We start from the raw sequence: 70,248 nt of genomic DNA, 5'->3' as shown, positions 1-70,248 counted from the left end.
TTTATCTGCTAGCCCTTGCAGTAATACTGACCACTGTTCAGTTCAACTGACTCAGTTGTTCTTAGGGATGAAAACGGTCGGAAACGATCGGTGAATGACTCCACCATTTTCACTTTCACATTTTTTCATCGGAAACGAAAGCGGTACGGTATTTTCGGAAACGAAAACGATGCCGGTATTCCGGTAATTTCGATAACGGAAATATACGGTCGAGAACACATCGACAACAGTCGAAACCCATCAAAATAATATTTAAAAAATAATAAACATATCAAATAATAGAACATAACATTAACTATATGACTTACACATCTCATATGCAAGTATTGAAGATTCGATTAAGATATTAATCCAAATATCGAACTAAACCGTGATAACTAACACATAGTAGCATGCACGATAGTATGGCACAAGTTGCACACAACATAAGTGACATAGTCATACATGATCATTAACCAAATTCACATAGAGACTTAAACATAAACTAGCATGCCATTAAAAATAGTGCCAGTGCAGGGCTGCAGGCTGCCTATGCCTACAGCTGAACCTCCGCGAGCTATTGGGCCGGGGAAAGTATGTGTTGGACTGGGCTTCAAATACGATAATATCGGCGGTAAATTACAGGATAAATATGGTAATTTTCGAAAACGGTCGATAGAGGCTGAAATCGTTTTCGCTTTCAGTTTCAGATAAAAATACCGTTTTTGTTTCCGTATTTTCGGTAGCCGTTTTCATTTTCATTTACACCAGAATCTCGATAAAATCTCGAAAATTGTTCCCGATAATCGAAAATTTTTATTTTTGTTTTCAACCCTAGTTGTTCTTTTGCTAGCTTCCCTCTTGGTCGTCTGTTGCTACTATATTTAATTTTGTCGTCTATTGCATGGTGTCATGCCTCCATGGTCTAGTTTCTGTTGGGGAACAATCAATCCAAGTTTCTTGCTTTTTAGAAGCCAACAAATCTCCATAGTGTAGAGTATAAGATTTCGTTCAGAATTTCAGCAACCTATGTTCATGTTCAAACCTGATGAGCTTACTATACCAATCTTGACATGATCGATATTGTCCTAGTTCCTGATCTGCTTGTGGTGTTAATTTATTTGAGCTTGTGGTGTTAATTGTGAGGTGCGGTAGTGTCTTGTAGCAATGTCGGCAACAAATTTTTGGAGTAATATCAAGGACTCTACCTCGTCAAGGACAAGGATGAACGATATGTAGCTTGATATGCAAAATGATGGATAGATTTATATTTATAAATAGAAATATACTAGCAGGAACCCCCGCGCGTTGCGCGGGGCAGGGCAGCGCCTGGCGCGGGGCGGCTCCGACCGGGCGACGTCGGGCGGCGGGCGTCGGCGGCGCCAGCTGGTTTGGGGGCGGGGGTGCGTACCTCGAGGCGAGCTGCGGAGGAGGCAAGCGGCGGGTGGCGCGAGGGCGCGGGGCGGCTTCCAGGCGGGTGGCTCGAGGTGCCGGGTGGGGGCAGAGCCGAGCGGGCGCGGGGCTCGAGGTGCCGGGCGGGGGCAGAGCCGAGCGGGCGCGGGGCGTGAGGGCGCGGGGCGTGGAGGCGCCGGCCGCGGGCCGGGCCAGGCTGCCGGCTGCAGGGCGGAGTCGAGCGTGGGGCCAAGCCGACGCCGGATGGGGTGGGGCGGGGGCGCGGAATGGCGACATCGGGAGGGGGCGACGGCTGCTCGGTGGGGCGGAGGACGGAGCGGAGCGGTGGGCGGCGCGAGGTCACGGGGCGGGAAGGCGCCAGCCGCGGGCCGGGGCGCGGTCGAGGCTGCAGCCCTGCAGTGAGGGGAGTACGTGGGAAGGCCTGGAAGCATCCAGCAGAGGTCTTCCGGCGGCGTGGATCGTGGATCGTGCGGTTGGAAGCTGGCGATGACGTGGCCTCTTGAGGGAAGAGTTTTGGTATACACAAATAGAGAATATATTTTAATGGCAGTGGTGAGTAATTTATTAATATGTATATGAGTATTTTAGGCTAATTTTTTCGTAATGGTAATATGGGTAATTTTAATTTTTTTTCTGATTAATATGAGAATTTCTAGACTTTTAGAATGAGCGGAGAGACTTCGTTTATTGGTCAAATAATAAGACAATAGATAAAATGGAAGATTTCTAGGACGCAGATTCGGTGGTATTTTCGGTGACATTGAGTCACTGACTCAATGTTACAGAAAATGTCACAGACTCATAGGGGGAATGTCACTGAAATCTCAGTCCAGATTCCCGCAGTACACATGTAGGACGGTTTTTACGGCAAATGACGACAAAATGCCACTACTTGCATTGCACGCCCTCCAATCATCAGTTTTACTTGGCGTTTATTTAAGACAAGCAAGTACTAGAGCTAGCACTACATCTACAAGCCAGTCAAAATCCCTGTTAGAAACGTCATCAACTAAGCTGACATAATAAGGAGCGTATACACGATAAAAGTGATGGGCTTGGTGGCCCATTTTTTTTACAATTAAAGAATTAAAAGTCCATGATGATCTGCGAAGCTATAGGATCTCTCTCGGATTGCCACTGTTAGGCCCGTTAAAACTGGAACATATTAAGGTTGCGTGAGTCATCTGAACATTTCTTACAGCACAACATCGCATTTGCAGAGCTTCAACGTTACAAGGTTGCTAATTGATTTTTTTTCTCAACATGGTGCCTCTGCAGTTTTCGCGCATCTGCTCTCAAGTGGCACCCAGACAAGCATCAAGGACCTTCACATGTTAGTGCCGTAGTCAGTGACGGAGCCACCACTAGGGTGAGCCAGCGCGGTCGTCCTAGGTCCCTCTAGGTAAGCTCCAGAATATATCTTTTAACAGCAGTAGGTAGTGGGAAAGAAGAAAAAGATAGCAAAAAAGAAGGATGGATAGGAACATAAAAAGAATAAATGAGAAGAGGGAATTAGCTTCCGAAAGACAGGTTACTTGATAAAGTTGTAAGAGTTCATACAACTTGTTCGAAACTCTTTCTCCTGGCACGCACTCAGTATTTACCGGACACTAGGCTTCCTGGTGCAACGGCCCATAATAGTAGATGCTTCCTCTAGTTTGTGGTGCTGACAATATTTCCGTTCTCAACTCCAGTAGGGGTTCGGCGCGACGGCGCCCCCCAAATGCGAGGACAATGGTCCTCTGCGGCCGAAAGTCATGAGACTCAGATTGGACCATTGGGACATTGGGCGAGAGGATATCGTGGCCTCGTGGGTCGTTCGGTCGAGTGGGTCGGGCCTCTTAAGCAGTTCAGCCTAGCCCCCCAGCCCAGCGATGCGTCTTCGTGCCACCAAATGCCGCTGCCGACTTCGGCAGTTCACAATCCACCCCCCCTGCCTGCAGTCCCGCTCAGTCGCTCACACCGGCGCATAGCTGCCGTTGCGCGACGAGCGGCCGCGACGGCGCTCCGCGCTCGTCCGTCCTGCTGCTCCACCTCGGCACCCCCGGCCGCGCCAGCAGATTCCTTGCGCCGTCGCCGTGGGTCCCTGCAGCCAGGCATGCTGCCTCGCCCCCTGCTCCGGTAAAAAATTTATTGTAGAAGTCAGACCTAGGTCATTTTTCTGGGCTGGCTTCGCCACTGGCCATAGTATGTTTGTCCTTGCATTTTATCAAAAAAAAAACACATGTGTCTCTTTCGACAACTTTTTGATACGTATTGGACCTTCTGGTAACTGGCGCTGAAGCTTACTGACCATTTCAATTTTCAATAGCTACCAGTTGTCCAGTTCTTACGTCCACAGAATTGTACACCATTGAATTCTGACCATGTTTGCGTGTGATCATCTTTAAGGAACTGTTTGTCATGCATAACCCAATTAAAATGCACTGCGTGCTGGACACATTGTATTGAGTTGAAATTGAGGATGAACAGTAAAAAATAGCCAAAAAATAATAATTAGTCGGTTCTTTTTTGTTGATCTGTTGAGCTATATTGAAGGTGTGGTCTGAACCATCTGTTTCCTCCAGGCTGAAGCAGAGGAAAAATTCAGATGCTGTGTGGAAGCGTACAACGTATTGACGTGTGCCTTCAAGTCAAGTGGCTAACTACCTTGGGGGTATGCAAGTGCAAGGAAACTTTTTTCATAATATTTTGAGAACTTCCAATGATATGTGGAGTTGTTGTAGTTTCAGGACACAACGAAACTATCTTACTATTATTAATGGGAGGCTCCAAAGGAGTCTTCACATGAAGTCACCTAGGATTTTAGGTGGACACTCTAAAAAATAGAGAAATCCTATAAATTCTCACAAAAATCAGAAATATACGGTCATCAATCCAACAACTCTAATTATAATAACCATCAAATCTGTTATCTTTCCTAATAAATTACCCATCTCTGCCATTATGAAAATAGACTAAAATAACCCCCTAAACATATATCTAAATTAACCACCTCTGTCATTATAAACAAATCTAAAGTAACGCCTAATATTTGTGTAAATTACCCACACATGTCATTATTAAAATAATACAAATACCCCCCTAAATTTGCATATAAATTAAGCCACCTAGGATCCTAGATGGACACTCTAAAAAAATAGAGAAATCCTATAAATTCTCACAAAAATCAGAAATATCCTGTCATCAATCCAACAACTCTAATTATAAATAACCATCGGATCTGTTATCTTTCCTAATAAATTATCCACCTCTATTATTATAAAAATAGACTAAAATAACCCCCTAAACATATATCTAAATAACTCACCTCTGCCATTATAAACAAATCTAAAGTAACCCCTAATCTTTGTGTAAATTACCCACACATGCCATTATTAAAATAATACAAATACCCTCTAAATTTGCATATAAATTATGACGGTGGGTGAGTACCGCGAGCAGGAATTCGTGGGAACCCCCATTTAGAGATTCGGCTAGGCGTATAAACCGCGCAAGGATTTCCACTAAGGAAGCGAGTTGAGATGGTGGTTTTTAGACAGGTTCAGGCCGCCCGGAGGCGTAACACCCTACGTCCTATATGTGTTGTGATTGTGTCGGTGTTCCGACCCGGGGGGCCTGAATCCCAACTAGTAAATGTTGCGTGTTTCCTCGTCCCAGATGATGATGCAAGAGGCAACACAGTAACGCACGGTTTTATCCTAGTTCCGGCCGCGGGGCCGTACGTCCAGCAAAGGGGGTGTGCGAGGGCACTGTATTATCTTGCACCCGGAGTGCTTGTAGTAGGGGATACAAGCAAAGCGAGAGAGGGAGGGAAGCTCCCAAGTCTCTGCTAGGAGTGGAGTTGGTTGAGGTGAGTGCTCAGTAGTGCTGAGGCCTTTCTGAGGGAGAAAAACCGGAGAACCTGCTGCCAACCCCGCCTAAGGAAGCCCACCTCCTCCTTTTATAGTCACAAGGAAGGGCGGTGCACATGAGTGGGGATATGGAAGTCATCGTTTCCCCTTAAATCGCGGGGGTACTGTGGTCGAACACTGTAGAAAGTGTACTGTGGGAAGGCGGCGCGCGTCGTTGTCGTCCTGGGTTCCGTCCTTGGTCCCGCGAAGATTGCGCCGGTCATCCTGCAGTGTCCCGGCGGTAGTAATGGCGTGGGACGGTCCCGGACCCCCTGGTCGGAGTGCGGGCATGCACACTAGAAGGTCCAGGAGCGCGTGGAAGTCCCGGACCCCATAAGGGGGAGGTCCGGGGTCCCTGCCCGTGCGTGCAGAGCGCCCCTCTCGGAAGGACACGTGACATCGCCGAACCCCTCCCCCAGCGGGAGGTGAGTCCGGATGGTTGATGTCGGCAGAACAGTAACGGGGGCGGCGCCAACTTGTCTTGCCCCGCATTGAATGTCCACAGTGTTGCTACAGCGACCGGGGTGGCGGAGCGGTGACCGGGGTCAGCGGATGGGACGTCGGTCACATCCACTGCGGGAGCGGCGGTCTGGCGCCGCCCGTCATTTGAGCCGTGGCGGAGTGGCTGGCCTTTAATGCCTTCGTACGGCGGTCGGTTGGGTGGCGGGGCCGTTTGTCCCTTGTGCCGCGAGACGGCCTCGAGCGAGGCGGAGATGAGTCACCTGCTCGAGGGCAGATCCGCTACCCTCGAGCGAGGCGGAGATGAGTCACCTGCTCGAGGGCAGATCCGCTACCCTCGAGCAAGGCGGAGATGAGTCACCTGCTCGAGGGCAGATCCGCTACCCTCGAGCGAGGCGGAGATTGGTCACCCGCTCGAGGGCAGATCCGCTACCCTCGAGCGAGGCGGAGATTGCCCAGCGGGCCCGAGAGGGACCCTCGAGCGAAGCGGAGATCGTTCTTCTGGTTCGAGGGGGATGGGAATGGGCCACATGCTGGGCTTCTTTGAGTCCTTTCCTTTCTTCCGAATAGGAAGCAGGCCGTGGGCCTTCGTGGGCCCAGTTGCCTTATCAGGTATTCGTGTTTTAAAAGCGATCTTAGTACCCCAATTAGGGTGTCCCTAATTGTGGCACCCGACAGATTGGTTCTTTGCTGATCCCGAGTTGAGAAGCCCAAGCCCGGAATGTGTGGGTCAGGTACCGAAAGAGCGGTCCGCCATGGATTCTAAGAGGTTGAACTTCGCAGTAAGAAAATCTTACGCACTATACCCCTACACGGCGCAATTATGTCATTACTATTACAAGTTAATTACTTCTAAATCTGAATTTAAATTATATAATTATAATAAAATATTAAAGTGCACCAATATAAATTAAATTACTATTTCTATCATTATTAATATATTATTTATACTACTATATTTATATAAAAATACTACCCACGATATATGTCACCATATATTCATGTATGATGAAAGAGATAATAATACCAATTTACAAAAAATAATTCAACTAGATATATATCGAATACATATGGAGATGTGATATAAAATAAAATCTATTGTAACTAGATAATAATAAATATATATTTTAGAGTATGTGTTAGAATATTTAATAGATGAAAAATGGCGTGAGATAGATAATTATAATTATTAATCTCATTTTTATATTAATTCTAATTAGCTCGTGCGGGAGCACCAGTTGATAGACTAGTTAGAAGAAATTGAAGTGAGTTTTGGCTTCATGTTGATAACGAAGTATAGAGAATAATCTGTATTGAAAACATAGATAGGGTCAGTCCTGCCAAATCGATCGAGGGAAAGCAAATTACTGTCACTGTAACAGTAATGTTCAATAGAGAGCTTGCTGTAGAAATGCTTTGTTTGACCTAAAAGAGGGCAGGGGCTACTGTTGATGTGAAATCAAACAAGTTTTAGGAGTGGCTTAATGCCTGAATCACATGAAATCCCTATCAGGCTTTCCTCCCTGGTTGTAAAGCTCTCCTGATGGTTGAATATTCAGTATCTGCACTACATTATTGTTTAACTGGAGTCTTGACAAAAGGGCGTTTGTCACTGGCATTTGGCATGGCTGCAACCAAATGCATATTAACACTTGACAAAAGGTCTCGTCAATGCAAAAGCTACTAGAAGTTCATACTTTCACGGATGCTCACAGCGCTTTCAGATTGTAGGACCGAGAAATGCGACCAGAGGGAGAGGGGTGAATGGGAGCCTTCGGAAATTATCGCGAAACAAAACTTCGGCTCAAGAGTCAAGAGTGCACCCCAACCCTAGTCCTAGGCAAAGTGTGTAGTAGCTATAGTGAAGCTACAACAACACAAGAAATCCCTAGGAACCAATGCAAACAAACACGGAAGCAAACGCACAAAAACAGTGCAAGAACCAAGCAAGGTATATATCATCGGTTGATCCGACGCACACGTTTGAACGACGTCGGTTAAACCGGTGATACAGAGCCTGCAGCAAACAACCAGTGAGCACCGGTTGAACCGACGCTGGGTTTTGAACCTCGTCGGTTAAACCGGTGATCGAACGTCGGTTAAACCGACAAAATCGCAAACTCACGTCGGTGCAGTTGTCCAGAGACACTGCAAAATGCGTCAAAACACCCAATGAACACCGGTTAAACCGATGCTTCCAAAAACTTCATCATCGGTGCAGTTGTCCAGAGGGTTCACAGACCGAAGCAAATGAACGCCGGATGAACCGACGTTGACAAAACCCTATACACCGGTCGAACGCCCTCAACAGCAAAACCAAATTAGTAACGCCGGTTAAACCGACGTTGGGGAAATCAAAGCACCGGTGCAATCACACAAAACCCCAAAAACCCTAACTCGTGACAAAAGCACTCACCGGTTGATCCGACGCATGCGAAGGCTAGCATCGGTTCAACCGGCGTTAAGGAAAAATCTGCCCGAGCAGAGCAGAGTTTTTCCAGCCCGCGACCTGAGAGAGATTTGTCGTTTAAAAGCCCAAATCAAGTCGAAGTCTAACCAAATTTCGCAGGCACGCTCACAAAGACCTTGTGAACCTACCCACCAAAGGAATCGACGATCCACTCCATGGATTGTGAGGAATCGACGAAAAACGAGGCAAGAACGGGGTTTTCAGAATTTTCCTAAAACTGAGTTCTTGAAGGCTCGTGATCTAGATGAATTCTAGCACTTGGTTAGGATGATTCTAGTCGCCACGAAAAACCTTAAGAACCACAGCAACAAGTAGTAGAAACACCAGAACAAGGAAATCAAGAACTAGGATGATTCATGCATGTAGAGCACAGATGAACATGAAACGAACCTTGATTTCAAAACCCCGAGGGCACAAGGAGGGATGGGCCTCCTTTCCCACAAGATCTCCTTACAAGTTCTTCAAAAATCCATTACTAGAATCCTAGAGATGGAAGGGGAGAAGAACAGGGAGGAGAGGTGGCGCCTGGCTTGCAGCTTCTGTCCAGCACCCCCATCCCAGGGAGGGTGCCTGCCTTTTTGTTTCCAAGCCAGCACGTCCACTCCCACCTGCTCCCCTTCCTTGCCATCCAAGCCTCCGACTACTAAAGACTAGAATACCCCTACAGCTGAAATTAAACTAAAAGCCCGTAGGGGCAAAACCGAAAAAGATACATCGAAGACATCCGATGGCCGCGACAACTCCGAGAAGTTTGCTTCGACTCGACGCAATCCTCTTGATGTCGCCACGCGTCCTTCTGAAATCTTCCGGGGGCAGTTTTTGGAAAACTGCCGAAACCGAGTTCGGGTGCGGTTTTGGAGGGAACCGCGAACCCTTCCCGCGCGATGTTTCCGGGCACACCCGCCAAGCCCGATGACGCCACGTGTCCGACCTCCCGCCGAAACCTCTTCGACTTGGCCGACGTCGACGCATCCCGTCGTTGGTTTTTCCCGAGGTACCAACAAACTCCACGCCGTCCCGCCTTGGCGCCAGGAGTGGATCGCCACGCGGCCCAGCAGTGGCCCAAGCATCTGGGCCGCCCTTCTCCACCGCACGGTCGTCCGGTTGGGCCTCCAACGCCACCGCAAGGTCTTCCGCCTCCGCATGGTCGTCGAGCTCCCACCACCGCAACGCCGCCGCATGGTACATCGGCACGCGCCACGCTCTTGTCAAAACCGACTCGCTGCCACCGCGCCATCCGTGTACCTGCACACCACAGACCAAGAAATCGACGCAATCTCCACAGAGTCGCGACTAAACGCCATTAGTCCACTCCACGTGTTGGCAATCACTCATCACACTAAGGAGCAGGCCTCCACTGCCTCTCAATCTCCCCCTTGATGAGTGCATTGTCAACACCACACCCCCACACGGGCACTGGTGAACACAAAGGATAAACAAAAAGAAATAGAAAACAAGAGAGAACTATCTCAAGTGACCAAAAGCCAATCAAAGCCAGAAAAGATCACTTGAACATAGCAAAGCCAAAAGAGTCAGCCCCTAAGACAAGGGCAATGGCTCGACGCACTGACTCTAAAACATGCTTGACCCCTCAAGAACAGCCAAGCATGTGCAAATCTGGTTCCTCCAGAAAGAGGCTAAGCTCAACGCAACCAGCAAAGAGCATGAAAAGGCTCAAAAACTCCCCCTGAAATGCAGCTCCCCCTCACTATGCAACTCTTCCCAGATGTGTGCACACTTAAGTCTGAATCTCTCGCCCTTAGGACAAGGAACAAGAATTTCTCCCCCTTGTTGACAAAGCACACAACAAGGAAACTCCCCCTGTCTAGATGCTCCCCCTGGAAATATGCCATGAAGTGCAAGCATGCGTGCCTAAAAGCTTCCAGGTACAGAACAAGAGCATTTGCAAGGGTCAAATCAGCACAGCATATGAGGGTGCATATACAAAGACAATGCATGAAGAAGCTCATAAGAATATATCTATACAGATCATGAGCAAGCATTTGTCATTTGTAAAAGAAAAGCATCACCATAAAGGATCTAGCATACTAGAAGGCAAGCAAGCATGCTAGAGCTAGCAAGAACATACAGGTGAGCTACCCAAACCATATCACAGCAACTGCCACTCAAGCAGCCTTGATACCAATTAAAAACTTTCAAATTTCGGTGCCAGGGGTTGAAGGCTTGCAAGCGCTTAACTTAACGAATGTGCCAAGCCTAGGCCAAGGACCATCAGAAGCTTAAGACACCACTCTCAGTCATCCACAGCCTTGTCCAAGTTCTCCAGAGGAGCAGTCTCGATACAAGAACAGTGGTGCAAGCAATCCCACCTGGATCTTTTCACTCAAAGCAACCCAAGATAAACCAATTTGTTGGACTTTTTGAAATTAGATACCAATTAAACTATTCCAACAGAAAAGAGGGCAACTTGTTGCATGTGAGAGCAAGGGACCTAGCCACTAAGCATGATCAAGATAGCATAAGCATACAAACCTACACATGCTAGTAGCAGACCCTGAAGGTGACCATGTTTTATGATTTTCAGAGAAGAAAATAGCTAAGCTCAGAACCAATATACAACATATTCAAAGGAGCTAGCTACTCATGGTCAAAGCATATATACAACTCATAGCATAGCACAAGGCACAAGCAAATGCAGATATCATACATGAGAAGCTTAGTGCAAGTGTAATGCATATGAGCAAATGCAATGCAAGATGGTATGTACACAAAATGCAAGAAAAAGCAAAAAGAAGGAAAAACAAAACCTAAACTACAAAAACAACTACCCAACTCAAAATGGGTAGCACACGCCAAGCTCTCCCCGCAAGCGAGCATAGGTGGCTTGTTCTAGGGGCTTGGTCAAGATGTCGGCTACTTGATTATCAGTGGACACATGGGTCAGCTCAACATCACCCTTCTCATAATGATCTCTCAGGAAGTGGAACCTCACGTCTATATGCTTGGAGCGAGAGTGTAGGACGGGGTTCTTGGCTAAGCTAATGGCTGAGGTGCTGTCAATGAAAATGGGAACTCTGCCATAGGTTAGGCCATAATCACTGAGAGTGTGTCTCATCCAAAGGATCTGGGAGCAGCAACTAGCAGCAGCAATGTATTCGGCTTCTGTGGTGGAAAGAGCTACACTAGTTTGCTTGCGGGCAGACCAAGACACAAGAGAAGTTCCAAGAAACTGGCAAGTGCCTGAAGTCGACTTGCGATCAATCCGACACCCACCATGATCAGCATCAGAGAAGCCAACCAACGCAAGAGAAGAGGAAGAAGAGTACCATAAGCCAAACTCAGGAGTGTATCGAAGGTACCTGAAAATCCTCTTCACAGCGTTCCTGTGAGAAGTGCGCGGAGAAGCCTGGAACCTCGCGCAGAGACAGACCGCGAACTGGATGTCGGGTCTGGTGGCCGTCAAGTACAGGAGCGAGCCGATCATGCTCCTATACTCCTTCTGGTCCACAGCAACACCTTCAGTGTCCTCATCCAGTGCCGTAGAAGTGCTCATGGGAGTCGGCATGGGACTGAGGTCCCCGAAGTCGAACTTCTTGAGCATGTCCTTGGTGTACTTGGCCTGGTGGACGAAAGTGCCATCCCGGGTTTGCTTGATGTGCAACCCGAGGAAGAACTGAAGCTCACCCATCATAGACATCTCAAACTCCCTGCTCATGTCATCAGAAAAACTAGAAACAAGAGAGTGAGAGGAGCCACCAAAGATAATGTCATCCACGTAAATCTGAACCAACAGAAAATCATCACCACGCCTGAGGAGAAACAAAGTCTTATCTACCGAACCCATGACAAACCCCTGTTTAAGCAAAAAGGCTCTCAATCTCGCATACCAGGCTCTAGGGGCTTGCTTCAGACCATACAAAGCCTTCTGAAGCTTGAAGACTCGGTCTGGAAACTTGGGACTCTCAAAGCCAGGAGGTTGCTTCACATAGACCTCCTCCTCTATAAACCCGTTCAAAAAGGCACTCTTAACATCCATCTGATACAGCTTGAACCCCTTCGAAGCTGCAAAGGCTAAAAAGATCCTGATGGCCTCTAAACGAGCTACAGGTGCAAAGGTCTCCTCATAATCTATCCCCTCCTGCTGGCTGTAACCCTGAGCTACTAACCTAGCCTTGTTCCTCACAACCATCCCATCCTCACCCTGTTTGTTCTTGAAAACCCATTTGGTACCTATAGGGTGGCAATCTTGTGGAGGCTCTACAAGGACCCAGACTTGGTTTCGCTCAAAGTTTTCTAGCTCCTCATGCATGGCATTGACCCAGTTAGAATCAGATAAAGCATGTCCAATATCTTTGGGCTCAAAGGAGGCAACAAACGCCGAATGAGCAAATCCAGAGATACTTGATACCTTGGACCTCGTGATTCGCTCGTTGAGGTCACCTAACATTTGTTGAGGTGGATGACGACGCTGAATGTGTCGTGGTGCTTCTCTTGATGAAGTCGCCTCGCCACCGCCCTCAACATGGATCCCGGAGGAAGAACCTTGAGCTGGATGTGGATCGGCCGTAGTCGAAGCTGTGGGGAGCGGGCCGCCATCGTCGTCTGAACTCGAATATCCAGGGAGTGGGCCTGCAGCCGGCGCAGGGACACCACCATCACCCTCAAAGGCCTCAGGCTCATCCTCATCCTCGAAGATGTCCTGGCCAAACTCATCATCACCTGCACACTCCAAGGAAGCAGACAAAGAAGGAGTGGACTCGTCGAAGGTTACATTACAAGTTTCGACGATCCGGTTAGTCTCAAGAATAAGAACACGATAGCCTCTGGATTGAAGAGCATAGCCAAGAAAAATGCCATCAGAGCTTCTAGACTCGAACTTATCAAGATTTCTCTCCTTCAGAACAAAGCATCTGCAACCAAAAGCACGCAGGTGGGACACTCTGGGCTGTCGACCAAACCGCAACTCATACGAAGTCTTTTTCATGAATGAGCGACGGAAGATGCGATTGGCAACATAGCATGCGGTGTTGATCGCTTCGGCCCAAAAACGCCTAGGAGTCCTATGCTCATCGAGCATCGTCCTGGCCATTTCCACTAAGGTCCGATTTTTGCGTTCAACCACGCCATTCTGTGGAGGAACATAAGGAGAGGAGTATTGGTGATCAAGACCAAAGTCACGATAGAAGTCATCAAAACGAGCGTTCTTAAATTCAGTTCCATTATCACTGCGGATAGCCCTCATGGCATGTGGAAGCTCGTTCTGTAACCTCAAAGCAAGATCACGAAAGTGCTGAAAAGTCTCATCCTTAGTCTCCAAGAAGAAAACCCAAGAGTACCGAGAGAAGTCGTCAACGATCACAAGAATGTACCACTTCCCACCGACAGAGCGCACGCGAGCAGGACCAACGGTGTCCATGTGAAGAAGCTCGCCAGGGTGCGATGTCATCACCTGATTTACAGGTGGGTGCGGAAGGGAAACCATCTTCCCGTGACGACACGGGTGACACACAAGGTCCTTGTCCATCTTCAGCCTGGGCAATCCTCGGATCAGACCAAGTGAGCTGAGCCTAACTAGTAGATCAAAGCTCAAGTGACCGAGTCTCCTATGCCACCTCCAGAGCTCAAAAGACTGACCAGTCACCAGACAGTGAGAGGTGCTAGAAGAAGATCCAGAAAAGTCAATGCGAAACACACGGCCAAAAGGAACAATGCCGCACACAAACTCTCCTCTGGAATCAAGAACACGCGAGCAACCTCTCTTAAAACTCACTTCAAACCCATCATCAAGAAGTTGTGAAACAGAGAGCAGATTAAAACCCAGCTTATCAACAAGAGCAACTTCTCTCAAGGTGAAGTCATCTGAAACCCGAATAGCGCCAACTCCACGTACCTTTCCTCTGCTGTTATCCCCGAAGGTGATGTACTCTTTGTCCTTCATCGGGGTGAGGCTGGAGAACCATCTGTGACTTCCGGTCATGTGGCGCGAACAACCGGAGTCCATGAGCCATATGTCCTCCAGGCCTCGAGTGTCCTGCTCAGTAAGAAGAGAAAGAGCGGGCAAATGGCCCGACACTGGGGTTAGCACAGAAAGAAGCAAACCAGTGTCGTGCCATCTGCTCGAAAGCAGGGTAAGTATCCTCAAACGAAAACTGTGGCTGGCGACCACCACGCTGAGGAAAACGTGGTGCACCTCCGCCACCAAAGCTTCGGCCACGCTGACCATCACCGAAAGCACAGTGTGGAACGGGGCCGGCGAAACCACCAACAGGAGCACGGTAACCACCACCGCCTCCCCCTCCTCCACCTACACGACGTAGCATGGCATCCCGCCTCTGCCCACGTCGAGCTGGAGTGTGTCCACCTGTAGGCTGGTGGAACACTTCCGGAGCGCGCCTCTCAGACTGCCTGCGCTCAACCCTCAACCTCCGGAAGCAAAATTCTGCCAAGTGACCCTCCCTTTCGCACCACTCACACAGGTAAGGCTCTCTCTTGTGTGTAGGCTGTGGTGTAGAAGCTGGGGCTCTCTGAGGAACTCTGGGGGGCTGAGCCCTCACCTTGGGCTTAGGAATTGGCTTACCACTAGGAGGGAGTGTATCCAGTCGGTTCTTGAGATGGTTAGGCTTGGGAACCCACACTGGATTCTTAGGTGGAGCTTTAGGTGGCTCAGTGAGGATTCCGTCCTTAACTGGTGCTGGCTTAGGAACTGGTGAAGCTGTGGAAGAGAGAACATTCACACTCGGCTCAAGTATCTCACCAATCTTACCATAGGGTTGGACAAAGTCAGCAGGAGTAAAAGCAAAACCAACCCCAACACCATCAGGACGCTTAAACTGCTGAACCATCATGCCCAACTGAGGCTCGCGGGCGGACACCCAACTGAGAATCTCCCGAAGGTGGGAGTTCTCCTCCTCCATCCGGGTCTTGTCCTTCCGTGCCTCCTCAAGCTCAGAGATCAGGCTTGGGCACACAGTACAATCAGCAGAGCAAGAGCTAGGAACTGCGGATTTCTCCAACTTCCTCAAAGCAACATTCTTCTCCTTAAGCTCTTCTCTAAGTGCTGGGCACTCCTTGCAAGCACCCAAGAGGGTAGGCCGGGACTTGAGCTCATCCATGACCTTCTTGCCCTCCTCGAGCTTGAGCAAGTTCTCATCATACTTGCTCCTGAGCTCGGACAGGTCAGACATCAAACCGATGCACTGACTGCACTCATCCTCCTCAACACACTCCTCCACAATAGGTGCAGACTGAGCAATTTCTAGAGCTAGCTTAGCTTCCTTCAGTTCCTGTCTCAAAGCTCTAAACTGCCTCTTTGCATCCTTAATGATCAGGTCTTGATTATCTAGAGCAGTGTAAAGATCCTCCAACTCCTCAGAAGTGGGGTGCTCAGGACGTACCTCAGGGCTTGACTCTAGCTGAGGTGCAAGCTCTGCAGTAGTGGAAGGAGTTCCGTCGGCGTCGGAGTCGATGGCCATGGTGCAGAAACCGGCCGCCTTCCCAGCATGGAGGCAAAGACTGGTGAAGCCCTCCGTGGCCTTCTTCTTGGAGCTCCGCTTCTTCTCGCCGCGGTGGTGTGAGTCGGATTCACTAGAGCTGGATGATGATGAAGACGTCGAACTCTGGCTGGTGGAGGAGTGATCCTCGCTCTGGGCGACGAACGCTTGCTTGTCCTTGTACTTGCCGACGTTCTTCTTCTTCCGCTCGTGGTGCCGCTTGGAGCGTCCGCCATTCTTCTTGTGGGAGTGCCCACTCTTGTGCTTGTGGCGGTGCTCGCGGTACTCCTCGTGCCTGGAGCGGCCGTCATCATCCCTGGAACTCTTCTTCTTGGGGCACTCGGCGGCGAAGTGGCCGGTCTTGCCGCAGTTGAAGCAGGTCTTCGCTCGTGCTTGTCTGTTGTTGAAGGCACGCTGGAACTTGTGGATGATCAATGCAAGCTCCTCGTTTCCCAGCACCTCCAGCTGCTCATCTGTCACAGACACAAGAGAAGACAAGCAAAACCCTCCAAGAGAAGGATCAGGGTTAGCTCCAGAGTTGCCTACCAGGGCCATAGACTTGGAGGCGGAGGCATCAGCATGATTGCCTTCCATCTTAGCTCGAGAGAGCTTCTCCACCTCCGAAGCCTTGAGCTTACTGAACAGCTCATCCACAGTGAGGGTCTCATAGCTAGCAGACTCTATGATAGTCTGGACCTTCACCTCCCAGACCTTGCGATCAAGAGCATAGAGAAGCTTCATAGCCTTCTCATGATCGGAGTAGGCCTGGGTGCCCTGTGGCTGGTTCGCACGCACCTTGTTCACAATCGACTGAAAACGACTGAACATGGTGTCGATGCTCTCACCCGGCAACTGAGAAAAGTTCTCGTACTCCCGCCGGTGAGTCTCATACAGCCTCGACTTGACATGGTTGGTTCCTTCATGGAAATTGGCCAACCGTGTCCAGATCTCCCGGGCTGTGAGAAGGTCGCTGACACGATCGAACTCAGGACGAGAGAGACAGGCTATGAGAGCGTTGTACGCCTTGCTATTGACCTCATGTCTCCTAACCTGATGCTCGGTCGTGCGGACCGCAAGGTTCACATAATCAGGGTCCACGCAAATCTCCCAGACCTCGGAACCTAGACTCAAAAGATAGGCACGCATGCGCACCTTCCAATAGTCGTAATCGGATCCATCGAAGATCGGGGGTTTGCCCGGTGAACCCATGGTCGCACAACGGTTTCGAACCGAAGAAGGCTATAGAGAAACCGTCCCGGCTCTGATACCAATTATAGGACCGAGAAATGCGACCAGAGGGGGGGTGAATGGGAGCCTTCGGAAATTATCGCGAAACAAAACTTCGGCTCAAGAGTCAAGAGTGCACCCCAACCCTAGTCCTAGGCAAAGTGTGTAGTAGCTATAGTGAAGCTACAACAACACAAGAAATCCCTAGGAACCAATGCAAACAAACACGGAAGCAAACGCACAAAAACAGTGCAAGAACCAAGCAAGGTATATATCATCAGTTGATCCGACGCACACGTTTGAACGACGTCGGTTAAACCGGTGATACAGAGCCTGCAGCAAACAACCAGTGAGCACCGGTTGAACCGACGCTGGGTTTTGAACCTCGTCGGTTAAACCGGTGATCGAACGTCGGTTAAACAGACAAAATCGCAAACTCACGTCGGTGCAGTTGTCCAGAGACACTGCAAAATGCGTCAAAACACCCAATGAACACCGGTTAAACCGATGCTTCCAAAAACTTCATCACCGGTGCAGTTGTCCAGAGGGTTCACAGACCGAAGCAAATGAACGTCGGATGAACCGACGTTGACAAAACCCTATACACCGGTCGAACGCCCTCAATAGCAAAACCAAATTAGTAACGCCGGTTAAACCGACGTTGGGGAAATCAAAGCACCGGTGCAATCACACAAAACCCCAAAAACCCTAACTCGTGACAAAAGCACTCACCGGTTGATCCGACGCATGCGAAGGCTAGCGTCGGTTCAACCGGCGTTAAGGAAAAATCTGCCCGAGCAGAGCAGAGTTTTTCCAGCCCGCGACCTGAGAGAGATTTGTCGTTTAAAAGCCCAAATCAAGTCGAAGTCTAACCAAATTTCGCAGGCACGCTCACAAAGACCTTGTGAACCTACCCACCAAAGGAATCGACGATCCACTCCATGGATTGTGAGGAATCGACGAAAAACGAGGCAAGAACGGGGTTTTCAGAATTTTCCTAAAACTGAGTTCTTGAAGGCTCGTGATCTAGATGAATTCTAGCACTTGGTTAGGATGATTCTAGTCGCCACGAAAAACCTTAAGAACCACAGCAACAAGTAGTAGAAACACCAGAACAAGGAAATCAAGAATTAGGATGATTCATGCATGTAGAGCACAGATGAACATGAAACGAACCTTGATTTCAAAACCCCGAGGGCACAAGGAGGGATGGGCCTCCTTTCCCACAAGATCTCCTTACAAGTTCTTCAAAAATCCATTACTAGAATCCTAGAGATGGAAGGGGAGAAGAACAGGGAGGAGAGGTGGCGCCTGGCTTGCAGCTTCTGTCCAGCACCCCCATCCCAGGGAGGGTGCCTGCCTTTTTGTTTCCAAGCCAGCACGTCCACTCCCACCTACTCCCCTTCCTTGCCATCCAAGCCTCCGACTACTAAAGACTAGAATACCCCTACAGCTGAAATTAAACTAAAAGCCCGTAGGGGCAAAACCGAAAAAGATACATCGAAGACATCCGATGGCCGCGACAACTCCGAGAAGTTTGCTTCGACTCGACGCAATCCTCTTGATGTCGCCACGCGTCCTTCTGAAATCTTCCGGGGGCAGTTTTTGGAAAACTGCCGAAACCGAGTTCGGGTGCGGTTTTGGAGGGAACCGCGAACCCTTCCCGCGCGATGTTTCCGGGCACACCCGCCAAGCCCGATGACGCCACGTGTCCGACCTCCCGCCGAAACCTCTTCGACTTGGCCGACGTCGACGCATCCCGTCGTTGGTTTTTCCCGAGGTACCAACAAACTCCACGCCGTCCCGCCTTGGCGCCAGGAGTGGATCGCCACGCGGCCCAGCAGTGGCCCAAGCATCTGGGCCGCCCTTCTCCACCGCACGGTCGTCCGGTTGGGCCTCCAACGCCACCGCAAGATCTTCCGCCTCCGCATGGTCGTCGAGCTCCCACCACCGCAACGCCGCCGCATGGTACATCGGCACGCGCCACGCTCTTGTCAAAACCGACTCGCTGCCACCGCGCCATCCGTGTACCTGCACACCACAGACCAAGAAATCGACGCAATCTCCACAGAGTCGCGACTAAACGCCATTAGTCCACTCCACGTGTTGGCAATCACTCATCACACTAAGGAGCAGGCCTCCACTGCCTCTCACAGATAAATACAAGGCTATAGGTAGCAGAAGCATAGCCCAAAGTAATTTATACTATCAGCTTACAGCTCCAACTAATCAAGCCAAGCAAGTTTGAAAACTCATCTCAAACAAGGTGATGCAACACAGCACATGAAGCCACAGCGTACAAGGGGGTCCTATTCCAGAGAAGACTCATGGTCTGAACTCTGAAGAAAATAGACATAGTATGCAACAAATCTGCAACACATTTCTAGAGAATTGAACCAGACTCGACTAGATGACAGTGAAGCGGCACTTGAGAAACTTAGAAACACTTCCTATGAACAATAGCTGGGCCAGACTCATCGTACTCCTCCTTCGATATCCACATCTGGTACATCAATGCCACAATATAACAGAATTCAGCTACTGTTTTTAATTCACCTTGATAAGTTATAAGAAATTCAATAACTGCAATCAAACAATAGGTACCTGTTGGAAAGTGCTGAGTGAGGCTAGGATCGACCCTCCAATCCAGACACTGTACTTCCGCTCAGGTGGCGCAACAACCTTAATCTTCATGCTGCTCGGAGCAAGGGCACTGATCTCCTTGCTCATACGATCAGCAATGCCTGGGAACATGGTTGAACCTCCACTGAGCACAATGTTGCCATACAGGTCCTTCCTGATATCCACATCGCACTTCATGATTGAATTGTAGGTCGTCTCATGGATTCCAGCAGCCTCCATACCAATCATGGATGGCTGGAAGAGCACCTCAGGGCACCTGAATCTCTCTGCACCAATGGTGATTACTTGACCATCAGGTAGCTCATAGCTTTTTTCAACTGAGGAGCTGTTCTTGGCAGTTTCCAACTCTTGTTCATAGTCAAGAGCAATATATGCAAGCTTCTCCTTAATGTCCCTTACAATTTCTCGCTCAGCAGAGGTTGTGAAGGAGTAACCCCTCTCAGTGAGAATTTTCATGAGGGAGTCCGTGAGGTCACGACCAGCCAGATCCAAACGAAGAATGGCATGAGGAAGTGCATATCCTTCATAAATGGGCACAGTGTGGCTAACACCATCACCAGAGTCAAGAACAATTCCTGCACATAGAGAAAAACAGAATATTCAACCACATATTGTGTAACCAAATAGTTCGAATTTCTGTTACCTCTTAATTTCTTAGCTATAGGTACTAGTATTTACTTTAGCTATAAGGGGGAGGTCCGGGTCCCTGCCCGTGCATGCAGAGTGCCCCTCTCGGAAGGACACGTGACATCGCCGGACCCCTCCCCCAGCGGGAGGTGAGTCCGGATGGTTGATGTCGGCAGAACAGTAACGGGGGCGGCGCCAACTTGTCTTGCCCCGCATTGAATGTCCACAGTGTTGATACAGCGACCGGGGTGGCGGAGCGGTGACCGGGGTCAGCGGATGGGACGTCGGTCACATCCACTGCGGGAACGGCGGTCTGGCGCCGCCCGTCATTTGAGCCGTGGCGGAGTGGCTGGCCTTTAATGCCTTCGTACGGCGGTCGGTTGGGCGGCGGGGCCGTTTGTCCCTTGTGCCGCGAGACGGCCTCGAGCGAGGCGGAGATGAGTCACCTGCTCGAGGGCAGATCCGCTACCCTCGAGCGAGGCGGAGATGAGTCACCTGCTCGAGGGCAGATCCGCTACCCTCGAGCGAGGCGGAGATGAGTCACCTGCTCGAGGGCAGATCCGCTACCCTCGAGCGAGGCGGAGATTGCCCAGCGGGCCCGAGAGGGACCCTCGAGCGAAGCGGAGATCGTTCTTCTGGTTCGAGGGGGATGGGAATGGGCCGCATGCTGGGCTTCTTTGAGTCCTTTCCTTTCTTCCGAATAGGAAGCAGGCCGAGGGCCTTCGTGGGCCCAGTTGCCTTATCAGGTATTCGTGTTTTAAAAGCGATCTTAGTACCCCAATTAGGGTGTCCCTAATTGTGGCACCCGACAGTAGCCCCCGAGGCTTTGGTCGAGTTGATGGATTCGGCCAAAGGGTGTTTCCGCGATTTCCCCCTTGACGTGTTTAGTCAAAGTCGTGCACCTGCTGGGCGCGCCTGAGCGCGGGCCCGGCGGATGTGACAACACGCCGGTCGGGACAGTACGCCCGTGGGGGGAGTACTTCGAGGCGCGCGCCTCTTCGTTTGTTTGTGTAAAGGACAAGACGTGTCCGCGCACTGAGGGGGGCCAGGGCGACGGTGGCACCCGCTGCTTGGCAGCTGGTGCTTTAATCGAGCTGTCCCGTGCGCAAGGCCTTGGCCCCGGTATTCCTGATTGCTTTGTGGCGCGTCGTTCGAGGGCAGCCGGCCAGAGCCGATGCTGCACCGCTTAGCGTCCAGGGGCTCAGCTCCGCTTTATTTCATTCGGTCATGTCTCGGCGCGGGGACCGAGGACATCCTTTGCTCGTGGAGCTTGAAGCCTCCGCTCTTCGATAAGCTTGAAGCTTTGTGCCCGGCGCAGCTATAAATAGGGGTCGTGGGGTTCCCTTTCTTTTTCAACCTCCCAACTCTTTCTTCCAGCCTTGTCTAAATCTTGTAATGTTTCCCTTGCCTTCTTGTGACCGGCCCCCAGATGGGGTGGCCTGGCTTCTTTAGGCTTTTGGCGCTAGAAGAATGCTTGCGAGCGTTAGGGGAAGACCAGAGTGGGCGTGCGCACCATCCCTCAGCTTCAGTGGGATCAGCAGAAGAGCATTGGGCCCGTGGGGTCCTGCTCCTGCGATGTCCCTTAGCCTGAAGGGGGATGGGAGCGCCCGACCATGGCGTTAGTGCCAGGTTGGGTGGCTGTTCTTTGCATCGTCCCCCCAGGCGACGAGGTTGCCCTCGGAGAGACGGTGCGGAGGGCGCTGTCCGCCAGCTCGACCCCCCGCGTAGTCTTCGGTGGAGGAGACGCCAGAAGAAGGCTTGCGAGGAGAGCGTCCCGCTGGACCCGTGAGGTCTGGGGGCCGTTTCTTGCATCCCTAGCAGCCTCGCTGCTGCGTCAGCTAGGGGCTGGGTGCCTTTCTTCGTCGCTCACCCCTCCCCAAGACAGGGAAAATTGCCACGCAGGTGGCAACGTGTTTGTATCTTTCGATGGCTTCGCGCCGGTGACCCTTTGTAATCTTTTCTTGCACTTTGAGCAATAAAGTCCCCTTCCTCTCCTACGGAGGAGATTACCGAGGGTATAGGGGCGTACATAGAGTTTTACGACCCTCGAATATGTGTGAAGTCACCTTCGCGGGGGCGCGTCAGCGCACCCGCGGGTGTAGCCCCCGAGGCCTTGGGGGAGTGTTTGTACTCGTCCAAGGGCTAAAAAACGTTGTTCCACTGGGTAGCTTTGCTGGGGTGGCCGTCCAGCGTCTTTTTCAGCCGGCATCGGCACTTTTTCAGCCGGCCTCGGCATTCTCAGAGCTGGTACAGCGGCCCGGCGTTCAGCTTAACCATCAGGGGAGCACACGTCAACAACGGAGGGTTTGGTTCAGACACGTGGAGCCTTCACGATTGACAATTGTCGATTTATTCGAGGGTGTGGTTTTGAATCATGGCGTGCGAGGAGCCCCCGAGCCCAGGCCCGTGTGAAGGCGTTCAGGGGAAACCCTCGGCTTTGACTACGACCCTCGTTGCCCTTCCGCAGGGAGGAGGGGTGAAGCGCACCATGCTACCCATGCCCGGGCCACGAGCTATGGCTGCTTCGGTGAGCTATTAGCGGGTTGTTCAAGCGGACGTCCGTGCCCCGTTCGATAGGGGTCGGCTCGTGGTCCATAGACACGTCTCATAAAGCGCTCGCGAGGGTTCGCTAGGCGGGGCTCGGACCCATTCGATAGGGTCCGAGGGCTCGATGCTCTCCCTCGATGGGATCCCCCTTCTAGGCACCCTCGACTGGCCTTGAACACTGCGTAGGATGTCTCGAACTCCATGTTCGAGGGTAGCTTGTACGGCACATCCCTGCAGTCCCTGACTCTGGTGATCTGGGGAGCCCGTCGAACCCCCTGAAGGGCCAGGCTTCGAACCCCTGACCAGTAAGGCCTCGGAATGCAATTCATTCGAGGGTAAAGAGACCCTCGAAGGAATATTCCGTCATGATTCGAAAACATCGCAAGATCGTGAGTCACGCGCGCGGGTCTCCCGCCGGTGGTGGGCGACGTGGCCCGATTCGTGCGGTGCGGTGTGGGCGCGCCTTTTCAGGCGACAGCCTCGGGCAGATGAAGCGGCGTGGGCGGCGGCTGACGGATGGGATAGCGCAACAGTCGCGCCGTGCCCGCTGGTTACCGTGCCGCATTAATCGCTGCGTGCGCGCGTGGGAGACCCCGCGGTCGTGGGGCCCAGCTGTCAGCGATAGCAAAATCTACCGCATTCAATGCGGTAGATTTTGGGCCGCGGCTACGGCTGCGCCCGTCGCGGTGAAATAAAACGAAGAGGGATGGGTTGTTTGGGCTCACCTGGCCATTCGCCTTCATCCCACTTCGCCTTCTCTGCCTCCCCTGCATCCTAAGCCCGCAGCAAGAGCGAAAGGAGGAAGAGGAAGGAGAGGGAGAGAAAGCAAACCTTAGCCATCCCTGAGCCCTTTGCTCCCGTATTCCCCCTCGAATCGAAGACATGTCGGACATCCAGGAGCCCTTGCCGTGGGGGAAGTCCTCCGCCACCATCGCGGTTCTGGAGCAGCTGGTCGCCGACCGGCTGCTGTCGCGGAACCCCGACGCGGGGGCGCCGGCGTGGATTGCCCCGCACCCAGACGAGACCGAGCCGAAGCCCCCGCAGGGCTACGTCGTAAGCTTCGTGCGCCTCCACGAACGAGGCTTCGGCGTCCCTGTCAGCAGGTTTATGTGGGCATTGTGCGATCATTACGGAGCGGAGCTGCACAATTTCAGCCCCAATGCCATCTCGCAGGCGGCGGTCTTCGTCGCCGTCTGCGAGGGGTACCTGGGGGTAGAGGTGCATTGGGATCTTTGGATCCATCTGTTCTGCGGCGAGCTCTTCATCGAGAGCGGGCGGGGCAGCCGAGGCGGTTCGCGCGCGCCGGCGGCCTGACCTTCCACGTGCGCCACTCCCGGAGGAACCTCTACATCCACAAAAAGATGACGACGAACAACGCTGGGTGGAGTCGGGGGTGGTTCTACCTTCGGAACTTCGATGGCGCGCTCCCGGCGTTCACCGGTAGGGTTCTTCGTGAGCGACCGCTGAAGTGGGATTGGAGGGTGTCGCCCCCAGTGCAGCAGGACAGACTCGAGGGCCTCACCGACGCGCTGGTGCGTCTGGCGAAGAAAGGGCTGACGGCAGCGGCCGTCATCGCGAACTTCCATCAGCAGAGGGTTATCCCTCTCGTGGAAAGGGCCCTGCCGATTTTCGAGCTCGCCCCTGGGAGCAAGGTTGAAGGCTCGAGGACGTCGAGCAAGCTTCTCTCCCACACCAACGCCGCCCGGAGGGTGAAGTATGCGGTGGCGGATTTCCCCCAAAATCCCGAGGATCTTTGGAGGATCAAGATGCGCCCCGAGCCGGGGTACATTTCTCTGGTAAGTTTTGGGTTTCGAATTCGTCGTGCGTCGTATAGTCCCTTTTTCCTGACCCCACCTTCGGGCGTGTTCTGCAGGGGTTGAGGTGCGGTACCTCGAGGCCTCCCATCCCAGAACAGCGCCTGATCAATCGCCTCCACGCGGAGAAGATGAAGAGGCGGAAGGACGCGGTGGAGACAAAGGCTGAGAGGAAAAGGAAAAGGAAGGCGAGGCACGACAAGGCGTGCAAGCTCGCTCGCGCGGAGGGGAAGCCGCAGCTCGCCACACCTGAGTCCTCGGAGGAGGACGAGGAGGAGGCCTCGGATGCCGAGGACCACGCTCTGAGGAGCGACGGGGAAGGTGCGCGCGCGAGCCCCCCACCGTTCTACCTGTGGGACGAAGAAGAGGGAGCGACCGTGGCGCCAGAGGAGCCGAGGGCCGCAGGGGGGCCATCGGCGAATCCCTCCCTCGAGGCTGCGGTGCGGGAGTCATCCCCGTCGGCGCCCGCCGAGGAGACGCCCGTGCCCCAGGTGCTGATCCGTGGCGCCGAGGCTGCGGCGGGAGAGGAGTCGTCCGTGCTGGCAGCCTCGAGCCGCCGGGCCGACACGAGGGGGGCGCCGTCGGGGCAGTCTTCGAGGGACGGCTCGATGGCTCGGGCTCGAAGGAGCGCCACGAGGAAGCGGAGCATGAGTGCTCGATCTGGGTAAGTATTTTGGATTTCGTTTTTGTTGTGTATCTGGTGGGTTTCTCGATCCTGCTCAACTCGCGTCTCTTGATTTTCAGCCCCGGGGCCATTCCCAAAGATGCGGTGCAGCTCGCCCCGGCCAAGGCTCTCAAGACCGGGGCGTACAGCACGCCGCACACGGCGCCACAACCCCAGCCTGCTGTGGATCTCGAGGCGGCGGCCGCGAGGCTACGGGAGGCCCTGGCCCGAGGGGCCCGGGCGGCGCAGCAGGCTCGGGCACAAGAGGAAGGCGACGCCGGCCAGAGTGGCGCCGAAGCGGCTGCTCAAGCCGACGATGCCGAGGAGACTGGCCGAGGCGGTGCCGGTGGCGCCGCCCAGGCGGCCATCGACATTGAGGCCGGTCAGGGCGACGCGGCCCGCGCTGCCCGACCGGATACAGAAGGAGAAGCTGGTGGGGGCGAGCAGGAGTGCCCTGCCGGCGGCGCAGAGGAGGATACCCTCGTCCATGAGCCCCCGAGGGCTGAGGGCGAGGGTGTCGCGGAGGAAGAGACGGCGCAAGAGGCACCAGGGGTGGGAGGAGCTCCCATCTTGGAGACCGCCGAGGCTCGGGACGAGGGTATCGTTGCGGTAGTACCCGTGCCGACGGCGCAGGAGGGCGCGACGGCGGTGGTGGAGCTGCCAGACAGCAGCGAGGAGTACGGGGACTCGATGGACATTGACCCCGCTGCTGCGGCAAGTGCCGCCGCGCACATTGCCGAGTTCGCGTTGGCCGGCGCGGGCACGCTCGAGGCGGGGACGTCCGAGGGGGGCCATCTCGGGGCGATCGTTCCGTCCGGGGTCCCCTCGGAGTTCCTCCGCAAGGAGCAAGAGGAAGAGGAGGCCTGGAACAAGCAGATGGGCGTCGAGCGCGAAATCTTGCAGGCCCTCGACCGCGCTTATCAGCTCCATCAGAACGCGGATTACCAGGTTAGCCAGGTAAATATTTCCCCCCGGAAATTGCTCGGATTCGGTTTTAGCTTTTACGCGTCCTCACCCACGTCCTCCCCCTTTGCAGCAGCTGAGGGAAATCTCGCGCCAAAAGAGCGTCGAGATGAACCGGCTGTACTCCCAGATGATCCAGCTCGGGCAACACAATGCCGAGCTGGTGCTCAAAAACATCGACGCCAATACAAAAATGGCCGATCTGGGGGCGCGTCAGCGGGCGCTGGAGGAGGAACTGGCGCGGGTCACCGATGAGCAGAACGCCCAGAGGGCGACAGCGGAGCAGAAGGCCCGGGAGGCCGAGGCGCAAGCTGCCGAGCTGCAGCACCTTCGGACGACGCTCGAGGAAAGAGCTCGGGAGGCTGAGGCGCAGAGCGCCGAGCTGCAACGCCTCAGCGCCACTCTTGAGCAGCAGAAAGCCGAGCTCCTCCACAAAGAGGTGGCCGTGGTTGCGCTCGCCGGGACCCTCCAGGAACAGGGTGTGGCCCTCGAAGAGAGGGAGGTGGCCCTCCAGAACATGGGGGCTAGCCTTAAGGAAAAAGAAGCCTCCTTGTCCTCGCTCGAGGAGGCCGCCCGTACCCAGAGGGAGGAGGCGCAAAAGAACATGGCGGGTGAGTACCTTCAATTTTTTGTCGATTTGCTTTCTTTCGTGGCTAATGTCGATTTCCTTTGCTCAGAGCTGAGGCAAAAGGTGGCGGATGAGACCGCGGCGAAGGAAGCGGTCCACACCGCGCTCACGGCGGCACAGATGGAGTTTGCTGAGCTGGAGCAGACCGCCGTGAGCGTGTGTCAAGAGCTCGAGGGGGAAGGCGCCGTCTCGGGCAGTTCGGTGATCAGCCGCCTGCGCGCTAGGCGGCCGGATTGCCGAACACGCCAAGAGTACCTTCCGCCTCGGTGTCCTGCGGGCTCTCGCCGTGGCCTCGATGCATTACCTCATGGATCTCCAGAGGGTGTCGTCGGGGTACGTCGTTCCCGATGATGCGGATGCGGACGCTGCGTCGGTCATCATGGATGAAGCTGACGCAGCCGCGGAGGAGTTCGCCACCGTCCTCGCCGAGAAGCTCGAGGCAGACATCCCTCCCATCGCTGAATTTGACGCCCCTGAAGACCCGCAGGGGGGGATGGTAGCCTGTAGGAAAGTTGGGCCTCGAAGTCCATTGTAAATATATTAGTGTTTATCACAGTCGCGCTTTGTAATCGCATCCTATGAATATATGAAATTTTATTTCATAATTTGAATGTGTGGCCTGTCGAGGCCTCGTGTGTTCGAGCCTGTGTTTCTTTACTTTACTTCCGTGTTCTTCGTATGCGACTTAGATAAACATCTGCGAGGAAGTTCACGTTCATAAGCAACGTAGGCGTAGGGTGGTGAGGGGGGTGCCGTATCCCGGAGGCGTAGGCGGCCCCACGACTCGGCCAGCCCCGTACCGTAGTTGCTTACGCCTCGCGTCCGTTTTTTCCAAGGATACGAGAAGCTTAGGGTCGAGACGGAAATATTTCGAAAAAACATTGGTAACTTTTTGGGGACGTTCGGGGGTTCCCCCCGTAGTAGCCCCCGAGGGAGGCTCGGCTTTGCCGAGGGTAAAGCCGAGCGTACCTCAATGTTCGTGCGCGCCCGAGCCCTCGAGGGTCGGGAAGGTTCCCAAAAAGCGATAAGTGAAGGGTGCTTCCTTATTATTTCGGGAAATTGAAAATGCGATTACGAACAATATAGAAATAGCTTGAAATGCTAAGGGTACAAACGACGTAGCTGTTGTATATTCCAAGCGTTGGTGAGGACTTCGCCTTTTTCGTTGGCCAGCTTGTACGTGCCAGGCTTGAGCACCTCGGCGATTATGTATGGTCCTTCCCATGGAGGTGAGAGCTTGTGGCGGCCACTGTTGTCCTGTCGAAGCCTTAGCACCAAGTCCCCTTCGTTGAGGTCTCGGCGCCGGACCCTCTGCGCTTGATACCTTCGCAAGGACTGCTGGTAGCGCGCAGAGTGGAGGAGCGCCATGTCTCGAGCCTCGTCCACTTGGTCCAGCGAGTCTTCGCGAGCTCGCTGGTTTTGCTGCTCTTGATATGCCTTGAGCCTTGGCGATCCGTATTCCAAGTCGGTTGGGAGGATGGCCTCGGCGCCATAGACGAGGAAGAATGGAGAGAAACCTGTAGCTCTGCTTGGGGTCGTCCTCAGGCTCCAGATGACCGAGGGTAGCTCCGTGAGCCACCTCCGGCCGAACTTGTTCAGCTTGTTGAAGATTCTTGGCTTTAGTCCTTGGAGGATCATGCCGTTGGCACGCTCCACTTGCCCGTTCGTCTGTGGGTGTGCCACAGCCGACCAGTCCACACGTATGTGGAAACTGTCACAGAACGCCAAGAACTTCTTGCCTATGAACTGGGTGCCGTTGTCGGTGATGATCGAGTTCGGGACCCCGAACCTGAAGACGATGTCGGTGAAGAATTGGACTGCTTGCTCGGATTTGATCTTGCCGATGGGTCGAGCCTCGATCCATTTGGAGAACTTGTCGACCGCCACCAGCAAGTGGGTGAAGCCCCCGGGCGCCTTCTTCAGCGGACCGACGAGGTCCAGCCCCCACACGGCGAACGGCCACGTGATGGGGATGGTCTGCAGAGCATGGGCTGGAAGATGTGTTTTTCGAGCATAGAACTGGCAACCCTCGCAGGTCCGCACGACGTCGGTGGCGTCGGCGACCGCGGTGGGCCAGTAAAATCCTTGCCGAAACGCGTTACCCACAAGGGTACGTGGCGCGGCGTGATGGCCGCAGATGCCAGCGTGGATGTCGCGGATCAGCTCCTTGCCCTCGGGGAGGGGGATGCATCGCTGCAAGACACCCGAGGGACTATGCTTGTGTAGCTCATTGTCGATTAGAGCGAAGGACTTGGCCCTCCTGGCGAGGCGCCATGCCTGAGCACGGTTCGAGGGTAAGATCCCTCGAATCATCCAGTCAAGGTACTGGACGCGCCAGTCTCGCGAAGTGGGGGCCTCGTCGACTTCCATTGCTTCGGCCTGGTCCGCGGAGGTTATGCTGAAGTCAATGTCCATGGGCTCGACCCCGTCCGCCGGGGGGTTCCCGCCGGGGGACCCGGTGGACGAGGGGCCCGGCTCCGGCGGGTCCTTGAATTCGGCGGAGGGCTTGGCGATGTCGCGGGCGAAGATATTCGGGGGGACAGTGGTCTGCCCCGAGGCTATCTTGGCCAGTTCGTCGGCGTCCTCGTTGTACTTGCGCGGGACATGATTGAGCTCGAGACCGTCGAATTTGTCTTCGAGGCGACGCACCGCGTTGCAGTATGCCTCCATCTTCGGGTCGTGACAGCTGGACTCTTTCATTACTTGGTCGACGACAAGCTGAGAGTCACCGCGCGCGTCGAGGCGTTTGACGCTGAGCTCGATGGCGATGCGGAGGCCACCGAGGAGGGCCTCATACTCCGCCATATTGTTCGAAGCAGGGAAATGCAAGCGGATCACGTACCGTATGTGTTCTCCGAGGGGTGAGATGAAGAGGAGGCCGGCACCGGCGCCAGTTTTCATCACCGACCCGTCGAAGTACATAATCCAGCATTCGCCCTGGATTTGTGATGGGGGTAGCTGAGTGTCCGTCCACTCAGCCACGAAGTCAGCCAAGATTTGGGACTTGATCGCTCTGCGGGGGGCGTAGGCGAGAGTCTCTCCCATCAGCTCCACATACCATTTGGCAATTCTACCCACGGCTTCCCGGTTGCGGGATATCTCTCCCAAGGGGAAAGACGAGACCACGGTGACGGGGTGAGCCTCGAAGTAGTGGCGCAGCTTGAGTCGAGCTAGCACTACTGCGTAGAGCAGCTTCTGAATCTGCGGATAGCGTGTCTTGGTTTCGGACAACACCTCGCTGATATAGTACACCGGCCGCTGAACGGGCCGAGCCTGACCCTCCTCTTGTCTTTCAACCACGATCACCGCGCTGACCACTTGGGTCGTCGCAGCTACGTATAGATAGAGGGGCTCGCCGTCTGTAGGTGGCGTAAGAATGGGAGCATGAGTGAGCGATGCCTTCAGCCTTTCGGGGGCTTCTTGAGCTTCGGGGGTCCACGTGAAGTGCTCGGTTTTCCTCAAGAGTCGATACAGGGGTAAGCCTTTCTCGCCGAGACGCGAGATGAAACGGCTAAGGGACGCTAGGCATCCCATGACCCTCTGTACCCCCTTTAAATCTCGGATCGGTCCCATCCGAGAGATGGCCGAGACTTTGTCAGGGTTGGGTTCGATGCCCCGCTGGGAGACAATGAAACCCAAGAGCATGCCTCGAGGCACCCCGAATACGCACTTCTCGGGGTTAAGTTTTACCCCTTTGGCCCGTAGGCAATCGAATGCGATCCTGAGATCGGCAACCAGGTCGTCCGCCTTCCTGGATTTTACAACGATATCATCGACATATGCCTCTACGCTCCGCCCGAGATGGTCTCCGAAAACGTGGAGCATACACCGTTGATAGGTAGCTCCGGCGTTTCTGAGGCCAAAGGGCATCGTAACGTAGCAGTACATGCCGAAAGGTGTGATAAAAGAAGTCGCGAGCTGGTCGGACTCTTTCATCTTGATTTGGTGGTAACCGGAGTAAGCATCAAGAAAGGATAAGAGCTCACATCCCGCAGTAGTATCTACAATCTGATCAATTCGTGGCAAAGGAAAGGGAACCTTCGGACATGTCTTATTTAGACTAGTGTAGTCCACACACATCCTCCAGTTTCCACTCTTTTTCTTCACTAATACTGGATTAGCTACCCACTCGGGATGGAATACCTCTTTGATGAATCCGGCCGCCAGAAGTTTCTGCAACTCCTCGCCGATCGCCCGGCGCTTGAGCTCATCGAAGCGTCTTAGGCGCTGCTTCACCGGCTTGGAGTTGGGTCGGACATCAAGAGAGTGCTCGGCGACCTCCCTCGGTATGCCAGGCATGTCCGAGGGGCTCCACGCAAAGATATCTGCGTTGGCGCGGAGGAAATCGACGAGCACCACTTCCTATTTGTCGTCGAGGGTGGTGCTGATCTGCACCGCCTTGTCGTCGGAGTGGCTTGGGTCGAGGGGCACCTTCTTGATACCCTCGGCGGGTTCGAAGCTCCCGGCGTGTCGGTGTGTGGAGTCCAAGGCCTCGCTCGCCATTTTGTCGAGGGTGGCTGCGAGGGCCTCGTCCTTCGGTTGAGCTTCCGCGCGCTCAACGCACTCGACGTCGCACTCGTAGGCATGCTCGAACGAAGAGCCGATGGTGATGACGCCCTTCGGACCCGGCATTTTGAGCTTGAGGTAGGTGTAGTTGGGGACGGCCATAAACTTGGCGTAGCAAGGACGACCAAGGATGGCATGATAGGACCCTCGAAATCCCACCACCTCGAAAGTGAGTACCTCCTTGTGGAAGTTGGCTGCTGTGCCGAAGCACACAGGCAGATCGATCTGGCCGAGGGGTTGGACTCGCTTCCCCGGCGCAACGCCATGGAATGGTGACTTGCTGGGGCGAAGCTTGTCCAGTCCGATCCCCATGAGCTCCAAGGTAGGGGCGTACATGATGTTGAGGCTGCTGCCTCCGTCCATGAGCACCTTGGAGAAGCGAGTGTTGCCGATGATGGGGTCGACAACGAGCGGATACCGTCCCGGATGCGGGACGTAGTCGGGGTGGTCCTCGCGGCCAAAGGCGATGGTATCCTTCGACCAGTCGAGGTAGGATGGCGTGGCTTTGGTAATGGAAAAGACTTCGCGGCGCTCACGCTTGCGCTGCCGAGAAGTCATATTCGTCGTTGTTCCTCCAAAGATGAAGAAGGCGTTCTCCACTGGGGGGAACTCGTCATCTCCACCTTTGTCGCCAGCATCCTTCTTCTTGTCCTCATCGCGATGCGCGACGCGGTTGTAGTATTTCTTGAGCATCGCGCACTGCTCGAGGGTATGGTTGACCGGGCCCTTGTGGTAAGGACACGGCTTCTTAAGCATGTCGTCGAACTGGCCACCACCGCCTCGAGGGGGGCCTCGAGGTCCCTTGCGGTCTGGGGCAGCTGCAAAGGCCTCCTCGGAGTCCTCTGCCTGTCTCGACCCGCGCTAGCTCGGTGGGACCGGCTTCTTTCCCTTCTTCCCCCGCTTCAGTTTCTTGGCGGGGGCATTGGGCTTGACGTTGCCGCCCTCCGCGGGCGCATCGTCTTTGCGCTTGCTCGATTTGTCGTCGAAGATGGCACCAACCGCTTCCTCGCCGGCGGCGTAGTTGGTGGCAGCGTCGAACAACTCATTGGTGTTAACGGGTCGGCTTCTCGCAAGCTCATGCACCAAGTTCCTGCACGTCGTACCCTCGAGGAAAGCGTTATTGACCTCGACGTGGGTGACGTTGGGGAGCTCGGTGCACTGCTTGGAGAAGCGTCGCACGTAGTCACGCAGGGACTCGCGGGGCTTTTGACGACACCCTTTGAGGTCCCAAGAGTTCCCAGGGCGCACATACGTGCCCTGGAAATTGCCCACGAAGATATGGACCAAATCGGCCCAGTTGTGGATCTGATCCGCAAGCAGGTGCTCGAGCCACGTTCGTGTGGCGTCCGCAAGATGAAGAGGAAGGTTGCGGATGATGACCGCGTCCTCCATCGCGCCGCCTAGCTGGCACGCTAGGCGGTAGTCGTTGAGCCAGACTGCAGGATCAGTCTCGCCCGAGTATTTGACGAGGGTGTTGGGTTGTCGAAAGCGCGGGGGAAAGGGCGCGGTCCGAATCTCCCGGCTGAACACCCAGGTGCCCGAAGGCTCCGATGACTCACCCCTGTCGTGCTCGGGGTCGAAGCGTCCACCCCGTCGAGGGGTGTACCTCCTGCCGTCGATGATGTTGCGGGCGTCGCCGTCGCCAGCGTGCCCGCGAGTGTCACGGATTCGCTCCCTTACGGGAACTCTCCCGATGCGCTCGTGCACCGAGGGTGCCCTCGCGCCGGGTGCTATGGCTGCTTTGCCCTTCGCCGCTGGGGGTGTGTGCACGGAAACCTCACGGTCCTGGTGCGCAGTCCCATCACACTGCTCCGGGGCCTTCGAGCGCATGCGAGACGCAAAACTCTCGGCCTGCTGCACGGCAGCTTGCTCGATGAGCTCCTGTGCCTCGCGGTGCAGGTTGCGGCCCGAAGGTGTCGATGGCACGGGCATAGCTTGGAGTAGGTAAGCCGCAGCGACGAGCTTCTCGCCCACCATCTTCAGTTCCGGCGATTTGTCGAGGTTGTAGTCGACCAGGATGCGCTCCCGCGCAACACGTCCCGCCGCTTGGGCGTGAGCACCAGGCACGGCACGCTGCTGCTCGAGTGCGGCGCGTAGCTCCTGGGTTTGTCGACGCTGCTCGTCGAGCTTGGCTTGAAGCTCTTTGAGCTGCGCCAGCTTTGCTTGTCGCGCCGCCGAGCTTGACGAGGAAGGTGCTGCAGGCGGGTTCGCCGGTTGCTTTGCCCGCGCGTCCGCCCCGGCTTCCCCGTCGTTGCCTGGGGCGTTGTCATTTTGCTCGTCCGCAAGGTCCACCATGAAGCACTCCCGGGAAGGATCGAAATCCCCCTCGCTGGAGTCTTCGGAGCAGGTGAGGCAGTACGCCGTCGCCAGCTAGAACGAGCGGAGAGCGTCGGGGTCGTAGACCCCGGAGTAGTCCTCGGCCTCCTCGGCCGTGAAGTTTTTCATGAAGAAGTCGACGTCGTCGGCGATCGAGCTCGCCGTCTCGGGGTAGGATTCGTCAGGGGACGACGCGATGAGGCTGCGGATCGGCAGAAGATGATGACCCGGCGTATCCTCATGCTCGATGAAGTCAGCGACGGTTGACGAGGCGTGGGCGGCAGTGTTGCGCATCCCGAAGGAGAAGGGCGACGCCGAAGTCGAGTCCCCCCTGGGAGGCACTAGTGTTGCCGCAGGCGATGGTGCCGGCGCAGATGACGCCGAGGCACGCGATGACGAAACGGTTGCCCCATTGGCCGTGATGCTGAGTTGCGACACACCAGCCTCGACCCACGTGGGGGAGCTGTGGCGTGCCGCACGACGCCGCTCCGCGCGTGCCTGTCGCGAACGCTGACCTGAGCGCCTGTTGCGCTGGGCTGGCGAAGTCGGAGTGATGAGGTTGCGTTCGGAGGAGAGGTGCTGCATGAGGTAACCGTTGCCGGTTGTCCTGAACTCGAGACTCCCGAACGAGATCGCACGTCCCGCTGGAAACGGATCCGAAACACCCATAGGGTATGGTTTGGATCTGCTCGCCATTCCTGGAGATCAAATGGGAAAAAGAGAGAAAATGTCACGTGGCGCCCCTACCTGGCGCGCCAACTGTCGGTGTTCCGACCCGGGGGGCCTGAATCCCAACTAGTAAATGCTGCGTGTTTCCTCGTCCCAGATGATGATGCAAGAGGCAACACAGTAACGCACGGTTTTATCCTGGTTCCAGCCGCGGGGCCGTACGTCCAGCAAAGGGGGTGTGCGAGGGCACTGTATTATCTTGCACCCAGAGTGCTTGTAGTAGGGGATACAAGCAAAGCGAGAGAGGGAGGGAAGCTCCCAAGTCTCTGCTAGGAGTGGAGTCGGTTGAGGTGAGTGCTCAGTAGTGCTGAGGCCTTTCTGAGGGAGAAAAACCGGAGAACCTGCTGCCAACCCCGCCTAAGGAAGCCCACCTCCTCCTTTTATAGTCACAAGGAAGGGCGGTGCACATGAGTGGGGATATGGAAGTCATCGTTTCCCCTTAAATCGCGGGGGTACTGTGGTCGAACACTGTAGAAAGTGTACTGTGGGAAGGCGGCGCGCGTCGTTGTCGTCCTGGGTTCCGTCCTTGGTCCCGCGAAGATTGCGCCGGTCGTCCTGCAGTGTCCCGGCGGTAGTAATGGCGTGGGACGGTCCCGGACCCCCTGGTCGGAGTGCGAGCGTGCACACTAGAAGGTCCAGGAGCGCGTGGAAGTCCCGGACCCCAAAAGGGGGAGGTCCGGGGTCCCTGCCCGTGCGTGCAGAGCGCCCCTCTCGGAAGGACACGTGACATCGCCGGACCCCTCCCCCAGCGGGAGGTGAGTCCGGATGGTTGATGTCGGCAGAACAGTAACGGGGGCGGCGCCAACTTGTCTTGCCCCGCATTGAATGTCCACAGTGTTGCTACAGCGACCGGGGTGGCGGAGCGGTGACCGGGGTCAGCGGATGGGACGTCGGTCACATCCACTGCGGGAGCGGCGGTCTGGCGCCGCCCGTCATTTGAGCCGTGGCGGAGTGGCTGGCCTTTAATGCCTTCGTACGGCGGTCGGTTGGGCGGCGGGGCCGTTTGTCCCTTGTGCCGCGAGACGGCCTCGAGCGAGGCGGAGATGAGTCACCTGCTCGAGGGCAGATCCGCTACCCTCGAGCGAGGCGGAGATGAGTCACCTGCTCGAGGGCAGATCCGCTACCCTCGAGCGAGGCGGAGATTGCCCAGCGGGCCCGAGAGGGACCCTCGAGCGAAGCGGAGATCGTTCTTCTGGTTCGAGGGGGATGGGAATGGGCCACATGCTGGGCTTCTTTGAGTCCTTTCCTTTCTTCCGAATAGGAAGCAGGCCGTGGGCCTTCGTGGGCCCAGTTGCCTTATCAGTTATTCGTGTTTTAAAAGCGATCTTAGTACCCCAATTAGGGTGTCCCTAATTGTGGCACCCGACAGATTGGTTCTTTGCTGATCCCGAGTTGAGAAGCCCAAGCCCGGAATGTGTGGGTCAGATACCGAAAGAGCGGTCCGCCATGGATTCTAAGAGGTTGAACTTCGCAGTAAGAAAATCTTACGCACTATACCCCTACACGGCGCAATTATGTCATTACTATTACAAGTTAATTACTTCTAAATCTGAATTTAAATTATATAATTATAATAAAATATTAAAGTGCACCAATATAAATTAAATTACTATTTCTATCATTATTAATATATTATTTATACTACTATATTTATATAAAAATACTACCCACGATATATGTCACCATATATTCATGTATGATGAAAGAGATAATAATACCAATTTACAAAAAATAATTCAACTAGATATATATCGAATACATATGGAGATGTGATATAAAATAAAATCTATTGTAACTAGATAATAATAAATATATATTTTAGAGTATGTGTTAGAATATTTAATAGATGAAAAATGGCGTGAGATAGATAATTATAATTATTAATCTCATTTTTATATTAATTCTAATTAGCTCGTGCGGGAGCACCAGTTGATAGACTAGTTAGAAGAAATTGAAGTGAGTTTTGGCTTCATGTTGATAACGAAGTATAGAGAATAATCTGTATTGAAAACATAGATAGGGTCAGTCCTGCCAAATCGATCGAGGGAAAGCAAATTACTGTCACTGTAACAGTAATGTTCAATAGAGAGCTTGCTGTAGAAATGCTTTGTTTGACCTAAAAGAGGGCAGGGGCTACTGTTGATGTGAAATCAAACAAGTTTTAGGAGTGGCTTAATGCCTGAATCACATGAAATCCCTATCAGGCTTTCCTCCCTGGTTGTAAAGCTCTCCTGATGGTTGAATATTCAGTATCTGCACTACATTATTGTTTAACTGGAGTCTTGACAAAAGGGCGTTTGTCACTGGCATTTGGCATGGCTGCAACCAAATGCATATTAACACTTGACAAAAGGTCTCGTCAATGCAAAAGCTACTAGAAGTTCATACTTTCACGGATGCTCACAGCGCTTTCAGATAAATACAAGGCTATAGGTAGCAGAAGCATAGCCCAAAGTAATTTATACTATCAGCTTACAGCTCCAACTAATCAAGCCAAGCAAGTTTGAAAACTCATCTCAAACAAGGTGATGCAACACAGCACATGAAGCCACAGCGTACAAGGGGGTCCTATTCCAGAGAAGACTCATGGTCTGAACTCTGAAGAAAATAGACATAGTATGCAACAAATCTGCAACACATTTCTAGAGAATTGAACCAGACTCGACTAGATGACAGTGAAGCGGCACTTGAGAAACTTAGAAACACTTCCTATGAACAATAGCTGGGCCAGACTCATCGTACTCCTCCTTCGATATCCACATCTGGTACATCAATGCCACAATATAACAGAATTCAGCTACTGTTTTTAATTCACCTTGATAAGTTATAAGAAATTCAATAACTGCAATCAAACAATAGGTACCTGTTGGAAAGTGCTGAGTGAGGCTAGGATCGACCCTCCAATCCAGACACTGTACTTCCGCTCAGGTGGCGCAACAACCTTAATCTTCATGCTGCTCGGAGCAAGGGCACTGATCTCCTTGCTCATACGATCAGCAATGCCTGGGAACATGGTTGAACCTCCACTGAGCACAATGTTGCCATACAGGTCCTTCCTGATATCCACATCGCACTTCATGATTGAATTGTAGGTCGTCTCATGGATTCCAGCAGCCTCCATACCAATCATGGATGGCTGGAAGAGCACCTCAGGGCACCTGAATCTCTCTGCACCAATGGTGATTACTTGACCATCAGGTAGCTCATAGCTTTTTTCAACTGAGGAGCTGTTCTTGGCAGTTTCCAACTCTTGTTCATAGTCAAGAGCAATATATGCAAGCTTCTCCTTAATGTCCCTTACAATTTCTCGCTCAGCAGAGGTTGTGAAGGAGTAACCCCTCTCAGTGAGAATTTTCATGAGGGAGTCCGTGAGGTCACGACCAGCCAGATCCAAACGAAGAATGGCATGAGGAAGTGCATATCCTTCATAAATGGGCACAGTGTGGCTAACACCATCACCAGAGTCAAGAACAATTCCTGCACATAGAGAAAAACAGAATATTCAACCACACATTGTGTAACCAAATAGTTCGAATTTCTGTTACCTCTTAATTTCTTAGCTATAGGTACTAGTATTTACTTTAGCCTGAATTCATATCACCTTCATAGATAGTATGTGGCAATCACACAGTATGTAATGTCCCTGAATTATGTCAGATCACAAACATGAATACATGACAAAGATATCCAGCAGCTGTTATGATGCAACTTTGGCAATAACTTCAAACAGATACTGGAGGACAACATAACAAAACCATAAAGATATCACTGGGAGAATAGCAATAGCATAATGGAACCATAAAGGCAGCACTAAAAGGAAGCATTACATACCAGTAGTACGCCCACTGGCATAGAGGGAGAGCACAGCTTGAATTGCAACGTACATGGCTGGAACATTGAAAGTCTCGAACATAATCTGAGTCATCTTCTCCCTGTTAGCTTTGGGGTTTAAAGGAGCTTCAGTGAGCAGCACAGGGTGCTCCTCCGGTGCAACACGAAGCTCATTGTAGAAAGTGTGATGCCAGATTTTCTCCATGTCATCCCAGTTGCTTACAATGCCATGCTCAATCGGGTATTTCAGTGTGAGAATACCTCTCTTGGACTGTGCCTCATCACCAACATATGCATCCTTCTGTCCCATCCCTACCATGACACCAGTGTGGCGAGGACGGCCAACAATGCTAGGGAAAACAGCCCTTGGTGCATCATCCCCAGCAAAACCAGCCTACAAGATACACATAATTAGTGGGATATGCATGAGACCAAAAGTGTAGCAGTTAAGAGGAGAAGCACTGACCTTAACCATTCCAGTCCCATTGTCGCAGACAAGAGGCTGGATGTCCTCACCATCAGCCATTTCTACAGAATAGCTGCAAGTGGCATATAAAGAGAATCAATTAGTGATGAAATGTTTCCTTAGTTCAATATGAGACATAAAGGAGCACTGGACACGCAAACACATTTTAATGAAAGCATTAACTCGATGTGTACAAGAAAAAAATGTAAGAAAAACAAAAGCAATTTATGTAATTCCTATGCCACTGATTATGTTATATACTCCCTCCTTTTCAAATTATTAGTCGTTTTTACTTTTCTAGGTGCATAGTTTTTGCTATGTATTTAGATATATATTATGTCTAGGTGAATAGCAAAATCTATGTATATAGAAAAACTAAAATGACTAATAATTTGGGACGGAGGGAGTAGTTCCTAGAGAATAATTTCTGGCCCATAAAATCTGAATTTCATAGTAAAATATCCCGCTCTGTCAATAAGTATACTTCCTTATAGCAACAACAACTACTAAATATTAAAATTGCATAAGAGAACTCACAAAAGTACATAGATGAGCCATTCAGTACTTCCTTATAGCAAGTGTTTGGTTGTTCCATGTCATTTTTCTAAAGGGATTGCTAAGAAACCCTCAAGATCTCATGATTAATTAGAGAGTTTACACACTCACTCCAAATAATAGTCACCAGAATCCTCAAGCTCAGAAAATTAGTAACAGAAAACCGCGCACTAGAGTCCCAAGTAACACCAACCGATTGCGTCTCGCTAAGGAACAAGAAGCCACCTCTGAGCTATTACGCTCCAAAGATTTGTAACTAGCAACTTAAACTGGACCGAACCATACGGGGATTACAAACTAGGAGCATCCTAGAGCATGTATTCCTTGCTCCCAGGGAGGAAATGAACCACAGAAAGACACAATTTTTTGCCCGATCTTCGCCCAGGATACTCAGATCCGGGCTCACAAGGTCGCAAGACCAAGCCTTGGACTGAAAGGGGAGCAAGATCTAGTAGCTACAAGAACAAGAGAGCAGCGTCGATGAGGGCCGGAGAGTGAGGGAGAGAGCGCTCGCTTACTGAAAGCTTCCCCGGCGGCAGAACGATGGGATCGGGTGCGATCGCCGGAGGAGAGGACGAGGACGAGAGGGGGGGCGGCCGGTGCTCTGGTGCTGCTGCCCCGCTCTGTCCTTGTCCTAGTTGTGTCCGGGTGCCGCAACAGCCAACAGCGAGATGAGGATTGACTGATTGAGGACGCTCGGGAAAAGGGGAAAAGTTTTTTTTTTCAAAGTGTTTTCCCGCACTTGACATGGATTTCACGCACACCTAACGGCCCAGCCCGGCCTCACTCGCTGGTAGGCTTTTTCACATGCATCAATCGCGGCCCATCAACCAAACTAAAATAGATAGAACACATTTTTAGGGAAAATAGTACTAGTTTTATACTTTTTATGAATTAAAGTAAATTATTTATGAAGTTTAAAAACTAGCTTGGACTTCAGCATAAAAAATCGGATTGTCGTGATAGTAGTTGGCGAGTGTAAATTGGATTTCTCTCCTTTTAAAAGATACTACTACAACATGTCAAGACGGAGCTTTGCTCTAAGCTTGGGTTGGCCTCTTGCTATTGGCATCTTGTACAGGAGGACATGCATGTCCATAATATTGCCATGCGTACTGTTTCATGCTTTGGAGAACTCATTTTATTCCATTCTACAAAAGAATCTCGCATATATGATGTACTAAATGAAGTCTATTTGCAAAAAAAAATTAGAGATGGGTGTAATTTTTCGCGACGAATCTAATGACGGTAATTAATCGATGATTTACTACAGTGATGCTACAGTAACCATCCTGTAATCGCGCGGTCAAATGCCTCATTAGATTCTTCAGGGTCACTAGCGCGGGGGTTCCGAAGTTGGTTTTGTAAACTGGTTTTGTTTGACACCATAACTAGCGATCAAAGTGTCACTATTTACTAGCACCGCACAAACCAAACAGGACCATGTCCATAATCTTGGACCATGAAACGAACAGGGCTAGCATTTCCGCTCTTCTCTTGGCATTTTCTTGGTAAGAGAATCATCACATGGATCGGATAGGATCGGGTATATGCGTGCGCAGCATGGGCATTATCAAATTATTGTGCCCTTATTTAACTAGCTACACAAACTAAACTAAGTGTGTGTGTATATATATATATATATATATATATATATATATATATATATAACCAACCAGCTGGCACCTAATAAGCTCTCTTTACGACCGTCAGATCATATATGATTCCGATCGACATAGTCGATGTGACCAAGAAAAAATGACACTTCCTATGCATGTGTGATGTGTCATCTATCGAAATTATAATATATTGCCTCAAAGAAAGGAAATTAAGTAACTAATCACGATCGCCCTCCCCAATGATTCCCACAAACCATCGACCTCACTGCCCATACATACCCCCCATCTCCCTTTAGAAAATTCCTGTTTTCCTTTAGAAAAAACAACAATTTTCATGGAAAGTTGGTAGGGTTCATCGGCCAACAACCAAAGCTACTACTCTATTGTAAAAGCTAGTTTTGTTGAACCGATAGGAAAACACATGCATGCTTGCCGTCATCAAATACTTGTCATGTCTCATGTGAACTCAAACAACACCCATTCCAGGGGCGGAGCTACGTTGGCCGCAGCGGGTGCCCGGGCACCCCCAAAGAAATAAAAACTCAATGCTAATCATCAAATTTTCACCTTATAAATTAGAGAGCTAACATCAGAACCATGAACAGGACATCCCCCTCGATTCAGCTCTGACTTCGCCCCTGACCCATTCAATGCTGAGTGGTAGGACAAGGCATATTTGGCAGCATTCAAATTAAAGTCGGGCGTGTTATATGTTTCATTGTTTCATCCGAATCTTGTGCCCTTTGGACTGCTTTAATACATGCTGAAGTTTCTTGTAGTGTTTATATATAAATTTATATGTACATTCATTCATGCTCCTGGTATCTATATATACGACGACTCTACCTCCACTTTATAAGGAAGTATACTGCTGTGAAAAAAGAAGTCTTTAAGAAACTTGACCTTTGATTTCTTTTACAATACATTATCAACTGCAATAAAATTAACATCATATTAAAATTTTTGAAACGCTAATCTAGTGATTAAACTTTTGCATGACAATCATGTATACAATTTGACAATCGAATGATCGATTGGTCGAAAATTTACAAACTTTGACTTGTTTCATATCAAAATACATCTTACAAAGTGAAAGGAGGACTATATGTATGTAGTATAACTAAACCTTGATAATTGAGTAGCTATCATATCATTACACTAATTTGGTTAGATGTCCTATCATTGCATTAATTGTGATTGTATAAGTATAGTACTACTACCTTGCTATCATATCTAGAATTGATTGTGTCAATGTCCACTCAATATGTCGGCAAGTACATTAATTTGAATTCTAGCAAATTGAATTGCCCATTGTGGTATTACAACGTTTAGGAAAGGAAGCCAATTAGAAGCATAGTAGTGGTAATACAGAACTACTGCTAGAAAAGTTAGAAAGGGAAAATAATGTTATTTTTGCATATCCTTGTAGCTTTAGTCGTCAATGCTTGCAATGCAAACATTCGCCTTCTGGTACGAGGAGACAAATGTGCTGCACGGGTACAATTCATTACGGGCTCCAAGAAGAGAAGTATTTCGAAAGCCACTCTTCAGATGATCTGCTGCCGTACACTAGACAAATTTGCTTCAACATCAAGTTTGAGAAGCATGGAGTAGTACACCAAGTTGGTAAAAGTTTAGGGTGGTTTGCTCTGCATTTCCAACCTAGAATCCAGTAATCTGTAAACCTGTTCCCCAACTGGATCTCCTTAAAAGCAACACCATATCAGCTTGCTAATTAATTCTTTATCAATCATCCTATTTCAACAAAATGATCCAATCATCAACTCATGCTACTAGTACATCTGTACATGTCAACGCATAGTTTTATTTTTTCCCTTTCTACAGACGCTGCTAGATCTTATCATCAGACTAACATAAATAATACTAGTACAAGTATGAAACAGTTCTTCAGAAACAATGATGCTAATTAATCCATGATTAATTAATAATTAGCGGATGATTACTGTAGCACCACTGTTGCAAATCATGGATTAAGTAGGCTCGTTAGATTTGTCTCGCGATTTACAGCCCATCTATGCAAAAAAATTTATAAATAAACTTCATTTAGTACTCCATGCATGTGTCGAAACATTCGATGTGACATTTTTTTACGTTTACAGGGTTTATTGGGTGAGAACTAAACAGAACCCATATTCATTAAGCAACAGTAATCAAACTCATAATCTAGTGCCATCAGAGGAATAAAAATGCATTACAGGAACAACATTAAAAAAATTAACTACTAGACGCAAGACCAGCTGGCTATTTCTGAGTAGAAGCAGCAGATACGGTCAAGTAACAGCCTTAGAAAACAAGCAAGCACAGTGAAGAGTCCAAAGCAAGAGCACAAGATGGGCGTGGTCAGGGCCATGTGAGGGAGATGAGTGCAGACATTACCACCGGGTGAGCCGGAGTGCCCAAAAAGAGAAAGAAAGCAGAAGGGTGAGGTGAGTAACGGTCTAACGGAGGAGGTGTAGAGAGAGAGAAAGAAAGAGCTGAGAGGGAAAGAACAAACAGGGGGAGCCCATCCCTCGTGATCAATAGCACAGAAGCTGAGAAAGTCGGGAGGAAAGAGGGGAGTCGGCGCATTGACTCCAGCCTCCGCCGCAGGCCCGCCAGCGACCTTCCCGCTTCCGGCGGCGCTCGAGCCGGCAGCCGGGTGGATCCCATCTTGGAGGGAGTGCCGCAGGAGCAGGAGAGATTTCTAGGGCGTATGGAGAGTTGATGCTTCGTCCCCCCTGGAGCTCTGGTAAGCGAACCTTCAGCATTCTTGCGCAAAATTTGATTCTTTCCGCGGTTTGCCCTGGTCAGTTGGCTCCGGTAAGGCCGGAAAGGGGGCTCCATTGCGCATTCTGAACGAATCTAGTGTTTCTGTGTTCTTATCTCCTGATTGAAGAATCGAGTCTAGATTTTTCGCCTTTGTAGTACCTGCAGTTTGGCGTTTATTTCTTGGCAATTCGAGTAGGTAGTCTACACTCTACAGACACCCCTGATACCGATTTGGGTTCGGTAATGTTGGAGGGAAGTTGCCTGGACGCGGTTCGGGTCTGCATTTCTCTGTCTCCACGGCTGATGATTTAACTGTGGTGGCAATGTACTGCTAAGATAGTCAACTAGTGGTGTTGATTTACTTGTCAGTAAAAGATGCCAGCAAAATTGCTCACACAAACAAACAACGGGATGCCCACGGTTGGCATGTCGCCACATCCCCATTGGTATTAGGCTGTTGCTGGTATGCAGATTATTTATTATCTTGGGGTAATAAAAGGTTGTGTTGGAGAATTTCAAGTTTCCAGCATTAATTCTTTGTTTTCATACATTGTGGGTTCACTCAATTTTTTATATACAGAGTGTGGAACCTAGTTGTCTGATGCTAGTTAATGCATGCAAGGAGTCAACTTCAGTTAATTATCAGAGGAGCTATGGTCTCAGACTGATATAAAATTTAACAGACATTTCCCATTTTTGGTGAACCCTTCCATCGTGGCTCTGGGGCAGGGCTTCAGATTCTGGTTTTGCAACTATATTGATCCACAGGCAGTTTTTGGTTTCTGGCCAGTACCTGTTGGTAATCATTTTTTTTCGTGATGGTTTTGGTTTTTCCAATTTAAATGGAGTTGCTGGCACCATTAGATTTGTCCAATTTAAATGTAGATTTGAATGTGACCCACCATGGTAGGATCTGGCAGTGAATGGTGTGAACCTGGTGAATGGCTACCCAGAATATTGCTCATCAATTCTAAATCAATCTTTCAATTTATATTTAGTTGCTTTGGATTTGTGCTCTTAGTGTTGCCAAGAGAACCGGTCATGCTTCTTTCCATCTAGTAGCATTTAGTATCATAGCCTCTAATCTGCATGTTCCTGTAACCTTTCTTCCCTTTTTCTCTTGCCTAAAGTTTCATATGTTCTCCAGTTTGCTCTTCTACAATGTTTTTTATGCCTTCTTGTTAAATATGTGCAGGTATTTGGAATGCTCTCATTGTTTGAACGTGTACCTCTATCATGAATATAGTACTCCTGTGACAGTAATAATTTGTGTGTGCTGATACTATTCTCCTAGCTTTATGGTCGTATTGTGATCAGATGCAAAAACATGCTCATGAAGGGGCCATCTTCAGATGTTCTCAGAGCAAGCATTTCTAGTGCCCCAAGTACATCTAGCCATGGTTCTGCGCAAGATGAATGTGATTCTTTAGGGGATGTGTATGTATGGGGTGAGGTTATCTGTGATAATTCCGTACGTACTGGTTCTGATACTGTAATAAGATCAACTGGAAGGAGTGACATCCTACTGCCAAAGCCATTGGAGTCCAGTTTAGTTCTAGATGTGTATCACGTAGATTGTGGGGTCAAGCACGCTGCACTGGTCACGAAAAGTGGTGAGGTTTTTACATGGGGTGAAGATGCTGGAGGTCGCCTTGGGCATGGAACACGGGAAGATTCTGTTCACCCTCGTCTGGTCGAGTCTTTGACAGTTTCAAATGTAGATTTTGTTGCCTGTGGGGAATTTCATACTTGTGCTGTTACAACAACGGGTGAGCTTTATACATGGGGAGACGGAACTCACAATGTCGGACTTCTTGGACACGGCAATGATGTAGGGCACTGGATACCTAAGAGGATTTCTGGAGCATTGGAAAGTCTTCAAGTTGCTTATGTTTCCTGTGGAACCTGGCATACAGCCTTGATTACATCCATGGGTCAATTATTTACCTTTGGGGATGGTTCGTTTGGTGTATTAGGGCATGGAGATCTGAAAAGCTTTTCTTACCCCAGGGAGGTAGAGTCATTATCAGGGTTGAAAACAATTGCAGTGGCATGTGGTGTATGGCACACTGCAGCTATTGTGGAGGTTATTGTCACTCGGTCCAGTTCAAGTGTAAAGCTATCTGCTGGAAAGCTGTTCACGTGGGGAGATGGTGACAAGCATCGACTTGGTCATGGTGACAAAGAAGCTCGACTTAAGCCAACTTGCGTGGCTACCCTTATTGATCATGATTTTTACAGGGTAGCATGTGGTCACAGTCTTACTGTAGCCTTGACAACTTCACGACAAGTCTTAAGCATGGGTAATGCTGTTTATGGTCAGCTCGGAAATCCTCATTCAGATGGAAGGATTCCATGTTTAGTTGAAGACAAGATTGCGGGTGAACATGTTCTCCAAATTGCTTGTGGCTCCTACCATGTTGCGGTTTTGACAAGCAGGAGTGAAGTTTTTACATGGGGAAAGGGATCTAATGGAAGATTGGGCCATGGAGATATAGAGGATCGGAAGGTACCTACACTGGTTGAAGCCTTGAAAGATAGAGCTGTTAGGTACATAGCATGTGGTGCCAACTTCACTGCTGCTATTTGCCAACATAAATGGGTTTCTGGAGCTGACCAATCACAATGCTCCTCATGTCGACAGCCATTTGGGTTTACTCGAAAGAGGCGTAACTGCTACAACTGTGGACTTGTCCATTGTAATGCCTGCACCTCACGGAAGGCTTTGAGAGCAGCATTGGCTCCTAATTCTGGGAAACCTTACCGTGTCTGTGATTCATGTTTCTTGAAGTTGAATAATGCCTCAGATCCTAATTCAGCTAACAGGAGGAAAGACCCTGTTCCCTACCAACCTGGTGAAAGCAATGGCGATACTAAAGTAGCTAAAGCTACTCTACCCAGTAATAATATGGATATGATTAGAAGTTTGGATATCAAGGCAGGACGGCAAGGGAAGAAAACTGATGGATTCTCATTTCTCCGTAATCCTCAAGTTAGTTCGCTCCTGCAGCTGAGTGATATTGCTTTGTCTGGTGGCTTAGACATGAACAGATCAGCTCTGAGGGCAGTACGTATACCGGCAACTCGGTCAGTAACTACTTCAAGGGCTGTTTCCCCTTTCTCTCGCAAGCCCAGTCCACCACGTTCTACCACACCAGTTCCAACTGCCCATGGTCTTTCTCTCTCAAAAAGTGCTATTGATAATATCGTTAAAGCAAATGAGCTCTTAAATCAGGAAGTTGAGAGGCTGCGTGCACAGGTTTGTATTCTTCATTATTCAGTAGAACCTTGCTTTTCATGTTTATTATGTAGCAATAATTATTAATTTTACCCATTTAGGTTGATAACTTGAGAAATCGGTGCGAGCTTCAAGACCTTGAGCTGCAAAAATCAGCGAAGAAAGTACAAGAGGCTATGACACTGGTGGCAGAGGAATCTGCAAAATCCAAAGCTGCGAAAGAAGTTATAAAATCTTTAACCGCTCAGGTAATCTTCAATCTCTTTGTTCTTATGGTTTGTGTGATGTTTTAATGAGTCAAGTAACAAAATACTCAACTTGTAAAGTTTTTCATTGTTTGTACTCACTTTCTAAATACACATTGCTTCTTTATTTCTGGCAAAAACATTGTCAGATGTGTGATTTAATTTCTGTTGTTTTAGTATCTGTCACAATCATCTTTGCTTATTAAGAATACTAAAGGCAGGAGTAGGCATATTATTTTGATCAGAAATAAATGTTAAAATCTTACTGTTGTGTACATTTTTCTCTTGACTTGTCTAGCTGAAGGACATGGCTGAGAGATTACCACCAGATCACTGCGCCTATAATGTCAATGAGACAAAGCAAGCACATATTCCAAATGGCATTGAGTCACATGTTGCTAGCTACTCTAGCATAAATGGAATTCACCCCCCACGGAATGAGTTGCTCAATGCATCAATTGCTCATAGTCCAAACTCTGGACGGTCATCACATTCCAATGGAATCTCAGGGCAACATAAATTACTGGGAAATGTGAGTGAAAATAGTGATTGCAGCACTCACAGCATAAGAATTACCAGTCCTCATGATTCAGAGCTTCCCAGTCGAAGAGCGCGCAGCAGCAGTGATGAGACTTTGACATCAGGTAGTAGAGTGGATGATAATTTGAGCATGGATGCTAGGTCCCTTCAAAATGGTGAGGATGGCTACAAGCCTCGAGGCACAATATCATTACCCAGCAACCAAGTTCAGGCTGAATGGATCGAACAGTACGAACCTGGTGTGTACATAACACTCACAACCCTCCGTGATGGGACTCGGGATCTAAAGCGGGTCCGTTTCAGGTGATTTACACTCTATTTTATCTCTGTATTGCTGAATTTCTCCCTTGTTTAGTTTTATTTTCATACACACCTCATAAAACACAGATGTTTGCATCATCTTAGTAGCTTTATTCTTTAAATTCTGGAACACGAAAGGTTCCACACTGCACACTTTTAGAGAAATGAAGCCTGCATTAGTCTCTAATTGAGCAGAACCAGCACTTTTAACATACGTGTACTAGTGCTATCCTGGGTTGCTGCATTGCCTGAAGAGCCAGTATCTTTTTGCAAATTCTCACTTGTTTTAAATTCTTGTCAATTTCCAAACTTTACCTTTTTCAGTCGAAGACGATTTGGTGAGCATCAGGCAGAAAATTGGTGGAACGAGAACCGTGAAAAAGTGTACGAGCGATACAACGTGAAGAGCTCTGAACGTGTGTCATCAGCAGCCTCAACCCGGTCTGCATATTGACTCGACGATGACCTGTAGAAAACTGCAAGGCTCCAGCTTCACGTCACCCGCAGCATATTATATGGGACAAGGCACTGATAGAATGGTGGTCAACTTTTCTTTTTCTTTTTTAGGGTAACTTTTGTATTGAATCACCCAAGGTTGTATATGTCATCAGCCTGTTTTGGCGCAATGTACATAGACGATGCAACGAGTACAACAGGTCAGGTTTCAGAGCGAGAGGTATGCCGAGATCATTTGAATAAGTTATTCTATTTATGGTTTTAGACTAAATATGAATGTTCAGATCACTCTAATTTGGTATACAAAGTGTAGATTCGACTTGTTTCTGCGTCAAGCGGTACGTCGCTTTAGTTAGGTGGCCTCATCTGTTTTCGTTTCGAGATGGAGTAATAGGTTGTTGTATTATATTTTTATTATTTATAAAACCAACCACCATAATACTGGTGGTTATTTTGAATGGACCTGGCATGAAAATAGCTGTGAGCTGCCAATCCCTGAGCCGCCAACTGTCCCCGGCCAGCCTCCGGCGCTGGCTGCCCGTACGCCGGCCCATCGATCACCTTCCTTAGCTTAGGCCGCCGTGTTCGTCGCCTGTCTGCCGCCAGCAGCGCCTCCACCATTGGAATAATCCAATCCTGTCCAACAACAGATTGCTTTATCCGGCCACTCACCAGTCACCAGCCTCGGAAATCTGATGCCCGTCTCCTCTCCTCAAGACGATGGGCACGTCATCCCTCTACAGTTAGCATTTGATACTCATTTCCTTCAAGGCAATACCACAACACTGAGACATGTCCTAAGAAACATGGTACTCTACTTCTCAAGTCTCAAACAAATGAGGGCACTGTCATGTCATTGCAATCAGCAATTATATAAGTTATGGTTTCCATCCTGGAAAATAACAGTCACTTGCTACTATACTACACAGCAAAGCCATTCTAATGGCAATGCTTCAGGAGATGCCAGAGCTGGAACTATTAGGCTTACAATTTTATCCGTTGGGATGATGGGAGACCCATGTCATCCGATGCTTATTTCAACTGAAGAGGAGAAGCCATCTACAAGTTGCTGCCTAATTGCTTCCTTTTCCTCTTCCTCAACTGGGAACCTCCATCTGTTCCGTGATAGAGACTGAGCGTCCTCCATGGCATCACACTTATTGCATGGCTTTTGATCAAGCAAGCAGATCCTCTTCAAGCACACGGCTCGCTCCATAACAAGCCTTATATATGTATTTCACCAGCTTCTCATCCACTGCAAAGCCTACAATATGTAGTAGGCTCAACCGGTGGTGCTTCAAGTCAGGTGATGCTTGATCCCACGACATGTTGACCTTCTTAGCGTCGTCCCCGTCCTCACTTCTGCCTATTTCGCATGGATGCCGAGATAGCTTCATGAAACAGAATATGGTTAGCACTCCATCGAACCATTCACCAAGCTTCTTATAGTATCCTAAATATACTGATGATAAGTAGCAGAACCTTTTGTGCTAAAGTGCTTGGCTTTTGAAGCAATGATGATTTTTTTAGAAGGAACTTAATCAAAATAACATCGAGCCCTAGCCTCTGCATATTTGTGTGGGTAAGGCTTGGGGCTTAAAAACAACCCTTCCCCAGACCCCGCACAGTGCGGGAAGCCTACGGCACTGGGTACGCCCTTTGAACTTAATCAAAATAACAGAAGATTATGTACCATAAGAAAGAAGTCAGTCAAGGACGGTGCTGCTTCAAGGACAAACATAGTCCAGTTTAGGTCACAATCATAGAAAATATTGTAGAGACAATTTTCTCTCAGGTTACTGAATATAGGGGAGAGATGTTTGGGGCCTTCTGGTTCAATCCAAATCTGCAGCGAATAAGAAATAAATTAAAAAATGCACAAAGCAATGAGTATGTGTATGTGTTAAAAGATAAAGAAATCAAGACATAATAAAAGACATTATTGTTGAAACTTTTGCAGGTAAAGGCAACATACCATTTGATTGTAGAAATTCAGGTATAAGGCTGATAAGCTTGTGGTGTTGGCTAAGCAGTGGCTCAATGTGAATGGAGTCTGCCAATGCAGTGCAGTGAGACGAAGGGCTACATTGTTAAGTTGCGGCACGTTGCCAAAAACCAGTGGGGGGTTTCCACCAATCCAGTTAGCGCAGAACAACCTTCTAAGATTTGGGCGGCCCGTGGATGCTAAATGGTAAGTTTCGGTGATTAGTAACAACATTTGTGACTAACATGTGTTTTGAAGGAATTAACATTTAACCGGTTAAGTCGCAAATGAAAGGAGACCCCTCAATTTCAACATTCAAAGACACAGACTCATATTCACAAGATTAAAGACATTTCTAGACTCAAGTGTCACAAAGAGATGAATGACACTTGATTTAGTATAGGTTTTATAATTTCTAGTTCGTGACCGTACTATAAAGAGGGGTTCGAAGTTAGTAGCTTGACTATTGCAAGAGTTGGCCTTAGATTTCATGCACACTTGCTCAAGACCAGCTCAAGACCAGGCAAAGAAACTCAAAAAAGCACTTGGAAGTAGAAAGAATCGAAGCTTGAATCAAGTCCAAGTCAGAAAAACAGAAAACAAAAAACTCAGTGGGTTCGGATAATCCGAATACCCCCAGGTCGGATAAACATGCCAAAGCACTCGGATTATCCGACCCTATAGAATACACGTCGGAGTTTGGGTAGTAGTATTACTCAGAGAGCCTGTTTTCGAGAGTTGAAAATTGCCTATAGGATCGGATTATCCGATGCTGTGGAATTTGACGTCGGACTAAGCGTCGGATGATTCACCAGAGAGCCTGTTTTCTCAGATGGAAAATTGTCATCAGGTCCGGATAAACCGACGTGGCTTTGTCTGAGCGTCGGAGTATTGGTCAGGGGCAATGATCAAACCGTTGCACTAGAATTCAAATTTGCCCATTGGACCGGATGATCCGACGCGCTATTAAAGACTTGGTCGGATTAAATCGTCGGATCGATGATATCAGCAACAGGTTTAAATTATAACGGCTAAACTGGAATTCCTAGTGGAGTCGGATGATCCGACGCCCTTGTCCTGGCAAGGTCGGATTATCCGACGTGTACTGACTTTTTCCAGAAAGTTGGTAACGGCCACTAGGTGATCTCTAGCCTATATAAGGGGATACCTCGGGTCTCTTGAACTGCCTTTTGAACCCTTGAACACCTGAGGCCACCCATGAGCTGAGAGAAGACATCCAAACACTTGAGATCAACAAATTCATCAAGAATTCAATCCTTGGAAGAGTGCAAGTGTGCTAGAGCTTTAGGGCCGACTTAGTGATGGTCAAGTGAAGGCTTAGGACTTGTTACTCTTGGTGTTTGACGGCACCTAGACGGTCTTGGTGATCGGAGGCTCTTGGTGAGCTCTTGGAGTTTGTGGGAGCCCCAAGAAGAAGAAGTTGTACACAGTTTGAAGCCCGCCGTTCCGGAGATGGAGAAGGGGTATTCTTAGTGGATTCTTGATCTTCATGATGCAAGGGAGCTTAACTCTTTGTGGGTGCTCCAACGTGGATTAGGGGGGAGCGTCAACTCCTCGATACCATGTGAAAAAATCCGGTTGTCTCTTGTCCATTCTCTTTTACATTCAAGCAATTTACTTAAGTCATTTCAGTTATTTGCTCTTTGCTTGCTTGTTTGAGACTAGGACTTGCTCTTGGTAGTTTGTTTTAATTGGGCTAGCCTTTACATGTTAGTTTGATCCTTCTAGGAAAATGGCTTTGTTAGTGTGCTTACCTACCTAGAATCATCATGTTAGTGTGCTCTAGATACTAGGTCTTTGAACTATAGGCTTGGACAACACTAGAGGTAGATTAAGGACGATTAGAAATCGAAAAAGTCCCAATTCATCCTCTCTTCTTGGGCCACGATCCTTTCACCTGGATCAGGTCAACCCTTGCGTACCCACAGGTGATGACCTCAAGGGCGAGGAGAGCGGAGTGCGGCACATCTATTGTGAGGATGGCAACCTCCCCGGTGACGGGGTTGATGACAGCATCACAGCAGGTCAAGGAAAGGAGCTCTAGCTTGTTGCAGTTGTTGAGGAGATTGTGGATGTCACTCTCTCCAAATGTGATGTTGTGCAGAGTGAGCCTGGTGAGCCATTTGAATGCAAGGGAATGATTGGAAGAAGGACACGAGACGCTCTCCAAACAACAGAGACTGCTCATATTCTGGATGGCCAACATCTGTCCAGATTGTGAAGTCAAGGCGATTGCCACTCTCCGTGACATTGGCAACAGCACGGCCGATGGACTTCAGGTAAGGTTCTGTCAGGTAGAAGCTGAGCTCCAGGTGCTTGATGGTTCTGTCGTTGGTGGGAGATAATGGCAGCAGCAGACTCCTCACGGCCACCGTGTAGGTGGTCATGACCTTGTCCACTGACCAGCGCTCCCCCTTTTTCCTGCCACGCGGCAAGAAGTGCGCCACGTGTATGAGCAGGCGAGAGAGCGAGCGAGGGAGGTGCGCCCATCGCCTGGAGAGCGTGCTGGATTGGATCGGTGTGTGCAGATCAAGGCGTTCGAGGATGTCGAGCAGGATGCACTGTTGGAGAAAGGCACATTAGTGCCGGTCACAGGACGGCTTAGTGCCGGTCCCTGTGGCCGGCACTAAATGGCCGGCACTAACGTGACAGACGTTAGTGCCGGCTACTCTGACCGGCACTAACGTGCGTATGTTAGTGCCGGTCCGTAATACCAGCCGGCACTAACGTGCCCGCCCCCGCCCGAGTTCTGACAGCAAGGTTAGTGCCGGCTGATATAACTAGCCGGCACTAAATGTTTTTTCTTCTTTATGTTTCTTTTCTTTTCGTTTTTATACGTATGGCTATGCGTATTTCTAGCGTATGTGACTACATAGTCGTACTCTTTGCATTGCACAGTATTATTAGAACAGCATATTACACTAACATTATATATTTATATATATATTATATGTCATGTATGGAACACTTAGGAGTTCAAAAGTACATGAGATATTACATCAACTATAATAACGTATCAGCTTCCTCGTCGTCGGATCTTCTTGGGCGACGCTTAGACGGAGATCGCCATGAAATTCGCCCTTAGGATTTATGACTTCATCGAGTAGAAATCCGCATATAGCTTCTTGAATTGCCCTGATCCGAGCGATTTCAATGAGTTCTTCTTTCATCCGCCAACGCTGTCACATTTTTCGATAAAAACATGAGAATAAAAAATAATGAAATAAAATAATGAGCAGATGTGATTGTGCTCACGTACATTGAATGCATCCACTGTCATTTGCCCTTTTTCACTTGCAAAAGAGTTGATCCACTCGCATACGTAGTATCCACATAAGTTGTTTCCTTGGCCTTGTCTCCAACACTATGGACAAATGTGGGTTACGATATAGAATTTTTTTGATGTTTATTGCGAATGACATTAGTAGCGAGAGTATATTCATACCGGAAAATCAGTCACCCAATGAAGAGGCTCGATTTCACCTATGGGCAAGCCTATGTGTTTGTGGAGGTAGCGACTCCATGCAGTATTTACCACCTCGATGATATCTTGGTACTTTGATTTATCTTGCCTTAACGAGTCGTACACCAAGACCTTGTGCTCCTCAATCCGAATACAAAGCAATATCCAATGAAAGCTGTGCATATACATACGCATAACCAATTAATGTTGATTATAATAGTTATTAAATGGTATTATTAATACGAAGGGATTGAAAAAAAAGTCTAACAAAGAACGACTCACTGATGGTTGTATGGCAAGAGAATGAAGGGACACATGCTATTTTTACGCAACCCCCTGTATATAACATTGACTATGTCTCCAGGATTTAGCGCTAGCGATTTCTCGTGTATAATATCGGGGTCGAAGAACCCGACGTTATGAAAGTTCTTCTTTCGGCAAATTTGAATTTTTGACCTACGGGACACAAGAAAAACGGGGATCAATCAACACTCAAGGCTAAAATAATGAAATGAGATACAATACTTACATGCACCATACACTGACGAGTGACTTGTGAAGGGCATCTTGATGGTATAAATCGTAGAGTGATGCAAACTCGATATATACATCATCTGCCCCCCGCCAGAAATGCTCATCTTTAATCCGAGCTGGGAACATCTCTAATTTACTAGCTTTAGATTGCACGGCATACCATTTGTGTAACTCGGCCATTCTCGTTGGTAGGAATGGTAGCAACTCTGGCCATATCAAAGGTTCACCAAGTACAAACTTTTTCCTGCCGCGGGCATTCTGTAGGGCCTCCCCAAGCAATTGAGCCCTTGTTAGATCAGTTTGCAATATCATCCCAGCCATGGTCAACGGATCTCTTGATTCATCGGGACAGTCTTCATGCGACACTATCAACGGAGGGATCGATTGTTTGGACTGCTCTCCGAGCTGGGGAACGGTCTTTGCATTAATCAGGCGATTCTTGGGGTTGCTGTAGCACTTTCTGATCTGCCGATCATAATCCGACTCTCTTTCTTTCTCCTTGGTGGGATCTTTAATGAAGTGTTTCACAAAGTGTGCCTTTGCAACCGGATCTATTTCTGGCTTCTTGTTCGCAGCCTCCCTCAGTAGCTTGCGCTTCAGCAAGAAGGTTTGAAACGATTCTTCTGCCTCTTCCTCTTCTGGCGCCTTCTTTTTCTTCTTTCTTTGCTGCTTATGAGATGGCTGGACCGAAGGGGACGTGTATGACTTCTGTCGCTGACTCTGATTCTGTTGTGCGGCTGGTGATGATGCCAGAATTGGCTCGCTTTGTGCGGCTGGTGATGGCGGATCCATGCTGGGGTCCCGTGCAGGCGGTGGAGAAGGTGGGCCAACACTAGGATTCCTATCAGCTGGCGTTGGTGATCTTTGCCTTGAGCACCGAGCGGAATCTGTGTCTGCTTGCACCAATCTTATGTCGCGCTTTGGCCACGCGATCCATGTGTGTACGGTATGTTGTAGTTCTGTTTCTTCAGGACTTATAGGGATCGGGAGGTCCATGTCTTCCCAGCGTTCTTCAGTAATTCGGTCAACAAAGACTCTGGCGAATCCTTCAGGAATCGGCTGGCAATGTATTGTCCCGCCCTGTTCTTGGACTTCCGCATAACCCTCAGCACAAACTTTAAGCTTTTTCCCATAAAGAACCAGAAGCTCACATTGGGTCCTAACGGTGATGTCGTCAATGGGGTCCCTCGGCCTGTCGGCACCCAAATTAGGGTGCTCCGTGGAAGCAACACTGCTACGACGCTGAGAAGAGGGGCTGATCTCCACATTGGCAGCTGGTTGGTCCGAGCGTTGCCCAACTGCTGCCTCAAGTGACATTATCCGGTTTTCTAGGCTATGAATCTTCTCAGCCACTACTGCCTTGCTTCTGCATCGGCTTCGGTAGGTTTCGAGATCTCCGGAAAAGCCATATTTCCATGGAACTACGCCCACACCTCGGGTCCGTCCAGTGTGTTCCGCATTCCCAAGAGCGTAAGTCAGCTCGTCATTCTCTCTGTTGGGCTGGAAGGTTCCTTCTTCGGTACGCCTCATTGCGTCCTCGAGTCTTTGGGCAGCCTCTCTTAGTACGTCGCTAGTCACAAATATTCCAGTGTCGGGGTCTAGTGTGCCTCCATGAGCATAGAAGTAATACCTTGCTCGTTTGGGCCAACTCAAGGTTTGCGGTACGATTCCTTTTACAATTAAATTATTTTCCATCTTTTCCCATTTCGGAATGGCAACCTTATAACCTCCGGGCCCAAGTCTATGGAAGGTTTTCTTTTTGCTAGCATTCATTTTGCCTTGAATCGAGGCTGCCATGCTGTCAGCACTGTGCTTGTAATTCACGAATTCATTCCACCACTCTCGTTGCTTCTTCCAGACTTTATCAAAATCTGGAGTGAGGCCCTTGTTGACAAAGTTTGCCACCAATTTTTTCTTGAATGAGGCGAACTGAATTGCCATCTTCTTAAATGCCCATCCCTTTATTTTGTCAGCTTTGCCTGGGGGAAAGTTGAAGTGCAACGACACCTCTTTCCATAACAAATCTTTCTCTGAATCTGGCACGATATCTTCAGGTCGATCAGAGACTTTATTTCTCTTCCAAAGCTTATACTTTATGGGGACGGATTCCCTAACAAGATATCCCAATTGATTTACAAATGTTGTCTTAATTTGACCAGGAGCTAGTGGCTCGCCGGTTGCTTCGTTGATCTCCGTGATGGTTGTACATCCTACCATCTTCCTCTTGGAGCCACGTTTCCGTTTAGGCTTCGTCGATCCTGATGCCTGAAAGAATCGCAAATTTATCAAGCGGGTTGCTAGCAACTAGTGGACGTCGCGGCAGGTATGCGTAACCTTCATAACCCGCAAGCAAGGGTTCCAGATCGAAAATTATCATGATATTAGGTAACTTATTGACTGAAACATTCATAAGAATTTTTAGCTGGAGCACGACTCCTTACACAAGGACTGAAATCATCAACAAAGCTAGCAACATAACACAAATAGTTCGCAGCTGGGCCGCATGTGTCACAAACAATATCTTGCTCCTAACATATATATTGACAAAACATTTATCCTGATGCCTGAAAGAATCACTAAACTTTTATACCTCGGCTTCCTCGACATTTCCTTCTTCCTCCCCACTAATATCTTGCTCCTCCTCGCCATGATAATGCAAGTTTAAAAATTGGCTGCCATCGTTCTCGTCCTCATCAAACTCTGGAGCTATGTGCCCAGAACTACCACGAATGAGCTCGTGCATTAACTCGTCTTGGTTGTCCGTAGGATCCATTTCCACTACCTGAAACAATAAAAAACAAAGAGAGTGCATGAGCCCAGTTGCTAAGGCCTTTAGATTATTTTGTATGCAATAGCAACATCCAGATGGGACACATTAGTGCCGGCTGGTAGGTCTAGCCGGCACTAACATGTCCCATCTGGCGGGAATTGTAAATTCGCCACGCCGGTTACCATTTACAATAAATTTTTAATATTCATAAATTTATTCATAATAGGCTTAATAATTAAAATAATAAAACAAAAATTTATATCTTAAGTTTTTTAGCTACACAATAATTATAGTAATTATATCTACAAAATAACAATAGCAATTGAAGTAAATTAACAAATATGCTACTATTATCAATTATGTGTAGCTTATAGGGTTTATATGTTAGTATACTTCTATTATTTGTAATAAATCGAAAAAATTTCAGATTGATCCATGCAAAAATATTCAAAAGTCTTTTCAGTAATAGCCAATACAATGATGTAATCAATTCGCAAATTACTTGATTATTTGTTTGTAATTTAATGTTTCAACACTCCTAGTAATGCAAAATTAGTAAAAGTAAATAATAGTTATACCATGCAAAAATATAATATTATTTGAAGATGATATTGTGTCCTAATTGGATGAATAGTATCGAGAATTGAGACAAATACGGCGCGGTGCGTTACATTACATCACTAAATGAGAAAATATAATATATAATTTATATAAAAGTACTACTCATCATCATTATCTACTGGAACATTGATAATCTTCCTTTTGATGAAAGTGCCTTGGACGTGATCACGGCATAAGTAAGGCGTGTCCTCTTTGGATAAGAGGATGCTGGGGTCAACGTCAACTGAGAATGGAGGAAGGTCATCAATCTGGTCATAATCTTCCGAATTGTCCGAAATATTCTCGACTCCAACAACTTTTCTTTTACCTGGAAGAACTATGTGCCGTTTCGGCTCATTTCCAGCCTTGTCTGCTTGAGACGTCTTATCCGACTTTTTCTTCGGTTTGCTCGACATGTCCTTCACATAGAACACTTGTGTCACATCCTTGGCTAGAACGAATGGCTCATCTTTATATCCAATCTTTTTAAAATCGACTATGGTCATCCCATACTGGTCCTTCGTTACGCCTCCTCCAGCCACCCATTCGCAACGAAACAGAGGGACAACTATGGGTCCATATTCAAGTTCCCATATCTCCTCTATGACACCATAGTAGTTGTTTTTTTCTCCATTACTGTTTACTATACACATACGGACACCACTGTTTTGGTTGGTGCTTTTTTTATCTTGAGCTCTCGTGTAAAATGTATACCCATTGATTTCGTACCCTTGGTATTGCTGGACGGTTATTGATGGTCCCCTGGCCAGCCATTGAAGTTCTTGATCAACTGTGTTGTTGCCCAATAATTTTCGTCTGAACCAGCCGTCAAAAGTTTTTATATGTTGGCGTGTAATCCAAGCAAAATTCTTCTGTGGATTTTCGGACCGTATAATATTCATGTGCTCATCAATATAGGGAGCCACCTTGGATGAATTCTGAAGAACCGTGAAGTTTGCTTGGCTGAATTCACTACAAGAGATGTTCATATTACATTTCTTTCCTAGTGTGCCTTTTCCCTTTAGTCGCCCCTCATGGTGTGACACGGGGAGCCCAATCGGATTGAGATCAGGAAGATAGTCAACGCAAAACTCAATGACCTCCTCTGTTCCATAGCCCTTAGCAATGCATCCTTCTGGGCGAGAACGTTTGTGCACGTACTTCTTCAATACGGCCATGAACCTCTCGAAAGGGAACATATTGTGTAGAAAAACAGGACCCAGGATAGTTATTTCTGTCACAATATGAACTAGAAGGTGTGTCATAATATTGAAGAAGGAAGGTGGGAAGACCATCTCGAAGCTGACAAGACATTCGACAATGTCTTTCTGCAGCTTTATTAGATTATTTGGATTAATTGCTTTTTGCGAAATTTCATTCATGAACGCACAAAGCTTTACAACTGCCAATCTCACATTTTCCGGTAGAACACCCCTCAGTATAACCGGAAGTAGTTGTGTCATCAGGACGTGGCAGTCATGTGACTTCAAGTTTTGGATTTTCTTCTCTTTCACATTTATTATGCCCTGTATATTTGAGGAGTACCCAGACGGGACCTTGATACTGTTCAAGCAATCGAACATACTTTCCTTCTCCTCTTTGCTCAGATTATAGCTGGCAGGTTTTAAATAGTGGCATCCTTTGTCTCTCTTTTCGGGTTGCAAGCCTTTTCGTCCAGCTAGCTGTTGCATGTCGCGCCTTGCTTCCAATGTGTCTTTTGACTTACCATACACTCCCAGGAATCCTAGTAGGTTTACGCAAAGATTCTTCGACAGATGCATCACATCAATTGCGTTGCGAACCTGTAAGACTTGCCAATAAGGTAGGTTCCACAATATAGACTTCTTCTTCCACATTGGAACATGTCCCTGGTCATCCTTGGGAACAGGTTGCCTACCGGGACCCTTTCCAAATACTACCTTCACATCCTTGATCATCGAGAACACACGCTTTCCATTACGAAGTAGAGGCTTAGGACGAGTTTCGGGCTCTCCTTTGAAATGCTTCCCTTCGGTTCTTAGGGGGTGATCGGTTGGAAGAAATCGACGATGGCCCATGTATACGCACTTCTTACAGTGTTTCAAATAAATGCTATCGGTCTCATCATAACAGTGGGTGCAGGCCATGTATCCCATGTTCGACTGTCCCGAAAGTTTTGCAAGTGCAGGCCAATCATTGATGCATACAAAAAGCAAAGCTCGGAGGTTGAAGGACTCCTATTTATACTCATCCCACACACGTACACCTTCTTCTTTCCAGAGTAGTAATAGATCATCCATCAAGGGTTGTAGGAACACATCAATGTCGTTGCCAGGTTCTTTTGGCCCTTCTATAAGCACCGGCATCATGATGAACTTACGCTTCAGGCACAACCAAGGAGGAAGGTTGAACATACATAGGGTCACAGGCCATGTACTATGAGCGCTGCCAAACTCACCGTACGGATTCATTCCATCAGTACTTAGAGCAAATCTTATATTTCTTGGGTCGTTGTCAAATTGAGGATACTCTCGGTTAAGATTTCTCCACTGGGACCCATCTGCTGGGTGTCTGATCATGTGATCCTCCTTACGGTCTTCTTTGTGCCACCGCATCAACTTAGTGTTATCCTTGTTTTTGAAAAAGCGCTTCAGACGTGGTATTATAGGGAAGTACCACACCAACTTTGCGGGAACTCTCTTCTTTACCGGCTGCCCATCAACATCACCTGGATCATCTCGCCTAATCTTATACCGCAATGCGTTGCAAACAGGACAAGCTTCCAAGTTCTCGTATTCACCGCGATACAGGATGCAGTCGTTAGGACATGCGTGAATCTTCTGCACGTCCAATCCAAGAGGGCAAACCATCTTTTTAGCTTCGTATGTTGTTGACGGCAGTTCATTACCCTCAGGAAGTATGTTCTTTACAATCTTTAATAGCTCACCAAATCCCTTATCGGTTACACCATTAGTTGCCTTCCATTTCAGCATCTCCAGCGTGGTACCCAACTTCTTTTGCTCCGGTTTGCAATTAGGGAACAACGGCCTTTTGTGATCCTCCAACATCTTCTCGAACTTTAATGCCTCCTTCACAGTGTCACTGTCTTTCTGTGCATCAAGTAACGCCTGACCTAGCTCGTCAGGTGGCTCCTCTTGTGCAACATTTGCTTCACCCTCGTCCATTGGTTCATCTTGAAAGCCACCTGCTTCATGAACCCATGCCCAATCTGGAAGATTGTTATCACCATCGTCATCTTCTTCATTATCTTCCATCATAACTCCAACTTCGCCGTGCTTAGTCCAAAGACTATAGTTACTCATGAAACCATTCAAGGCCAGGTGATTCCATAGAGTATCTCTTTTTCGGAATTCCTTTTTATTTTCGCAAACACTGCATGGACAACACATTAAACCCTTTGGCGACCTATTTGCCATTGCCGCTTTGAGAAAAGAATCTAAACCCTGAATCCACGCCGAGGTGCTCCGGCTTCCGTGCATCCATTGCCGGTCCATCTGTACAAATTAAAAAAAATCATGCTCATTATCCCTAAAAACAGGTTACTATGAAGTAATTAAAAAAAAATGTAAATGTGTCATAGACCACCTATCTAGTAAATTTAAACTAAATAACAAAATAACTTGGCACAATAACATATAGACATGTCACCATGAAATAATTCAAAAAAACTCATTCTAAATGTGTGATAGTCAAACTATATAGTAATCATTCTCTAAAAAGCAACAAATCAATTCTACCTTGCTCAAATTAATGAACAAATTAATAAATCATGCTCATTTTTCCTCATCCTTAAAATCCTTAAAATTTTGCATAATAACATATACACATGTCCCCGTGAAATAATTCAAAAAAATTACTCTAAATGTGTCATAGTCAAACTATCTAGAAAACCTTCTCTAAAAAGTAACAAATCGATTCTATTTTACTCAAATTAATGAATAAATTGGAAAATTATGCTCATTTTTCCTCAACCTTAATATCACTATTTTCTTTATCTAGAAAGCATGAAACAAAGAATAAATACCGTGAAAGAAGAGTGGAAGAAGCTACTAACTTTTGGTGCACTTGGATGGGTGAAATCCTCACAAATTTGGGGGAAAATGGGCAGCACCCCCCCTCTAACACGCCATGAGAGAGAGGAGGAGCTCGGCCAAATGAAATGGTCGGGCTGGGGAAGAAGGAGTGCCTGGCTTATACGGGGCAAGTTAGTGCCGGCTAGTGGATTTAGCCGGCACTAAGTGTGGACGTTTAGTGCCGGCTAGATTTACCAGCCGGCACTAACATGCAATTGACCAAGTTAGTGCCGGCTAGAATCATCTAGCCGGCACTAACGTACCCGCTTTGTACGGTTCATGCACGTTAGTGCCGGCTCCGTTTTGACCGGCACTAACGTGCTGGTACCAATGTGCGTTTCTCCAACAGTGATGTGATCAGGGAGCGCGCTGATCCTATCTTCATCCTGGTTCTGCTAAACAATCCATTTATTATCTTATTATTTGGCCAACAAACGGAGTCTCCACGTTCGCTTTCAAAACCTAAAAATTACCACGTTGATCGAAGAAAATAAGAAAAATTACCCACCACTACTATTACGATAAAAATAACCTAAAATACCCTTACATATAGCTAAGAATAATCCACCATTGCTATTACGGGAAACATGTGACTATTTTAGCATTACGTGAAATAAGTGATTGCTTTACCCTATCAGAGAAAAATCTTTAACACGTGATTGTTTTACAGAAAAATCTTTCCATGGCGCGCGACGGCGCGGTGCTGCGTGCGGCGGCTTGAATCTGTTCCGAAGGAGTCGTTCCAGAGCTAGTCGGCGTACATGCGGGCGCTGCTGGAGACAGGCCTCGCTGTGGGATCACGCGCTGGACTCGACGGAGCTGCATGAGGTCAGCGGCCAGAGCGGCGTCGAGATGAAGCGCACGCTCACGTGGTGGGACCTCATCAGGTTCGCCATCGGCGCCGTCATCTTCGTGCTCACGGGCCAGGAGGCCAAGGAGGCCGCTGGCCCCGCCTCCGTCGTCTCCTATGCCGTCTCCGGCGTCTCCGTCGTGCTCGCGGTCTTCTGCTACAGCTGCACCGAGTTCGCCGTCAAGCTAACTAACATTCAATAGAGAAGGGGGAGGATAAAAAGAGAACTACGAAAGCAACCCTCATCTTTCTTCTATGAAGAAAGTATGTAGGCACTCCTCAGCGAGGATGCGGGTTTCAAAGTCGGTTCTACACATTCGAAAAGACACACCAGCTGGATCAGAATTCTATCAGTCGCGGAGTCGGCGGACGGCTCTGCTCCAACTTCATCGAGGTGAGACCCAATCTCCATGGCTCCATGTATTTTGCATGCTCTAGCGTATGTAGTGTTTCCTTCGTTAGTTTCATTCATTTCAGTTCGTTTCTAGTTGCTTGCTGTTTTTGGCTTGCCCCGTACATTTATTTTCCTTGCATGGTTTGCCATTTTCAACCCGTTCCCCAAAGGAATTTTTTGGTCGACAGATCCCCGTCGCAAGTACGTAGATGGAGTCTTATTTGTGTTTCGTTTCTGCGAGTTGTAGAGGTGCTGTCGGCGCTGTTGAGTGTTGACGAGAGGCTACACGAGCTAGCTAGCTAGGTCACGACGATGCCATCGTGGACAATTAGCCGTCAACGTTGCAGCTCAAGATGGACACATTGGATTAGATGAATGTCAATCAACTCAATCTGCGTTTGTTGTTCGTTTGATCTCCTTGGTGGTCATATTGAAGTAGTATTAACTATCCAACAATCCATATCCTTATGTGTCACAACCTTAAGGGGTTTTTTTTTCTTCGATTTGGCAGCCTTAGCCTTTTTCAAACTTGAAGAACACCTTCCATATGCTGTGTTCAATTACATTTTATCGTTGAGTAGCAGTGCAAAAGTTTAATTTTGCTCTGGATATACTCCATATATATTATTCAACTAGCACATGGTTTGCTGTTTGGAAGCAGTCAATGGGTTTGCAAATGTGTTTTCTGATGAGTTTGATTACAGACTCATGCAGCTCGAGCTAAGCACATCTGTGGTACCTATAGCCTATTCATGGAGAAACTAAAAGGTTGTTGAAGATGGGAGGAGACACACAGGCATGCTTGGCAGTGTACCATGCATTGCACTAAAACTTGAAGCACATGGTAAAACGAGAGGACACTAAGATGATTGCACCGAGTGGTTATTATTAAACAGGCTTGATTTGTCTCTTCCTCATACAAGCATTCACATGTATGATTATTATAATATATGTGCAGCCACAGCACCAGAATAGTATTACTAATGCAAACATTTTATGACATTGAAGCAGGATGTCAAAGGGGGCAACAAGGCAAAGATCATTGAAAATTCAAGTAAGCTCCATTATTAGGTCCATCCGAGGTATGCACATGTGAGCTCATAGTTTTATTTCTTATTACATGTTCCATTATTTACTTATCGTCATCAACAACATAGGTCATATAAGTTTGTTTATTTCCTTAAATAAAGTAAAGACACTGAACAAAAGCACAAATCCAAAGAATAATAAAAGTATTATTTGAAGCTAACACTCAAAACATGAAGGACTATAAGCAATCACCCAATTAGTTAATAAAAAAAGGTATCGCTGCATATAATCCATGACATAGCTTTGGGTAAACTATAACCAACAAAAAGGAAAGACGAGAAGATTTTACTACAAAGTTCCAGACTAAAATGTAATAACTAGCCTGGTGAAGCATAGCATGGCTTTATAATAAATAATAAATTTTCTCATTGGAAAAATGGAAGTACTCTATGTAATAAAAAATGTGTGTATTTAAGTTCATCCTAGATCAAAACCTATTAATTTTTACCAACAATTGCTAAAATCATATAATTTGACATGGTTGATGTTACTACATTGATTATCATGAAACATGTTTCTCTAATATGCTACTCTTTTGTTTCATATAATATATCTTAATATTTTTATAAGTGTATTAGCAGGCCACCAATTTTATTTAACTGCAGCAGAGACCAAAAGCAATCCTGGAATAGCAGACTGATATAAGAGGCGGACTACGACAGAGGTTCATCATGGCTAGAAATGTCCCATAATGTCTTAAGTTTAGTCATTAGCTTCTTTGACATTTTTTTTCTTTTTCGCTTCATACTCCAAACTTTGTTTTATTAATATATAAAGTAGACGCCTTGGTCCTTCCTATTCCTAAACAAAATGGCAATCATCATGCTAATATTATTATCACCTGAACTTTGAAGAAAAGAGATATGAAAAGTAAAATCAGGTATGGTTTACAACGAAAGGAGGCACGTGTTGATATAAGTAGTTAGTCTTTAGACTCTCAAAACATATTATACCAGCATTTGAATTATTATCTCATCCACTAATATATTCGTATTTCCATAAGAGAGCATTGATAAGATGCTCATGCCCTGTTTTCACATACTTCAGTGTACCTGTTCAACATATAATTCTTGATTCATCTATAAATATTTACTATCTAGAAATTATAAATATGTGCACATATATCCATCCATGAGCTTGAAATAAAATTAAAATAATATATATCACTACATGTCTCTCTCTAAGAAGGAGTTCAAGTGAACTTCAACTAACTTGCGCATGAGAATTCTAGCCACGCAAATTCCGCGGGTTGCCTTCCTAGTTGACAAGAATGACATGAGACCACAATTGTAGCATTCTATTTTGTACAAAAAAAATTTAAATAGAGTTTGTAGGACGTGCGGACTGAGGATAAGAAGGATTATTCCCTCTTAATGAAATTTATTCCCTCTTTCTTTATTATTATTTATTTATTATTATGGACTAATATCGTGATGTGAAACGGCGGCCTCCACCTGGCGTGACGTTGGCTGGGCTGGGCTCAGCTGGGGCTCATGGGCCCAAAGGCTTATACCGGGTACTGCAAAAATAAAGTTTTTTTTGTCTCCCTCAACTTTGAGCTGAATCCTTGTGTGCGCATGTGTTAGGGGCAAAATACTTCCCATTAGGAAATGTAATGCAAGCCAAAAGCAGGAGTGCTACCTCATATACTTGGAGTAGCATACAAAAGGGCTTGGCGTTCAATTATGGTGAACTTTTTATGTGGGTTAATCATTATATGCGAGCTTGGCGCCACGCAAGGATGGCGAATATGTGTTTCCTACCTACCTCACAACCCTAAATCATGACGTCGACACTGTAGATCCAAAAACGCAAATCATTTCTTTAAAGATTTAAATGTGAAAATCTGTAAACAGTATGGAGCGCCCGATCCTACCGTCGAGTGGGGGCCCAAGAATCGGGGTTGTGGTATTGAGGGCCGAAGAGATGGAATAGCAATAGAGCAGAGCAGCGAATTCAGTCCAACAATAAAACTGAGCTGTAAAAAAGTGGATGAAAACACATACAAAATCAATCCAGGTGATGTTTAGAAATTACTACAGAGTAGCATTTTTTAGCCTGTTTCTGTTGTGTAGAGGGCACAAGGGGGCCTTCCTCGACTAGTGTTTAAAAATCAATCCGGATGATGCTTAGAAACAAAGTGCTCCATTACAACTGGTATTTTATACCCTTCTATAGATTCACAAACGATTGCCCATGTGGTCCGCTAGTGTTTCTTTGTCAAAGCTGCTGATATGTTTTCGAGAGACTATACAGTAATTGTAACGCCCATGCGTTAGCCTCAGCCTATTTGGCCACGGCGTTGTTGCGCAGCTTTCTGACGCCAACAGATCACACTCCGCCCCATCCTCTCATGGCCATGGTTTTCGAATCCACCTTCAGGAAGGAAGTTGGATCAATTGACAGGAGACACTGCATGCACAGGTCATTCAACCATCGTCAACGCAAATCAAATGACCACCAGCCCAGTCACGTGTGCATCATCTACCAATCACCGACCAGCACTACACAGGACATACTTGATCGACGAACAACTAGTGAGGGGGGCCTCTTCGAGTAGGGGGTTGAGTATCAAGCAGCTACTTGTTGCGCCTCGTCATCAGTATGGAGCACTGCAGTTTCCACGTCTTCCTGTTTCATCCCATCAGTTTCTGCAACCAGCAACAGTAGCAAACAATTGTGTCGTTATTCAACTTTCCTACTAAAATTACACTGCTTTTCTTGTAGCTTAATGACATCAACGAAGCATACTAGATAATAAAAAACTGATTCCATGTATATGTGCGCTATTTGGGTGTGTGTGCAAGCGTTGTGCATTGCACTAATAGTCTACTTGAGAGGCAGTTGTTGTTTTACCTTTGCTTTCACTTGTCTCATCCCCAACTCCAACTTCAACCTTAGCATCATCCGCAGCACCGGATCCTTCAGTTAATTACAACATGAAACATAACTTATTTTTACCTAGTTCTTACTATGGCCCACAACAAAATAAGTAATGCCATACAACAAAATGGTTGTTACCTTTCATTACATCAATCTCTCTTCCAGCTGTCAATAGCATTCCTAGGTACAACAAAAGCAAGAATCAGTTATTACAGCATGCACATAACACAACATGAATAAGAAACAATTATTGTTAATTGGCTAACACGACATGGACAGAATACAATGTGCACCACATGTATAGAAAGCATTTGTTACCATTGGTTGGGCTTGACATCCATTTCTCCAAATTTTTGACAATAAGATTCACCACAACTGAGCTTGCATCTAGGACAGCAGCACTGGAACGTGCCTCATTCACAGCTCTTTCTGCAATCTCATAAGCCATGGGCATTCCATCCAAAGCAAGCAGTACACATGATTAGCTATTACCAGTACATTCAGACCTCAAGTGGGTGGCGGTTAGTGGTAACAGACACACAAACAAACCTGTTGCTCTCCCTCATCACATCGTACCAGAAGGCTAAAAGATTAAGGAAGATAGATAGCCTTTCTGGGTCAGCAGGAGGCAATGCTTCCACTGCTGTGTATGCTACCTTCAAGCAACACAAGGTAAAAAAATACAATTGCATCAACTAAATCATTTACCTATTCATGATTTATTATTTGCCCAAGACTCACCTGATAAGACATCAGCACCTTCTCAGCAAAGCTTGTCTTCTCTTCCCCGGTCTTGAGCATATACAGTAACCAAAATGCATCTCCAAATATGAAACCAACAGCAACAGAGCCTCATTAGCCAGAACAGTGACAAGAACCAGCTCAAACTGGTCAAAGCATTAAGCAACAACAGTAAGAACAACGCATACATCTTATGGTAAACGACTGTCTCTCTGCTAGAGGGACATGGTACAAGGCAAGTATGTAGAACATGCACAACTTTGTTGCAAGCAGTCTCTAGCTTCAGTGCCAGGGAGTGGTGGAAGTTCTTAATGCAGTCCATCTGCTCATCCTCTAGTTCTTCCTCTTCAATAGTTATAGCAATCTCCCTGAGCGGCCTGAACCTATCTCTAATCAACCTCTTGTAAGCTTCCTTCCTCTGCAATAAGGTCACTACAAGATGCCGTGACATCTATAGCTTCGACCATTTCTGCAAAACCAATGAATCAGTAGTGTAACCTGCATCAATAATGAGAACAACATTCAAGAACAAGTCAATGTTAAAGCATGTTACCACCTGAATGCTATCTGTTTCATACTGTTATGTCCGTGTATGCAAAATACACACAAGCAGAGGCAACAACAAAAGTAACAGTCCAATCATCGATGCCCCGGGCCAAACTGGTATATGGGCATGCTTTGCAAAATAAATCATCAACCCTGACCGCATACAACAAGCAAAACCCCTTTGTCCCCAACATAAACTGATTTACCATTCAAGCTGGTATACGCTCAATATTTTGTTAGAAATGCTGGATTATCAGCAGGTAAACCTAAAAACATCATAAAGAAAAATAGAATCACCCTAGATCTACTAGCATGCATAATCATTTAGTGGCATAAAGTGAATTTTGACCGCCCCCCTCAAATTAAATGATTCACAGAGAACACAGAACTAGATTCAGCCATACACGTAGCAAAACCCGGTGGTTCCAGACATGAACTGATTTCTAGCTTTTTCAATTTCTAGCTATTTAGTGTACAAGGTCCTTTCAACGGCAGAGTCGCTTTCTCGCTTTCGGGTGGAGAGCCTACCAACACATGAAGCTGGCTTCCGGGAGACAGAGCCTTCCTACGATGAAGCCCAGACCCTTTGTGATCCTGGGTGGTAGAGCCAACCCACAATAGATCACAACTTATATACTAAGTACATAGAAACTGGGAGACTTACACTCTACAAGGGAACTCAAATCTTATTCACAACTCAACTTGATACAACACGAAATGACACTTACACTCTTTATGTGGCTATCCTACCATGACACAACTACACTACATGACAACCTTGTCATCTCCTACTTGAGACCTCTTATGCCATGGTATGGCAAGGTGGAGGGGGACACCTCTATTTATAGGACTCCATGCTTCATATTGTATTGCCATGTGTCCACCTTCTACACTCTTCTATATTTCTAGAGTTTTCTCCTTCTTTATCCTAAATATCTTTCCTCTACAGAATTCTACACTTCCCCATGAAGCATGATAACTATTACTCATACTTTCTCGCCACCCTTCTAGCAATTTCTTACATTGGCATGATCTTATCATCATGCATTGCAAAGTTAGTTTCTTGTGATTTCCACAATCTTCTAGAATGTTCCAGGTATGCATTGCATATTTCAACACTCCCCCTCAATGCATACTTGTCTCTGGTGATCATACCACTGTGCGCCGCCCCTTGCATCTTCTGTGCTCTGCCATTCCGAACCTTCTTCTTCTCTTGTATTGTTGACATGATTTCCTTCGACTCATACTTCTCAAGCTTTAGTTGGAGCTTCCTGTAGACTTCGTGCAAATATGCATCTCCTTTTTCTTCTTTACACTTTTAGTTGTTTGCCCTCTGAATGCTTTCTTGTATGAAGGTAAAATAACTTGAGTTCGTGATGTATTGGCATACTTGAGATCTGTGCAACTCTATCCTTCTCGAAGCTTCTTCATATCCTTCCCGAAGCTTCTTCACCTCATCTTGTGTTTTCAAACCTTCATGGATCACCAATGCTCCCGCTGTGTCTGCCCCATACTCTTATGGCTCATCTTCATGAAGACTAGGCTCTATCTTCATATCTCTAGTATCTTCCTCCTTGTAAGATTAATGTACAATTTAGAGTCTAATCGTAACCTAATTAGGCTCATTAGATTTGTCTCGCAATTTACAAGTAAACTATGCAATTCATTTTTTATTTCGTCTAGATTTAATACTCCATACATGTAAGATTCTCTTTTGATGTGATGGTTTTGGAATTTTGAATTTTCCAACTAAACAAGGCCCAAGTTTAATGTACCAAGTTTATTGGGTCCACCTACCAGTAGCAGGGAACTCAGAGTGTTTGAGCCCCTTTCCATCGCTTGATTGTTCAATTTGGTTTGAAAAGGAAAAGGAAATCGCTGGATTGTTTAAT

The 70,248-nt window shown here is 48.3% G+C and overlaps 4 protein-coding genes and 1 long non-coding RNA gene across 5 annotated transcripts; 1 reads left to right on the top strand and 4 right to left on the bottom strand.

Moving 5' to 3' along the window:
- Window positions 1–19,049: 19,049 nt before the first annotated feature.
- On the bottom strand, window positions 19,050–20,138 carry LOC120667124 (actin). Its single transcript, XM_039947166.1, has 2 exons — window positions 19,497–20,138; window positions 19,050–19,395 (listed from the first exon to the last, which is right to left on the bottom strand). The coding sequence occupies exons 1-2, from the start codon at window positions 19,989–19,991 to the stop codon at window positions 19,330–19,332; spliced, it is 561 nt and encodes a 186-aa protein (XP_039803100.1). The 5' UTR covers window positions 19,992–20,138; the 3' UTR covers window positions 19,050–19,329.
- Window positions 20,139–36,748: 16,610 nt separating this feature from the next.
- Window positions 36,749–39,906, bottom strand: LOC120667123 (actin-97-like). Its single transcript, XM_039947165.1, has 5 exons — window positions 39,760–39,906; window positions 38,687–38,759; window positions 38,221–38,614; window positions 37,253–37,866; window positions 36,749–37,151 (listed from the first exon to the last, which is right to left on the bottom strand). The coding sequence occupies exons 2-5, from the start codon at window positions 38,744–38,746 to the stop codon at window positions 37,086–37,088; spliced, it is 1,134 nt and encodes a 377-aa protein (XP_039803099.1). The 5' UTR covers window positions 38,747–38,759; window positions 39,760–39,906; the 3' UTR covers window positions 36,749–37,085.
- Window positions 39,907–43,141: 3,235 nt separating this feature from the next.
- On the top strand, window positions 43,142–48,702 carry LOC120667122 (PH, RCC1 and FYVE domains-containing protein 1-like). Its single transcript, XM_039947164.1, has 5 exons — window positions 43,142–43,609; window positions 44,825–46,888; window positions 46,969–47,115; window positions 47,411–47,955; window positions 48,277–48,702. The coding sequence occupies exons 2-5, from the start codon at window positions 44,957–44,959 to the stop codon at window positions 48,404–48,406; spliced, it is 2,754 nt and encodes a 917-aa protein (XP_039803098.1). The 5' UTR covers window positions 43,142–43,609; window positions 44,825–44,956; the 3' UTR covers window positions 48,407–48,702.
- A 5,250-nt stretch (window positions 48,703–53,952) lies between these two features.
- LOC120667121 lies at window positions 53,953–54,461 on the bottom strand. The gene is made up of 3 exons (XR_005672079.1): window positions 54,406–54,461; window positions 54,159–54,332; window positions 53,953–54,008 (listed from the first exon to the last, which is right to left on the bottom strand). It is a non-coding gene; the product is annotated as an uncharacterized LOC120667121 (long non-coding RNA).
- Window positions 54,462–67,218: 12,757 nt separating this feature from the next.
- Window positions 67,219–68,261, bottom strand: LOC120667489 (14-3-3-like protein D). The gene is made up of 5 exons (XM_039947556.1): window positions 68,061–68,261; window positions 67,906–67,956; window positions 67,811–67,861; window positions 67,619–67,725; window positions 67,219–67,249 (listed from the first exon to the last, which is right to left on the bottom strand). The coding sequence occupies exons 1-5, from the start codon at window positions 68,259–68,261 to the stop codon at window positions 67,219–67,221; spliced, it is 441 nt and encodes a 146-aa protein (XP_039803490.1).
- Window positions 68,262–70,248: the final 1,987 nt, after the last annotated feature.

The sequence above is a fragment of the Panicum virgatum genome, chromosome 3N (assembly GCF_016808335.1).
Source record: "Panicum virgatum strain AP13 chromosome 3N, P.virgatum_v5, whole genome shotgun sequence".
NCBI lineage: Eukaryota > Viridiplantae > Streptophyta > Magnoliopsida > Poales > Poaceae > Panicum > Panicum virgatum.
The sequence above is the reverse complement of the archived record's forward strand: the minus strand, read 5'-3'. Positions and strand labels throughout refer to the sequence as shown.

Coding starts and splice junctions, on each gene's coding strand:
- LOC120667124 (XM_039947166.1), bottom strand. CDS start 19,991: ATGAAAATTCTCACTGAGAGGGGTTACTCCTTCACAACCTCTGCTGAG. Junction 19,396..19,496: donor CACTCAGCACTTTCCAACAG/GTACCTATTGTT, acceptor TTGATGTACCAG/ATGTGGATATCGAAGGAGGA.
- LOC120667123 (XM_039947165.1), bottom strand. CDS start 38,746: ATGGCTGATGGTGAGGACATCCAGCCTCTTGTCTGCGACAATGGGACT. Junction 37,867..38,220: donor TGCCAGTGGGCGTACTACTG/GTATGTAATGCT, acceptor CTCTATGTGCAG/GAATTGTTCTTGACTCTGGT. Junction 37,152..37,252: donor CACTCAGCACTTTCCAACAG/GTACCTATTGTT, acceptor TTGATGTACCAG/ATGTGGATATCGAAGGAGGA.
- LOC120667122 (XM_039947164.1), top strand. CDS start 44,957: ATGCTCATGAAGGGGCCATCTTCAGATGTTCTCAGAGCAAGCATTTCT. Junction 47,116..47,410: donor TAAAATCTTTAACCGCTCAG/GTAATCTTCAAT, acceptor TGACTTGTCTAG/CTGAAGGACATGGCTGAGAG. Junction 47,956..48,276: donor CTAAAGCGGGTCCGTTTCAG/GTGATTTACACT, acceptor TACCTTTTTCAG/TCGAAGACGATTTGGTGAGC.
- LOC120667489 (XM_039947556.1), bottom strand. CDS start 68,261: ATGTCACGGCATCTTGTAGTGACCTTATTGCAGAGGAAGGAAGCTTAC. Junction 67,726..67,810: donor AGGTGCTGATGTCTTATCAG/GTGAGTCTTGGG, acceptor TGTTGCTTGAAG/GTAGCATACACAGCAGTGGA. Junction 67,250..67,618: donor GTGATGAGGGAGAGCAACAG/GTTTGTTTGTGT, acceptor TGTTGTACCTAG/GAATGCTATTGACAGCTGGA.